A 71,452-nucleotide genomic window follows, 5' to 3' on the forward strand; every position below is an offset into this window, starting at 1 on the left:
TCATCACAACAATGCAAGGTCTAAAACCTATCAAATGTAGATACTTGCTGTTCTAGAAACAATATGAGTCCAGAAATGGGGCCCCAACTGAGGCTGCAGCTCGAGGCCCAGATTCCCTTCCTCTTCTTGGAACTCACAGGCCATCTCAATTAGTGACAGGGGACCTTGGGCTCTCTCGACACATGGTGCTTGGCCTTGGCCTCAGCCATCTCAACCCAAGCATGAGTTTGCTCTTGACTGCTTCTGCCTAAATTACATTGTCCAGGGGAGCCGGAAACCAAAGAAGGTCAACGTTTCCATATCCATCCATCCCTGCCCTGAGCACATAGTAGGTACTCAGTAAATTTGCCTAGCTCACTGAGAATTACATCTTCTACTAAATTGGGATTTTGAAAAACCTGTTGCTTGGGTTGTGATCAGCATAATTCCCTTACTTACATGTTGACTGAGAAATACTTGGTCTTAAAGCAAGAAACCATTAGAAGTGAGAAATGCTGATAGATTTATGCTGTACACAAGAGGAGACAGCCAAAAGAACAGGTCTATTTTTCCTTCTTCCCGAGTCAACACTGGATTATTTATGGCAACATCCCTGCTGGTGGAGTGGCTAGGACTTTAGCTTTTCTCCTTTTGGACTATTTTGTATCCATTAGCATCTCTACCAGAGGGGGAAACCCGGGCAGTAGGTAACACCCACAAGAGCCCACTCTCCTAGTGACTGACAGTCCTACAGAAGGGACGAAAGGCTGCAATTAATGTTTAAGATGCAGTTGAAAAAGTGACCCACAGGGTTTCCATTCTTCCTGCTTTGTTTCTGTTCCTATGACCACAAGTCACCAAGAATTGGTTCTATAACTTTACTCTCGTGAGTTGCAGAGAAGAAAAAGGTGTTGGCTCCTGCTCGGGCCAGATGCCCCTCTGATGGAGTCAAGCTGAGAGAATCCATTCTTCTTAATTTATGGCACAAAGACATGAGGGCATGCAGCTGGAGCCCATTGGAGTAAGTGGAAAATTCCAAGGAGGCCAGAGATCCTTGGTAGAACTGTGGTAGGGGAAGTGTCAGAGACAGAAATATGAGACTCTGGGCAGTGATAAAATAGTTTTAATGGGAGGCTTTCTGAAAGGACAATGTTTTCTTATGCTATCAAACAGCCAGTTTCCCTGCCTTGGGGTTCCTTGGGGGTGCACTGGCTGAACTCCCTAGCCCCATCAGAAGCTAGGATGTTACTCTGATATTATGTTTGCACCCCTCCACCCACAGGGACCCAGAGATGTGTCTTACTTAACATCAGGAGACTGGAGTTAGCTGGCAGTCAATCCAAAATATACAGTGTCCCTGTGTGTGTCCAGGCATGAGAGAGCGGGCAAGGGCTTCCCTTCCGACTTAGGATATTTCTCCATAGGGGAAGGGAAAGGGGGCAAATCACTTTGAAAATTCAACTCTGACCTTTACAAAGAAAACTAATAGACACTTTAGTATTATATACACAGCAGAGGGGCGAGGAGGTGGAGGGGAAATTGCACTTAATTACAGTAGTTTATAGTTTACACCCATTGGACAAATTTACTTCTTTAAAAGAAATCTCAAGATCAGTTGGGGTGGGGGTCAGGGAGGGAGTGCTGATATTTACAGTGTGTTTGGCTCAGTTCAATAGCACGTGTCCTCCTCTCCTCATTTCAGTAACAGATTCAAGTTTTCACATCAGTTTGTTCGATGAAGGAGCATAATGTAGACACTACGGCTTTCTCTCTTCCTCTTCCATGGTTTCTTGTCTCCCACCTCTGGGATAGATGGGAGGACTTGACGTCTTGGGAGAGGCATCGTGACAATACTGCATAGAAGGGAAGCTGGGCTTCGGGCTGCGCCTCCTGAGAACGGATTGTCCAAGGTACCAACAGGCTGTCAGGTAAGCAGGGACCTCTTGCAGGTGCTTGTCAGGTCACTGGGCTTTTCCATGACAGCTGCCCGGAGAGTGATGGTGTGGAAAATAGGATCCTTGTTGCTGTGCACAAACTAAGTGATGTGTAGGTATCACCAGGCTTGGAGAGGACACTGCAGAGAGAAAGGACAGAGAGCTCAGCTGTGTGCAGTTGGCAGAAACATGGGCCATTGGTTTGGCTTCTCTAGAGGAGCTGAGACCCAACTCAGGCAGCAAAGAGCTGGGAGTGCAGGGCTGGGGACTGAGTGCCTGCCTAGTTCTGTGGTGTTGGTCCTGAAGCGCACTTCCGTCAGCAAAACCTGCCAGCCGGCTTTTCCGGCCACTTCAGAAGAAAGAAAGAATCGCTGCAGACCTTGCAATGGTCATAACTCGCTGACCTTTATCCTGCACTTGGGCCCCTCTTTCTGGGAGAGTGGTGTGTATAAAGTGCTCAGTGTGGTTGCAACAGCAGCTGGATCAGCAGCTCTTGCCTCTCGTGGAAGTGAGACTGCTAAGAGCAGGGTCCCCGAGACCACGGTTCCCACACTTTACCTACGAGGACCAGAGATCCTGTTAAAATAGAGATTCTGATTCAGCGGGCCTGGGTGGGCCTAAGAACCTGCATTTCCAACCAGTTCCCAGGTTGTGCTGATCTACTTTGAGCAACAAGGCCATAAAGCACATGAGCAAACCAGCACTTATCCAGTGATTTACCAGGGCAGGAGTGTGGGAAATTACAGTGCTTTCTAAGGTTTATTACTATTAGGACAAGAAACTTGGAGGATCAAGAAAGAAACCGAAGGGCTGAAGGACTCTGATGCTAGAATTCAGGTGTCTGGGACGGTGGGGAGAGACCCCAGAATGGACAGGGAAAGCTTGAGAGAAGCCACACCCCCAAGATGGGGTAGAATCCCTTCCAAAGCCCGGAGCCTCACTCATTTCAACTGTTACGGGACATCGTTCCTCTCCCTCTCCTTCCAAGGAGTCCCTTTTCTGTTTGCCCTCTGTCTCCTCCCTCCCTTTCACTTCTGTTGGCATCTCAGGGGAAGGTTCTGCTGTTTGGCTTAGCAGCTTATTCTCTCAAGACTCCCCCTCAACACACACACACACACACACACACACCCCACTAGTACAGGCTTGCTATCCCATTATCATTTTATTAATCAGTACTTCCAACCATAATCCTATGTGAGGTTGCCCTTATGTCCATTTTCCAAATTAGGAGAACAGGGCTCAGGGAGAGTCAATGAATTACCCAAGACTTCAGAATGATGTGGGTGTGAAGTCAGATTCGAACCCGTTCTGGGTGCCCTCCCAGCACGTGTTCTTTCTATGATGCTCTGAGGTTAGGAGCCTTCTACTAGCTTTGAGCTCTTGGTCAGGTTACTCTCCCTGTGCCTCAGTTTCTTCACCTAGAAAGTGGAGGCTGTTGAGGGATTAGATGAGCTGATCGCAGTGAAGTACTCAGAACGGTGCTCAGCATAGCTGTTCTCATTAGGACTGCTGCCCAGGGCACCTCTGTCCACGCTGCTCTGAGTGCCTTCAGAGTGGGACGGAGCTGCACATTCGGGTGACGAGGCAGGTTCTGACCCTTTTAAATTCTTGAGGCTCTGCTCAGGGTCCTCTGATACCCTTTGCCTCCTCTTCCTCCCTCACCCACCCCCACTCTCGAGTCTCTTTACTTCCCACTATCAGCCTTTTTCCAATTTTCAGATTTCAGGTGGAGGAGAGAGAAAATGGCTTGTGACCTTGCAGGTTTCAATAGAAGAGCAAACAAGAGGGCAGATAAGGAGACGCCAGCGAGATTCTATGACCTGTCATTAGGGATGGGCTTCCCAGCTATCAAATGTTTGCTCACATAATAAAATGGTGGCAGGGCCCTAAATGTTGTCAAAGGAACTAGAGTTATTTGCCCCCTTCAGAGTCTAAACACAAACATCTGATAAAGGGGACACTGTGGTCTCTTAGAACCAAGGCGCACATGCAGCCCCATGGGGGGCCTTGCCCAGAGGATCTCTGAGTGACTACAGGGCCCGCTGTCTGAAAGGTGTGATGTCTGTGGAGGTTGTTCAGGATGCCCTCACTGTAAGAGGATTTCTTACATAATGGTGACAGCTAACATTGATCGAGGTCCTACTCTGTGCTGGGCACTCTGCTAAATAAGGGCTTTGCACGCATCATTGCACCGAGTTAGTACCTCAACCCTTGGAGGCAGGTAATTATCACTCATTCATTTGAGTGCCTTCTACATGCTTAGCACACAGAGGATGCAGCCGCGAACAAGACCCTGTTCACACCCTCACATCACTGTAGGGAGAGCTTTGAACAATAAACAAGTAAACAAATAAGCAAATATACAATGTATAAAATTGTAGGTGGAGAGGAATACTCTGTAGAAAAATAAGCATGGTGAGAGGGTAGGGGGACTTGAGGGAAAAGAGAATAATTTGGGGAGGGGGATCAAGAGGGACCTCTTTCAGGTGGTGACATTTGAGCTGAATGAAATGAGGGAGCAAGCATGCAGAGGTGCACATTAAGGAGTGTTCCCGGCAGATACCACAAATGCAGAGCCCTGCAGCAGGACCACTTTGGCTCTGGCTCAGCTGAAGCGGAGGGAATGGGAGGAGAGGAAGGAGGTGAGAATGGCAGGTCTGATCACAAAGGGCTTGGAAGTCTCTGTTTCAGTTTGGAGTTTGGTTGCACTGGGAAGCCATTGGCGAGTTTTGACAGGGAAATAACATGATTGATTTCTTTTTCTTTTTTTTTTTTTTAGCCTCACTGGAGGACATTTTTGCACCTATCTTCAGATAGAGCGGGAGGGAGAAAGAGAGACACATCGATATGAGAGAGACACATCAAGTGGCCGCCACCCACATGACTCCAACCAGGGCTGGGGACAAACTGCAACTGAGGCATATGCCCTTAGTGGGAACCGAACCCAGGACTCTGGTCCTCGGGCCGATGCTCTAACCGCTGAGCTAAACTGGCCAGGGCTAATTTTCTTTTTAAAGAGAGAATTCTGGCTGCTGTGTGGGGAACAAACTATTCCCTCCATAGGGGGGCAACAGTGAAAGTAGGGGTGAGAAGTTAGGAGCCATTGCAAGAGGTCAGTGAGAGACAGGGGCTGAACTGATGGGGTGGTAAGAAGTAGATTAGGGTGAACTTTGGAGCATCCCAGCAGAACTTACTGATGGACTGAATGTAGGGTGTGGTGAAAAAAATCAAGGAGACTTTCTGGTATCTCACCTGAACAATTGGTACCATTTTTGGAAATGGAGAAGTCCAAGGAAGAAGCAATGTGGGAAGGAAGAAATAGGAGCAAAAGGGTGAGGTCTTATTTTAGGCAGGTTCACTTTGACAGGTTTGTCAGATATATTAGGCATGCACATGTACAGGCCAAAGTTGCATTGGGTTGGTGAATGGGCACTCAGGGGAGAAATCTGCACTGGAGACAGAATTATGGACTCCATCAGTGTGTACACTTGATGCATAGCCATGGGATTCATAGAGATGAGCCAGGAGTAAACTAAGAAAGGAATGAACCTTGGGGCCCTCCAACAAGTGAATACTGAGAAGATGAGTTGCCTGCGAAGGAAATGCTAAGTGCCATAGGAGGAGAGCCAGAAATAGATAATGTTCCAAAAATCCAAGTAAAAAAAGAAAGGAGTGATCAATTGTATCAGAGATAGTCACAGAAATTAAAAAGTGACTATTGATAAAGAAGATGTGGTACATATATACAATGGAATATTACTTGGCCATAAAAAAGAATGAAATTCTACCATTTGCGACAACATGGTATTATGCTCAGTGAAATAAGTCAGAGAAAGACAAATACCATATGATTTCACGTGCAAAATCAGAATCTAAAGAACAAAGTAAACGAACAAACAAAGCAGAAACAAACTCATAGATACAGAGAACAAACTGATAGTTGTCAGAGGGCAAGAGGGTTGGGGGACTGAATGAAAATGGTGAAGGGATTAAGAAGTACAAACTGATGGTTACAAAATAGTCACAGGGATGTAAAGTACAGCACAGGGAATATAGACAACAATATTGTAATAATTATGTGTGGTGCCAGGTGGGTACTAGATTTATCAGGGATCACTTTGTAAATCATGTAAATGTCTAACCACTGGGCTGTATGCCTAAAACTAGCATCAAATAATATTGAATGTCGATTGTAAAAAATGTTTAAACATTAAAAAGAAAAGTGACCGCTGGATCTGGCAACATGGAGGAGTGGGTGAGCTGGACAGGAGAGGTTCCGGCGGAATGTGAGACAAAAGCCTCTTCTCTGGAGTCTTCTCAAGAGAGAGCCGGGGATGAGGAAGTGGGCACAGCGAGTATAGATAACTCATTTCTATTATTATTAAGTTCGATTAATTATAGCTCTATTAATTAAAAGAAATGATTATAATCCTAATTTTACAGACGAGGGACCTGATGTCTAGAAAGATTTTAAGTAACTTGCCCAGGGTCTCACAACAGAAAAGCTTATGCTCTTAACCACAAGGAAGATCATCTCCTTCTAAGTTCTGAGTCGAGCAACGGGGAAATGAATGCCCTTTGCCAGTTAAAGTCCTCTTTTCTAAGCTTGAGAGACATTCAAGTTGCCATCCGGGGAAGCCTCGTTCACCCCACTTGCCATGGGCGGGGTGTTTCAGGTCAAGAACTGAGCTAAGTGTGTGACAAGACTTATTGCGTTTAGTTCTTTCAATGATCCCAGGAAAGAGGAGTCATTATCTTCATATACAGGCAAAAAAACTGAAGCTCAGAGAGGCTAAGACTTTTCCCTGAAGTCGCACAGGTAGAAAGTGGTAGAATCTTGAGCCCGGGCCTGCCTGACTCCCAAGTCGGTACTCTGAAACACCAGACTGTACTGCCTCCTTGCCGGTAGAGAAGGCTGGGTGGGTGGGGGAGAGCTGCAGGGGATTTATGATGAGGCTTCCCACCTCCTTCTTGTCAGCGGCCTCGACCAGTGCCTGCTCTGAGGGCCCTCTCCTGACCTTTCTATAAACTAGGAAGTGGAACAGTAGGTAGAGAAGTTGTGGAAACAGGAGTCAGCTCACAGCCTGCCCACACTTGTTCTAACCGAGGTCGGTGCTTGCTATGGTCTTGCTTCCAGACTGGCAGGGCATTGTTTTGCAGGAGCTCAGGCACAGACCCACTCACAGTAATTCGCCAGCACCAAAGGGTAGAGGAGGAGAGGAGGCATGAGCTTCGGAAAAGACAGCCGGCAGAAGCTCCAGGATTCCCAACGAGAAAGTCCTAGCCCGAAGTTTCTGAAACATGATTCACAAGGCGCTGGGGAATGTCTGTCTTGACAAGAGGAAATACTAGGATCAGAGAGGTACAAGTCAAAATTCTGGCTTTAGCCTTATATACCTGTATAACCTTGGGTCATTTCTATGGGTGCTCAGAAATGGAAGGTGAGTGTTGTTGAATGGATTTGGAGTGAGACCAAGGACTAGAAGTCCAGCTCCAGATTTACCATCTGTGTGGACTTGGCCAGATCCCTCCCCATCTTTGAACCTCGGATTTTAGCTCTGTAAATCCGGCATAAAAATATCTGCCTCGCAGGATGGGTGGGAGGGTTAGCCAGGAAAGGTAAGATGGAAAAGCACCTGGGGTGCTGCTTGGCAAATGCAAGGCACTCAAAGATGCTAGTTTTGAATTCATTCATTCACTCACTCACTTATATTTACTGAACATCTACTATAGCCCAAGCATTTAGCAAAGTACAAAGGGCTTGGGAGCTTTGAGAGGCCTCTGAACTATCTGTATTTTCCCTGGGAGGTGGGTAAGAAGGCATCTGTGTGTCAGCAGAAGAATAGGAAGCAAGGATCTGTAGCTGGGCCCAAGAGGTAGGATGTACTCAAGAGATGGTCCCAATCCCAAGAAATTTTATTGCCAATACCCACTTTGACCCCATGTAGACCAAGCAATGAGTGAAATACTGAAAGAGCATTTGGAAGGTGTCTCCTAAAGAATTACAGAAAGGAGAAGGAAGAGGGAGGGAGTTACCACTTTGAGTACTAGACTATGCATCAGCCACTTTATTGGGCACTTTGAAAATTCTGTGAGATGGGGGTGGGATTTTCCCTATACGAGATGAAGAAAGTGTCTCACAGCAGTGAGGTAACTGCCCACAGTCATGTAGCAAGGGGTGAAGGAGCTGGGACTGGCTTGGATCTGTTGGCTTTTCCTAGCTCTTTAGGGTGCCTTGAAGTAGCAGTGCCCTGGCTGTGTCCCTCTGACTTGGCCAATGAGGAGCAAGGTGCACACTAGTGGCCCTGTTCAATGTGCACCTCAGCACCCAAACGATTCTGGAAACCCTGCCTTGTGGTCTTTAACTGTTTCGGTCTACCATTCCCCCAACATATTTGAACAAGGAGTCTTCTTCTCCTCATTCTATGTGCACCTGATTCCTAGCAGTGGTCTTGAAACTCCTTTCATAAAATAATGTTTTAAAACAAAGCAGCCTTGCCCCCAGGTCTCTTGTGGAACTCACTTTTGACTCTTTGCTTTTGGAATAGAGTTTGTACAACTTTTTTTCACCCTGGGTTTCTTTACACTCATTCTACTTCATTCTGCCTTTCTCATTCCCTCTCCTCCTTCCTTTTGTAGGAAGAATGTTTCCTGGTTGAAATATAATATGTGGGCCTAATTTTTACCCTTGTTCCTGATTACTAAAGACCACAAGAGCAGAAATTATGGTTGGTATTTTAAAGATGGGTTATGGAAGGCAAGTGTTGTTTAAGTGGAAAGAGTTCAGGATTTAGAGTCAAAGCCCAAATTCTGGAGGTCCGGGTCTAGAATTGATCCTCTGTGTGACCTTGGGCAAAACAGTCTCCATCTCTGAGCCTTAATTGACTTCTTTGTACTTCTTAGGAGGTTTCAATAAAGAGAAATGATGTTCATGAGAAGTACAAACTGTGAGTGCTCCATAATTTTATCCTTACTAAGTGTCATCATCATCTTCATCATCTGGGAAATGAGTCTGTCACTAGACTCCTGAAATGGCTGGGGACTTGGAGATAACTTCAGGGTAGTTCTAGAGGGATGTACATGCAGCTTCAAGCTTGGCTGGCCACTCTATCCAGTGGAGGGGAGAAGCCATTTGGGGGCTGGTGTGGCATCTCAGGGAGCATCTTGAAGTATTTTGATTAAGAGACCATTTCCTGAATTCAGAGGACTTGTTTCAACAAGCAAGCATCAAAGTCAACTTGGGAAAGACAGAAATAATTAATCACAGTCCTGTCTAGGGCTGACCAAGCGGCAGATGGATTGATAAACCTTTCAAAGGGGAAGGTATTCCCAAGCAGGGCTGCTGCGCCTGGCTGCCCCCCTGATTGAGATTTGTGAGCACAGATAAATGTTTTCCCTGCTTGCTACAAAGAGTGGGAAATCGCACGGAGTCGAAGGGCAAGGCAGTGTGTGTGGGGGTGTCCTTTCATCTTCCATTGGGTGAGAGAAGAGTAGCAAAGCAGGTCCCACACACCTCTCCCTCGCTCCTCAACTCCAGAGCCCAGCTGCGTAGGCAGTGTGTGAGTGTGTGTGTGTGTGTGTGCACGCGCGCGTGCGCCCAAGACACACCAGGCACTTAATCTGGGTGACCTCATCGAATCCCCAGAACAAGTAGGTGTTACAACTCTTATTTTAAAGATGAAAAAACAAAGGCGCAGGAAGGTCAAGGTCACCAAGCAAGTGGTACAACCAGGAATAGAACCTTCCTGCTTCATAACATTGCAGAGCCGGGAGGAGATGGGGACAAAGGGAAGGGCATGAAAGAACCTGCTGGAAGCACATGGCAGTGGATGAAGCGTGACTCGCAGAGCTCAGATGGAAAAAAGACCATCAGCAAGACCAAACCCTGCTGAGAGCCTCTGACATGAAGTTCAAGGTTGTCACCTACTTATCTAGTAATCAATAAAGGCTAAACAGTTCCCACACGGCATAGAGCCCAGCCACCAAAAGGCCTATTGTATTATTCTGGATTTGTCATCTGTGTTCAGACTTCCTGTCCTGTTTTCTAACTCTCAGAGCCCCGCTGGAGTCCAGCTGTTCAAGCTCAGCGATGAGCCTCACCGTTGGTTGTCCTTACTACCCCATAACCTCCCTGTGGACGTGGGAATTACTCATCAACTGAAACGGTGACTAAGCCTCTGGATTCCCTACTTTCAGTACACCAGGAAGTTGATTCTAAGTTGCTGTTTTTGAAAATAAAACACAAAATGAACACAGACCCCTGGACAGATTAGGCTGAGGAGTCCCCATGGGACACTCTGTAGAGCTTACAGCATTGTAGGTCCAGTATGGGTTCTGGACTGGGGAAATCAGCCGCAGGATCCCTGACTTTCTACTCACTTTCTCCATTGACTAACTTGTAGAAAATCCTTAGGGACCCCTCTTACAAACCATGAAACTCCACAAAGGGTCCGACTTCCTGAGCTCTCCTTGGAAATACCTTTCCATGCATCACTGGCAATCCACCAGGGAAATGCTCAGTCTCCATGCCTACAGGCTGCATGTAATCCAGGCTCCAGTGACTTATCAAACATCAGTCCTCACTCAGAGCTCTTGTTGGGGGTACCAGGGGAACAATAAGCCTCTTTAGCTTGTGGCCCATCTTCTTGGCCCTGTGACCTCAGAGATTCCTTTAGCAAGCAACAGAGAGCATCAGAAGGACCAGACTGATGGCTGAGTCCAAACCCGCCACACTCTCTACACATCAATAGCCTTAGTCATTACCCACCCCCTCCCTTTCCTGATGGCATTACCTGTTTACTGGAAGACATGTTGGTGAGGGTACTGATGCTGCTGGTATCTGTGACCACCATCGCAGACGGAAACCGGGAGGTGTGGGAATACTGGGGGGGTTCCTGCTTGTGTGTGTACACTGCAGAGACAAAGTGAAAACAAAATCAAGGTGCCAATCACACAGGCATTTGTACTTCTCACACTATCCCTCACCACAGCTCCTGTGTCCCTGGGCAGGTAAAAGGGGATGGTGGTACTGGTGGTGGAGATGTTTGGGACGGCAGTGTATTATGGTAAAAAGAACGGCCATGTGTTTAAATCCCGGCTCCTTAATCAAGTTACTTAGCCTCAGTTTCCTGCCAGTTGAATGAGAGTGATATCTGTTATAGGATTAGAAGAGATCATGTTCAAAGCACTTTGTATCAAATAAACAAACAGCCTTGCACAGCACCTAGTATGTAGTGGTGACAGCACTTCTGTGGTGGGAGCAGTTCTGTTCCCCTGACTTTCAATAGCGTGTTAGATGCCTGGGTACAACCAAGTGATCCTTAGGTGTATGTGGTACATCTGGGATTTTAAGAAAAAAAAAAAGTCTAAGTAGCTGGCAAACATGAAGGAGCCGACCAGCACACGCTTGCCATTTCTGCCAGAACGCAAGCACCAGGTCTCATGCTAGCAATACCAGATGAATTAATAATTATAATTAGACATGGGTATAATTCATTGATATAATTCTGGGCTTTCCAGTTTGCATTAAAATGCCTTCTGACATCATAGTCTTATAACACCCCAGGAATATAGATAGACAACAGGAGTCTAGAATCAAATAAAACCTCCAGGAACCTGTGACTCCATTTTTAGTTTTTTTAAGTACTGGTCCACCAAGTCTGGAACCTTTGGACACACACTAGTTGTCCATAAGATTTATGTAAATTCTAGGTCACATGACCAACTAATAAAAGCATGTGGATGCCTGGCCTTGAGGGAGGGACCCACCTGTTCTACCCTGGAGTCCTCTACGTAGGAAACAGGGTGAAGGTCGCTGCCTGCTGCCTCAGCTTGCCTTTCCTATGGAGGGAGGCTGGTAATTTCCTGGTCTGAAGCCCCACGGGCTCTCTCTCCATAGCCAGCCAGGCCAACGAGACCTCAGCGGTTCACAGGTCACTGGTGATGACTCTCTGACTGTCCCACCCACCCAGGACGCCCCTGAGGAAGCCTGCTCAGGTGAGGGGCAGAGGCAAGTGGGGAGCACGCTGTCAGGCCTGAGAAGAAGGGAACTAGGGCACATGTGCTCCCCGACTGGGCTACAGGCTGTGGCAGTTGTTTGAGAAGCCACGAAAATGCGATTGGAATGTGAGATGGTGCTTAGAAACCAGCTCCACAGGCCTGAGGGGGCAGAGTCTGGAGGATAGCAGAAGGCTGGACTTGACTCTCCCTCAGACCCACAGCTCTGCCCGAGGCAGGCAGGGGAGAAACCAAAGTCTCCTTCCTCATTCCTGCCTCCTCCTATTAAGGTGTCAGTCCCTTAATAAGCAGTCACTGTGTCTCTGGAACTCTTGATGCTTACCAAACACCATTCATAACTATTTTTTATCTCCATAATCACTCTATGTAGATATTATTTTCATTTTATGGATGAAGAAGTTGAGGCTCAGAGTGGCTAAGTAGTGTACCAATGGCTGCACAGCGGGTACGTCTCAGAGCCAGGATGTAAATCTAGGTCTGTCTGACTCCACGGCTACCACTCTATTCCAGAGACTTTTCTGATGTTCCTGTGGGACCATGCCCGAAGCAGGGAAGCCATCCTTTCCATGATTTCTCCTCAAATTAGTAGGCCACGGGCTATCCCCTAATCTGGCCAGAAGACTGGGGCCTGGGGCTCAGGATGGGGGTGAGGAGAGCTATAGGGGCTGGAGTGGGTGGAAAATAAGTGGCTGAAAGGTAAGACTTAGGGATAGGTGTAGAAACTGGAGATGGGAAATAGCCTGTGTGGGGTGGGGAAGTGTGCAGAAACTCTAATATTCCTTGTTCAGCAAGTGTGCAGGTGCTATTTTCCACCTCTATTCATGGTTCATGATGTGATGCTTGGAGTATGTAAATCGGAGTGCATGGGACTCTAGAAGATTCTTCAGTTCCAGGGAAGGCAAATAGGATGCAAATATTATGCCAACTATAATCACTTGGTAATGGCTGCTTGAACTTTTGGACTGGAAAGGCTGCATTGGGGCTCACTGGGAAAGGCGCTGTGGTTGATGTGACTCCATGCATGGGTGTCAGAGAGGGAAACTATGGCACGTGTTCCACACACACACTAGCCCTGCTCTCTAGCTCCAGCTCCCCTTACAGGTAGGCCTCAACTGTCCTCTTCCAACTTTCCCCGGGAATCCGGAGGGGAGAGTAAAGGAACTGAAAAAGCACAGCACCACACACAGTTATGCTTGAGGAACTGTCCTGGTTGATCATAGGCAGGGTAAAACGGATAAACCTCAGGGAAAGTTCAGACCCAGAGAGGGAGGAGGGTGGCTGCTGAGGGCCCTCGGTGCTCCTCCCCAACACGCCCAGGTCCTTACTGTGTGAGTTCTGCAGCTGCGTCACAGCGGCCATGAAGGGCTGCTGGGCCATGTGGCTGCCCGGGCTCTGCTGCATGAGGGGCTGCTGGTGAGGGCTGTGCAGCTGCTGGGAGAACTGCACCGGCTGCAGGGCCGCCAGGCTGCCAGCCACACTGTTGATGACGGGGACGCTCTGTGCTTGGGAGGTGTTGAGGCCTGTGGGAGCAAGAGGGAGAGGTCAGAGACGCTTCAGGGATGAGGAGAGGTGAGTGAATGTCAGTGTCATCCACTGAGTCCCTGCCTATGTGTGAGGCCCTGGGCTGAGCCGGTGACACAAGAGTCTGCATGGGAAGCGATTTTATTGGTCCATTATCTAGACAACAAAACTGAGGCTTGAAGAGATTAAGAGACTTGCTCAAATTCCATAGGGAGTTGTAGATGGAAATGGACTGACTGAGGCTGGAGAGTCTCCCGGTCATATGACCTCCCAAACTCTGCTCCTTTGAGGCTGCCAGGGCCCTAGAAAGCTGACCCTACTTGCTCACTCGATCCATGCCTGCCTCCGAGAGAGGCTTGCCCTGGTGGTGCCCTTGGGACAGAGCTGAAGGCCGGCACTCTGAGGAACAGATTATTGCCCAGATCTGTCTGTCCAGCAGAGGGCAGGAGAGTGCAGGGGCCTATATTTTGATTAAAAAAAAAAAAATCACTTCCACAGTCCTGGGAGCATGAAGTCTGAAGACACTCATTTGGCAGCTTTGTGCAAACACCCTGAGAGAGGCTAGGTGCTCATTTTCATGACTGTGGCAAAGAGGGCAAAAAACCCTGGAACTCGGCCAATCTATGAAGTTTTTTCTTATCTGGTAACACGAGGGCTTGTGGCATCAAAAGGAGAAGGTGCTGGGAGGAGGAACTAGTAAAATGAATGTTGGCAGTTACAGAGGGTCTTGTCCTCTTTCTGATCTGAGGGGTATGAGGACCTCTGTGGTTCTGTACTGTCTATACCCAGAGGCGTCCCTAGAATTAGAGCCGGCACAGCAAAGATTGGTCCCTGATACCCACCGTCCATCTGTTCCCTGGGTAGGACTCGAGGGAAGGCAGCTGAGGCAGGTGGAAATGGGACAAAAGAATCAGGGAAAGACACCCAACCTCTTTCTTGGAGCCACCAATGTTCCTTGGATCTTGCTTTCTGGGAAGGGGTGTGTGTGGGGGGGGTGGGGGAAGGGGGGGAGGATAAAATGAAGAAGGAAACCCAGAAAAAGGTCTCTTTTACGCAAAGGTGGAAGGAACACCCAGAGAGCCTTTCCTCAGACGGAGAGGGTTTCATAAGCAGATCTGCAGGCAGCCCTCCATGGAGATAGCACAAAGACCTTAACAATCGCCCACTCAGAGCTTTAGCTGATATTGTTATCAGAAACATAAAAGGTGAGTGGAGGAGAGGAATAAGCCCCCTCCTGGCTCTCCTGGGTGGGGCTGGAGGGTGAGGTCCTCAGATCACCCTCAGAACAGCACTATCTCCAGTTCCCCACAGGGGCCCAGCTTCTCCCCAGGCCCACGTCTCACCTGATACCCTGGAATACTGTTTCCCTCGCCTGCCTTCCACTGATGCTCTCAGTTGCCTAGGAAGCCCACAGATTTGCTGTTTTCCAAGGGCCCATTGTTGCTGCTTGTTAGGAAATCTCTGCCCAGAAAAGCTAATTGTCCTGTGTAGAGTGGATGACATCTGAGGGCATAGTTCTGAAACCTGCCTGTGCTTTACCATCATCTGGGCGAGCTCTTTATGGAATATACATTCCGAGGCCCCGCCCGAGGCTTAATGAGCTAGAACCTTTAGAGGTGAGGCCCAGGAATCTTATTTCCAACACAGTCTATGTGCCTCGATTCCAGGACTGAGAGGCACTGATGTCATGCTAGCTCCCGTGAAGTGTGACTCTGAGCCTTTCCATCTGTTTTCTTTCCCCTGGTTCCTGCTTACGAAGCCAGCAGAGGAGTAGAAAATGAGGAATTGGCACTGCCAAGTAATTTGTTACCACACTGTCCATGGTCTCGGTGGTCCTGAGGCAGGACCCACATATTCAATAGGACATGAGTTGGCTAAAAGGGGGTGATTGCAACTAATTCTTTATCCCAACACTCCATGGGTAGGACTGTGGCTCAGTCAAGTTTTTTGGTGATCCTCACCGTTTTTCATGCTCTCTCCCACTCCAAGTACACACACACACACACACACACACCCTAAGGTCAATGTACACTCTGGTGTTGCCATTCAGCAGTAGGAGATTAAGACTATTGTGAGAGAGTAGAGAAGCATGGATGAAGAAAATTAGGAGGAACTAAACTGAAAAATACAGAGCAGCCTCAGGAAAAATTTTAGTTCAGATAGTACCTGAGAAAATATATAACTGTGTGTAAGCCCAAGTTTGACATGGGAAGAAAGAAGGTAAGTAGGATGGTTTGTTTATGATTCTGTAGAACTAAAGAGGTGGGATATCTTACCCATGGGCCTTTTAATCAAATCTTCTAGATGGCATGCAAGTTGGTTTCAGGTAACCTATATAACTCTCAATGGTATTAGTATGGTTACCGTATTTCCAGGGAGGGCCCAGTGAAAAGGCAGTAAATTTAAAATAACTTATTATTTTGTAAGTCCTCCAAGGGCTTTTTCCATTTCCACTTCCCTCTGCAAAAGTAAATGTGGAGTATACCAAATTCTGAGCAGCTATGGATAGGATGAGAGCCACACATACTCATTTAGAACATCTGTGTGCCTCCTTTGGGCCTACTCCTGGTTTGCTCTTAAAGAGCATATAAATCATTCTCCTCAGAAGTGACCCACGTTGCTATCCTGGCTAAAGCTGGTTTAGGGAGAGAGGAGGGGAGGGGAGGAAAAGGCAGGACTAAACCAAAGAGGTGGTCAACGGGGGCACCTGACACCAGGGAGGCCCTGAGTACACGGGGGCGGTCCTAGGTTGAAAGAAAGAGGAGCAATGTGCCACCCCTAGATCTCTCCTGAGACTTCCCAGGAATAATTCCAGAGTCATAATGGTGACTTGACCTGAGCTGCCATTGTGAAGCTGAAAATACACTGAATATTCATCAAGGTTAAAATTCTGAGAGGCACCCACAGCACAGGTTACGTCAAGCCTCCCATGCCCTAAAACGCCCATCTGGGACAGGGTACAAGCTTGCTGTTAAATATGAGCCTCCTAGATCTGGAAGGACCTGACCTCATCTTCAAAGCATGGGCTTCAACAACCTATTTCTCTTTCTCTCTCTTTTTTTTTTTATCCTCACCCGAAGACATTTTTTCATTTTTTGTTCAGATAGAGTGGGAGGGAGGGAGAGGAAGAGAGAGAGAGAAACATCGATATGAAAGGTACACATTGAGTGGCTGCCACCCGCACAACCCCAACCGGGGCCGGGGACAAACTGCAACCGAGATACATGCCCTTAGCGGGAACCGAACCCGGGTCTCTCTGGACCGCAGGCCGACACTCTAACCGCTGAGCCAAAATGGCCAGGGCAACAACCTATTTCTTCTTAAAGACCTAGAGATGTTATGACTATTTCCCTCGGAATTCCCTCTCACTGTATTTTTACCACTGGCCAAAGATGTCTCATCTGATCACATAAAATTCCCCATTTAGAAGGAAGCCCATCATGTATTGCTCCATCTCCACCAACACAAAGAAACATCAGCACCAACTCCTGGAGAATCTACCACATACTTAGGGATAGGGATGGACACTAGACAAAAGTATAAACTACAGTATTACACATACTCATGCCTTATAGATTTATAAGCATGTCTATGCACATTGTCATTGATCAGCAACCCATTTTACAAATGGGGAAACTGAACCTCATAAAGATTCAATGATTGGAACCAGGATGTGCATGCAGCTAGTAAATTGTGACCAAGATTCAATTCCATTGTATATTTTTTCTTATTTTAGGCTAAACAATCTAAATATTATTGAGGAGAGAGAGAAGAAACTAAACAAAACAAGGTGAATCAAAACTACAAGTGGTGGGTGAATTTAGTCCTTTCTTATCAGGTTGACTTGCTTCCCAGCCAAGTTTTCTCTGTGCCCTCAAGTTTTCTGACCAAGAACGGAGCTTACTTTGTGCAATGGCCATGACTCCAGAGAGCGGTGTCATGATGAGGTTTTGAGATTGCTGGGGGTTATGGTGGGACAGGCTGTGGATGTTCGTCAAGGTGCTGACAGGGGGCAAACCACCTCCTGAGACCGAGATCTGCTGGAGAGAAAAAACAAGAGCAGCATGAGTGGAATTGGAATCATAAAGAGCAGTGTCCAAAATGACATCTCTTAGCGATTTCTTGACACAACTAATTAACGGCTGAATTCATTCGTTCGTTCATTCATTCATTCACTCAATAACAGTTATTAAGTACCTACTTCTAGGTAGGAACTGTTCTAGGTGCTGAAGATAGAACAATAAAATAGAGAGTAATCCCTTCCCTTATGATGCTCCATTTGTTGACTAACTTTGAGTTACTAGCCTACCTTAGAGATTCTTCTGCCCATGGGTATGATATGATTGTCACTTGATCATTTTGGAAGTATCCTCTGTTCTGCTCTTTGCCTTCTCTATTATTGGTGCTAAAGTCATTCGACTGCTAAAAAAAATATTAACTGAAGAAATGTCCTGGGATTCCCCAGTGAGAACAGATTAGGGATTAGGCAGGAGCTCAGGGACGCTCCCAATGACCACAGGCTCTACCAAGCACTGCTCATACATTAACTCACAAACCTACCACAGTCCCATAAGGTAGGTACTTCTGCCATTCCTATCTCACTGATGAACAAACCGAAGTCAGAGTAGACTGTACACTGCCTAATGGTACACCTGGTATTTAAGCCAAGTTTATTTGACTCTAGTTTTATTGAGGACTTTTCCCTACCTCTGCAATTATTACTAAGGGTTGTGGGAGATCAACAACAATTGAGCTTTTCTACTTTCTCCAAATCTCCACTGTACATTACATTTTCTTTATTTTATTATTATTATTTTATTTATTTATTTATTTTGGTCAAGGAGCTGATATTGTAATGATAAAACTACCAAATAGGCCGTGGACCCCAGGTACCAGGTACCTCCATTTTATATATATATATATGTAATAGATGATATATATATATGTGTGTGTGATAGATAGATAGATAGATATGGATATAAATATAGATTATATATATATATATTTTTTATCCTCACCTGAGGACGTTTTTTCCCCATTTTTTGTTCAGATAGAGTGGGAGGGAGAGAGAGGAAGAGAGAGAGAGAGAGAGAGAGAGAAACATCAACATGAAAGAGACACATCGAGTGGTTTTCACCTGCACGACCAACCAGGGCCGGGGACAAACTGCAACCAAGGTACATGCCCTTAGCAGGAACCAAACCTGGGTCTCTGTGGACCACAGGCCAATGCTCTAACCTCTGAGCCAAACCAGCCAGGGCACCCCCATTATATTTTAATGACAGATTAGTAAGAAAAAGCTACTGATTTTTATATGTTACTTCATATATGACCACTCTAAATTTTTTATTGATAATTGAATCCTTTTATTTATTCCTAATAGTGTCTTTGCCATTATGATTTTCTTCATTGTTCCAAGTGTATAATGACATCACAAGCATATAACGCTCACAGGGTCTCTTCTGTGCTAGGACTAATATGTATACATGTCATATTGCATTGATTGGAACTTTCTGAATAGTATTAAATAATAACAGCTGTAATAGATGTGCTTGCTTTGATTCTGATGTTATTGTATATAAAGTAAACACATAAAAAAGTAGTTTACTATTTATAGTTTTAAAATAATTTTTAATGATTATTAAGGACACCGCCCCTCTCATTCTGAACTAATCCAGACATTCTTGATGGCATCAGGGGCCCGGAGAGGTGCTTTAGGGTTAGAATACATACACTAGATGTTTGAGTAGTCTAGTTTCTCTTCTGTCTCTCATTACCCAGAGCTGCTCAGACTCGCACCAGCACCCAGGTAAGACACTATCTCCCTCCTACCCTGCCATTCTGATCAACCCCATAGCTTCCAAGGTTAACTTGAAAAAGAAAGAAAGAAAAAAACCAAACAGGTTTATTTGTGTTTTCAAAATGAGCATCAAGAAGTGAGTTAGGGGTCATGTGACTAAGAAGGAATTCCAGCCACATCAAACAAGAGAGAACCAGCCTGTTTGCTGGACTTGTTTTTCAAAATGTCAGAGTCATTAAAAAAAAAAAAATCAGTAATCTGCCTTCAGACTTCCCTTGGGTAATGTAGTCCTTCAGAAAAAGTCAAAGAAGTGACAGCAATCTCTGCCATTTCTTTCTTTTTTTTATCCTCACCTGAAGACATTTTTCCATTTTTTGTTCAGATAGAGTGGGAGGGAGAGAGAGAGAGAGAGAGAGAGAGAGAGAGAGAGAGAGAGAAACATCAACATGAAAGGGACACATCGAGTGGCTGCCTCCTGCCCCACCCAACCAGGACCGGGGACAGACTGCAACCGAGGTACATGCCCTTAGTGGGAACCCGGGACTCTCTGGACCGCAGGCCGACACTCTAACCACTGAGCCAAACTGGCCAGAGCAATCTCTGCCATTTTAATGCTTGGTTTTAGTGGCGAAAGAGAAACATGAATGCCAATGATAAAAACAACTTAAATGTATATGGCTTTAGAATCTGTAGAGTGCTCTTACTGCTTGTCCTTGATAGATAATGACACAAATAGAGAAAGCATTATAATGATTGTCCCTATGTTACAAATTAAGAAAGTGATCTTCAGAAAGGTTGAGAGACTAGTCTATGTCATTTGACTTGTAAGTGAGGAAACCAGAATCCAAACACAGATTTGCTGCAGTTTAAATCCCACTCACTTACTATGTCTAGGAAATCTTGGTCAAATTCCTTCCCATTCTAAAATGCAACCATTATTTTCTATTTGCCTCTAGGAATGATGAAAGCCAGAGAGCTTCTGAGGATATCAGCATGATCCTTACATGATAATTCAGAGAGCTTGACCATTTGCAGTCCTCTCACTATGCTAACTACTTAACCTGCCTACAACATGAGGTTGGTATTCTTCTCCCTACTTCGCACACAGGAAACCAAAGTTGGAGAAGTTAAGAAATGTGGCCTAGTGGTAATGTCAGCATTGAAAGCAGCTACCTGCCTCCAGGCCAGAGCTTTTCACCATTAGGTCACACTGCTTTGATGCTGTGAAAATATCCAGTACGTGCTTTTTTAGAAAAAACACAAGTTCAACATGCACAGACTGCCACCGTAAACCTGGCCAGCTCTTGGTCAATGCATGCCATCTGGGCATGGGGTGGGGGACAGAGAGTGAAAAAGAAAGCTCAAATGGATCAACATTATTTCCAAAACCAATAGTGGGGGAAGATTTCAAATGCATGTCCTACTGAAAGTCAGCACACAGAAATTGTCATTCCTTGTACAGAGTTTATTCAAAGAACAGCAGGGCTAAAAGCAATCCTCACACCAATTACCCCTCAAATTACAGGTGAGGAAACTGAGGGTAAGCGAAGCCCATCCTACTGCTGATAAATAACAGAGCCCAAGACTTGGACACACTGCCTGCATTACTTTTAACCATATTCCCCTCTTGCCTCGGTTGTCCAAGATCTGTTAAATACGAACAGGAAACAGACCCTTGAATTTGAGACAACCTGCTCTTCATGAAGAAACTGAAGGGAAGAGGGGAGGGTAAGGAGGCTGTAGAAGGCCTCCCGTAGCAGCCCCCTTTCACTGATTTTGCCGAGACCATTGCCAGGGAGATCAGTTCAGGTGCCCTGGAACTAGAGTTGACCAGGCCAGCTCTCTCCTCAGAAACTACACTTTGTTTTTCCTCCAGGGAGCTGGGGACTCAATCACCTGTGACTCACCGTTCCCGTGTTGCCTATACAGCACACACGTCAAGGTCTAAAACGGCATCTGCGTCCTGTCCCTTCCCCCCACTTTGGCCCCCGCTGCCTCTGGGTCAGACACCTTGAGGGAATGTGTGCAGCACACCTTGAGTGTGGAAGCCAGGAACCTGCCCCCTCTCCCTGCCCCGAAACACAGAGCATGACCAAAGACTAAAGTTTTCCATTTCCTACCCTCGCTGGTGTCGTAATGCCTGTGTCCTCTCACGGGCTGCTCTCTCCTGCACTGGCCTTGCTAGAGGATTAGAACCCTGAAAATTCAACCCCCAACAGTCCATTCCTCACCAAGTGTGCTAACCTTACATGTGGGTGTGGACTGTGGTTATGACTACAGAAAACTTCATTTGAAGGGAATAACACTGACATTAACATAACAACACTGTCACTTATTGAATATTTACCTTATCAAACACTGTGCTGAGTTCTTCCTATGTAATCACCTTTGTCTCCTCAATGACCCTATTGATATTACCCCCATTTTATAGATGAGAACAAGAGACCTGGAGTACCTCAGGAACCTGCCCAAGGCTACACAGCTATTAAGTGCTGGAACTGGGATTTGAACCTGGGTCATCGTAACTTCAAAGTCGGTGCTTCTTACTCACCCTGTAAGCATGGCCCCACCCCACCTGCCACTTTGTGCCACTGATCTTCACTAGCATGCCATCCGATGTCCTTTAAAACCTCTCCCCACTGGCCGTCCACTAAATCCTGACTTAATTAGTCTCCTTGCCAGCACCAGGGGGTGGTGAAGAGAAAAAGGGGGCTTGTTTCAAAATGAGGTCCTTTCTGGGTTAAAAAAAAACTGGCTTTGGAGGCCTTGGTTGGGGGTGGTGGTGAATGAACATTTTATCAACACAAATGTCATTGGCAGCCCCAAAACAAACAGTGTCCCACCCGGCCTGCTCCTTTATGAGGCATTCAATCAATAAAATGAGAGCAGAGCTCTGTCAGATTTATTGGCTGGGTTCAAACCGAACACCTCTTCCACCCGCCAAAGGCTGGGTCACCCGTTCTACCTTTCCATTCCAACTCTGGACAGCCCCCATCTTCCCCGGTAGGGCTACAATGGTTCATTGTTTGAGGCAGGCCTTGTGAGAAGTTGTGTTTGTTTTACTTCTTATCTTATCAGCTCCAGAGCTACAATGGCCCAGGTGTACTCACCATTTTACCATCAGGTGAGAGGAGATTGTGGCCTGGGTCCAAGCTGGCAGGAGAGACTTGCTGTAAAACAGACTGGCTGGTCACCATGGCGCTGTTGCCATGGTGACTGATTGTTGAGGAGGAAGTGACCTCATTGTTTCCCTGCTGGCTGTAGCGCACTCCTGCAAAACAAGGCAAACCCAACAGTGAACATTAGTGCCACCAGGGCCCCAGCACACTGACTCTGCTCCTCCCCTTGTTTTCAAGGGTGGGTGACAAGAAAACAAAATTGCCTTCTCTTCCTCTGTCTACCCACAAGAAACATCAGCTGTCTTTTTCCAGGGGAAAGGCCTCTATTGAGTTTTGGAATGTAAGCTCCATGAGGCCAGGACATTTTCATCTGTTTCGTTTTGTTCACTGCTATATCTCCCGTGCCTTGGCACGTGGTAGCCACTCAATAAATACGCGTCAAATAAATGAATAAACGAGTGAATGAATGAATTCTGCTTGTTGCAGTGTCAGCATAGTTCTTTTAGGATTTAGGGTCTTATCTTTCTGGCTGAAGTATTTCTTTTATTCTTCAAAATGCCTTCCAGAAATGTTTCCCTGGCATCTCTTGGCTCTGTGTGGCTGCAAAGTATGAGCTGACCCACTTTACAGACACTTGGCAGTGACCCTCCTAAGAGCCATAGCAAAATGCATCAGTCCCTGTGCACTACTGTTTTGCCTGAGCCCAAAAGGCCCAGGGGACACAGGCAGGCAGCACAGGATGGGGCTGCAGCTCGGAGTCTCTGGTTCTGGGACTCACATTCCTTTAATGGGGTCCCATTTGGCTGACTTCAGGGCACAGGGGAAGGCATGTCTGTTGGGAAGTGGGGCAGGTAGCACACACAGGTGGATGCAGATGCTTAGTAAAGCACTGTGGTTTGGTCTGCAAGGGAGGGGAGAACCTCATTGCTCTGACCTGTCCTCTTGCTCAGGAAAGGGATGATGCTGGGTTGAGACCAGGCAGTCAAAGAAAGCAGAAGCTGGGCAAAGAACCTGGGTAAATTTGCCGAGTCAAAATCCTACTTGATGTGCCCACGAAACAACCAAAGACAAAGCTGGTGTGGCTGGGCATCTCACCCTAAACTCAAAGCTTAGAAAGAGTGTTTTTGTTTTTCATTTTGGATTTGACAAAAAAAAGGATTGGGGGACGTTATCCTGCAAGAGAGGGAGCTCAGATGTTCTAGGCATAAATTTATTTGGAAAGGTGTGCCAACTATTTGGCTGTACTTCTCCTTTTCCCCAGTTCCCCAAGATGAACCATCACTTTATAAAGTATATTGATTCTGCTGGTCTGTCTCCCCCTGCCCTGCCTCCTTTTCCAGGAGGCTGACAAAGTCCCCCCAGGGACCAGGCAAGCTGTCATAACTGCAGTCTCCAATTCACTAAGACGAAGCTTGCCAAGAGGAAACCCAAGCCAGTTTTCCTTGGATCCTCTGAAGGACACTATCCAAGGCTGATATGACCTAGAGCTTATGAGGGCTGGGAGAAGACAAATAGGTGCTAAAGTACAGCTCTAACCTTCAAGAGCAACTTGTTTGACTATCAAGTGGCTTAATGCGTGCTCTATGGGCTTCTTCTATTGGTTGTTTCCCCATCCTTTGATTCAAGGGGCTGTTAGTGGGGGTGGTGTCAGTAATAGGGCAACACTAGAATTCAGTCGCTATTGGTCTAGGGCATTAAATTTTGGGGGAAACAGGAGCCGTGAAGTTAAAAGGGAGGAAGGCTTCCATATCTCCAAATCAACACCCCTGCCCAGTCCTGTCGGGCTTTCTCTGCGGCCCATCTGCAGCCCCCTGCTTTACTGTTTATCACCCTCTACTTCATCCCATTGGATTAAATTAGGTCCTTTCTCTCCATTCACATTAGCTCACAGTACTGTTACTGTGAGAAAGACCTGAAGCTTGTGAGCTCAGAAGGCAGAGCTAGGTTCAATGGAAAAGGTGGAGGCAGATTTCAAATCAATAAAAGGAAGAATTTCCTAACAAGGAGAGACAGTGGGAAGACTGTGGGCTGTGGAGCTAGACAAACTCAGGTTCAGATTGTGACTTTGCTCTTCACAGATGTGTAATCTTGGGAAATTTTCTCCCTGTGCCTTAGTTTCCTCTCATAAAATGGAGAGAATGCTTTCTTATTTTTATATTAGAGAGAACATCTATACAGCTCCTAGCACAATGCTAAATAAATGGCAACTATGAAGTGGGTGGAGGTAGCTGGTATAGGAACAGACCCCAAGACATATACCCTAAGACCCTAGAGTTCTAGACAACTTAAGATAGGGTCTATGTACTGAATAGAATTATCTTTCCATGGAGAATAGTTTCCAAAACATCCAAACCTGGTGGACCATTGATGCTTTGCCCTGGAAGTAATTTGACAGGAAGGCCTTTTGGAGGAACTAGACTTCACCTTGTTTTTCTCCTGCTTTCTCTGACTCCCTGACTAGCTATTTACCTCCCCAAGATGCTCTGCTCCTGAGAGAGTGGTGATAACGCTGGGAGTCAGGTGTGTTTTCACCCCCAGTCTGTCCCCATCATCGATTCAGTCTCAAGTCAAACAGACTCTGGTTTTAGCCTATTTAATTTGGCTGAAGGAAGAGGGCCAGCCCTCTGATGATCAAATATGGGTCACTGGGAGGCTTCTCCCCTACCACAGGCTACATAATTATTTATTTAAAAATAATTAACTAAAGATATGCACAGGAAACAAAAGCCTTCTTTACAAGGGAGTCTGGCAGGAGGGAGTCAAGAGCCATTTGGATAGCCCAAGGTTGCTGTGGTTTTCAAACCTGGTTTTCTCTCCCTAGCAGAACTTCATTATATGAGAAACACAGCAGTGGACCTACTCTATTTAAACACAGATGGGCCTAGACCCCTGTACATTCCTTTAAAGACCTCTGGCTGAGGGATAGTGTCTGCCTGGGAATTAGGGATCCCTGCTTTGATCTCCACTCTGCCACCAATGTGTTGGGTGAACTCCAGCTTCCTCATCTGTAAGCCAGAGAACTACCAGTTTGGGGAGGGGCTGTTGTCACTGCAGAGTGTGGTGGGAGTGAGGCATGAGGTGGCTCATCAACTCCACATTTACCTGTGACCTTTCCCACTGATGCTTTTCTCACTAGGAATTTGGAGATCACTCTGGACCCTGAGAGGGTGACTGTAATCAGCCAAGTTCCTTAAAGGGGGTGTGGTGGTAGAGGGTGTATCACAAGGTACCTACTGGTGCACTTATTAAAGGAAGGAGAGGCCAGGTCCTTGTGTATTTCACAAATTCAGAAGAGGGCTTGAAATGAGAACGAAAGTAGAGCAGTGTCAGGAGCCAGGTGAACCTGGGTTTAGATCTTGGCTCTATCACATAAGAGCTGTGTGACCTTAGGGAAGTTGCTTAACCTCCCTGAACTGTGGTTTCTAGATTGTTAATATCTACCCCTTAGCTTATTGGAAAGAAGACTGATGAGTTAAAGATTCCAGACCATGCTTGGCATGCTTGCTCAAGACTCATTGATTCCTCCTACTTTGGAACTGTCTTTGTCTAAAAGACATTTTTGGAAAGGCTGAGTTCACAAAACCTTGTTGAGCACCTATCATATGCCAGGCACTGGGCTAGGGAGCCTGTGTTAAGAAGTGAAATGAAATCTTTTCTTGTCCTTCACCACTGTGAGCTCTGAAAATAAATATGTTATAAGGGCTCTGGTTTTATATATATATTTTTTACCCTCACCCGAGAATATTTTTCTATTTATCTTCAGATAGAGTGGGAGGGGGAGAAAGGGAGAGAGAGAGAGAAACATCAACATGAGAGGGACACATCGACTGGTTGCCTCCCACATGACCCCGACCAGGGCTGGGGATGAACCACAACTGAGGTACATGCCCTTGGCTGGAGTCAAACCCAAGACTCATTGGTCCATGGGCCGATGCTCTACCGCTGAGCCAAACCGGCCAGGGCTAATATTAACTGGCCAAAGATGCCAACTTAATAGCCACAGAGGTCCCATAGGAGAAATGACAATGCCATAAGGTGGCCATATACCTTCCACTTAACTTCCTGGCTCAAGTCACTGATTGGCCACATCCCCATCACTGGCCCTATAAACCACAGCAAGTGTGTCCAGCAGAAGAAACCTCAGCTGGAATCTAAAGACACCCGGAAGTCCTGCTGAGGTTATGTACCTTCACCTGTTCCTAGTCCTCCGCATTATGGGTGATGATGCTATTCCTGAATTTCTGACAGCATGTGGGACAGAGACAAATAATTTGGTTTCTGTCCAACGTGACTGGTCAGATGTGTCAGAATACGAAAGACGCTTATGGTTCCAAGAAGCCAGAATCTCCATGTCCTGCCTTCTCGCACCAGCACCCATCTCTGGGGCACCCTTCACGCTGCTGCAGCTTGGGATTTCTTTCTAAAACAAAACTGCACCATGTCACTGCCCTGCTTGGAAACCTATGATGGCTCCTCACTCCATCTGGAAAAACTCCAACATGTAAGACTGGCAGAGTTAGGTGTTTATGACTGCAGTTTGTCTTATTTGTATCACCTCTTACCTGGTAGAGCACCTGCCATTCCTCGCATAGGCCCTGCCATCTCCTGCCTCTGTACCTTTGCCAATGCTGTTCCCTCTGCTTAGAAAGCTCTTCTCTTCTCCTCCATGTCACATCCTTTAGGAGGGCTAAATGCCACCTCCTCTGTGAAGCTTTTCCCTGATTCATCCTGATAGTTATCTGCTCCACCCCTCGTATTTTACTTGTAGTAGAGACTTACAGCTGGAGTGGGTTACCCTGCACTATAATGCTCTGATGATATCTTTACTTCTCTCTCTCTCTCTTAAAGGAAGAGATGGCATTTTATTCATTGCTGCATCCTCAGAGCCTAGCAGAAGGCCTGAATTGTGACTACTTATTGAATGAAGGAATGAGCCCTCAGCTGCTTTGAGTATCCATGCCCCACAACAAGGAAGCATCCCTCTGGTGGAAGGAGAAAATACAGTCAGTTCTGCAATAATGTCTGTACTGAAAGTGTGGATTTCTTCCAAGTCTACCAATATATTAGAAAATAATTAGAATGCAACATGAATTTCTCAGTTAAAGAATTTAGAAATCTGCACCCAGCTGAAAGGAGCCACACAGGAATACACTAAATGCATTTGTGTGCATAGACGTGCACGCATGCACCTGTCAAACCTCTACCGCCTACTATCAGTTCACTGCTTGTGCTACAAGCCACACCTGGAGTTACAACCATCCTTCCGATTTCCAGTCACCCTCAGCCCACCACTTCACAGTCACTCACAAGTTGCAACCTTTCTGATGCCCACATCCATAGCAAACTGCAGGACTTTTTCAAGGCAAAGTGCCATATTGTTTTATAGCATTTATGTATTTTTAAATCACTTAACAGGTGTAAAACTCTGCTGATGTTTTTATTAGATGCTTATCTTTTTAAAAGGTGTCACTGACAGAGTTTTTGAGTATTGTACCCTTCACCCCATTTTTCCCCATAAGCCTCGTGGATTTTATGGCTTGAGTTTACAAAGCATGGTGGTTTTGCCCTGGCCGGTTTGGCTCAGTGGTTGGAGCATTGGCCCACAGTCCAGAGAGACCTGGGTTCAGTTCCCGCTAAGGGCATGTACCTCGGTTGCAGTTTGTCCCTGGCCCCGGTTGGGTTCGTGTGGGTGGCAGCCACTCAATGTATCTCTTTCACATCGATGTTTCTCTCTCTCTTCCTTCGTCTCTCACTCCCGCTCCGTTTGAAGATAAATGCAAAAATATCCTCGAGTGAAAATAAAAAATAAATAAATGAAAAATAAACAAACCAAAAAAACCAAAGCATGGTGGTTTTTATGATGCGTATGCTGGGTTCTATAGAACTGACCGTGCATCTGTGTTCAAAGACACACACCGATTGCCTTACGGGGGGTAAAAATGGGGTGACCCCAGAGAGGGGCTGCTCAGTGTGTAATTAATAGCAGAGATTGTTCAGAAACCTGTGCTTGGGGGCTTAGAACCATACTTTATAGAGCCCCAGGTATCTAACCCAGCTCTCCAGTAGTTTCAAAAAGCAGCTGAGACTCCAATTCCATAATTCCAGAAATCTGCAGGGCACCAGTGTCCAGACACTTTAAGCTACTACTCTCTTTCTATCTCTCTGCCTTGACTCTGATGATTCTGGGCCTGTCCGCTTTGGGGTTTGGGCATTTTTGTCTACAAAGTGGGAATACAGATCTCCCTTCCTCAGACGCCAGGAGAATGAATGAATAAAATAAGGTTAGACAAGCACTGGGTTTTCCGGGGAGGAAAGAATGCTGGGCAAACAGAAGAGTAATGCCAGACCGGAAAGCATGACCAGAATTGCTCGTTTAGTAAGGAGTGAAGGGGGAGGTAGGGCCGCCTGGGCAATGCCAGGTTCAGCTTGCCCCTATGTGGTCTTTGGCACTGAAGCCTATGGTCCCTTTCCCTGGGGTCTGTGAGCTGCACCCAGAATCTGGTGGGATGCCTTTCACCCTTGATATTCAAAGCCAACCTCCCATCCCTGATAATGCAGGAATGTTCCTCTGGCTGGTGGACCTTTGCCAGCAGGAGTGAGCGTCCCAGCCACCAACAGAGTAAACATTACTCAACTGGCCAGGGCTCTGTCACACACATTCTTCCCCTGTGTTCCTAACCTCATGCAGAGACAGCCCAACCCTGGTGGGTCTAGAAACTGGGAATTTCAACTCAAGCAGGAGGGATCACGCAAAGGAGAAAGCTCTTCCAAAAGGAAACAACCATGTCCATCAATTATGGGTAGACGAGCTGTTTGTCCTCAAAGGGCTGGGGAGGGGACCCGGAGGAATCAGGCCAGTCTTGACAGGCTCAGTCCTGCGTCCTTAGAAATCCATTTCCTCTTTTCGAAAGGAGGAATCACTTTCTTGGGGAGAAAAGCAGAGACACAAATGATTCAGTCTAGTGAACTGAGACACTCATTTGGGATAAAAGAATATATGACCCATTCCCAAGCTTGAGAATGGAAACTCCAGAAATGAAGGCTCTCAAATAAGTTAGCATTGCTGCCTCAGTTTCCTCACTGGGAACACAGGACCATTGCCTGTTCTTATTAATATTAGCACTTTTGAGGGGATAAAGATGAATGTATGCAAAGAGTTTAGGAGATTAAAAACCTGCAAACATGGGAGGAAAAGCTGATGCAAGATGAAAGCAATTTAAACACTTGGCTGGCTTTAATTCCAGATGTCTTTCTACCTGAGGTGGCTGAGTTAGGAGCCCAATTCATAAGAGGAGAAACACAGACAGGCCTGCGGAGATGGTAAACATTCTTGAACTCAAGGAGTAAAAGTGGAGTGATACTTAAGGGAAGCCCACAAACTGGTTTTCTTCTAAAAATCAAAGCAAACGTAACCAAGAAAAGGGGGGAAAAAAAAAAAGCCTTCCACCTAAAGCATCTTGGCTGAGAACAGAAGCTAATGTACACGGTGCACCTGAGAATTTAAAATTGCACATGTAGGGAGGTCGAAGGGACTCAGACTCCGCCTGTCCTCCCCACCAGGTCCACCAGCCACCACGCAGGTTTCTGCAGGTCAACATCAGATGGTTTGCAATGAACTTCAGCCTACAGACCGAGGCTGCCTGGGAGAGAAGTCCCCACATATGGAAGTGTTTTACACAGTCTGCTTCTCAGTGTGTCACAGATGCTATGTGACACAGGGGAGATCTGAGGTTTGAAGAGGAGGGGATTTTCATGACCTCTTGCTAAGGGTCTCCCAGCAAGTCAGTGGTACTTGGAAGCTGACACTTATCCCTCTTCCTCATAAGCCCCAAATTGACTCCAGATATGTTGAGACTTCCATCACAACCCACCAATAGTTTGAAACAATTTTATTTACTTGTTTCTTAGCTGTGTCTCTCATTGGAATATAAGCCTGATGAGGGCAGGGCGTGGCCTGCCTTCTTCATTGTCTCCTCAGCATCTTGTACAGAGCCTAGCCCGGGATAGGCTCTCATAAGTATGTGTTGAATGAGTAAGTGATGGATGAATGACCTATACTTCAAGCCTGACTGAGGGCTCCACACTCCCGTCACTTTTAGTCTGTTGAACTGAGCAGTGGAGAACTGATAGGGGTATCCATTTACCTTCTAAATCTCCCAGTTTTCCTGAGCTTAGGGAGAGGCATATGTTTTTAAGGAGGAAGAGAGGGGAGGGAGAGAGAAGGAGAAAGTGAAATTAAAATATAATCACAAATAAATAGTATGGACACAGTGGGGCAATTTCACGTCTGAAGATGCGAGGTGGGTGTGCTGAGGAGTATGATGCAGCAGGACCTCCTATTCACACCTGAGATTTGGGGCAATGCTTTATCTGGTGTAAAAAAAGGGCCAGCGGGATGCCTGCGAGGCACCCACCCATTCTCTGCTTCCTGAGGCCTGAGCATAGCATCCATTACCTCGGATGCTAGCTCTAAGGCGCATGGGAACGGGTGCTTCCATTAGCCCAGGATTACCTCTTCTAAAGGTTTAAGGCTGCAGGTGGGGACCCAAAATTTAGGCTTATCATGTTAGAATCCAGTTTTATGCCACTGGGTTGATTTGGGGCTAAGGAGGACCCATTAATGAGGCAACATGAGTAACTTAAATGCCCTTTTCTCCAAAGGAGTCGAGAGTGAACCTAGAAAGCGTTAACAGCGGCAGCTGTTAGGCCCACAGGCCTGCTGCAGCCTGGCTCCTCGGGTCTCGTTCCTGGGGCTGCCTTTGCGGGCAGGGGCCATGTGGCTGCAACAAAGGCCCCTGGGCTTGGCTGACGAGGAGAATGATGATGCTTCTTGTGGGTCTGGGCAATGGGGGGAAGGTTATAAAGCCATCAGCAGACTGAGCCGCTGGGTGTCCACACAAAAGTCAGGTCCTATAAACAGACATCTGTATTGTGACTAAAGGGCTAATAAAATTGCCTTAGAAAAGAGAGGTTTTCCACTGCGCCCTATTCATAAGCAGGGCCCTACTGGGAAGTGACACCGGGAGGGAAGGTCCTTTGAGGCCTGGCAAGTGTCGGGGCTGCCTTGTTAGGGGGTTTGCCTGGCCAGACCCTGGCCTCTTCATCACCGTCGGTGAGGGCAGTACCATCAGCATCATCATCACCATCACCATCACCATCATCATGACGGACAGCCAGGGATCACCAGCTCATAGATGCTGGGCCCAGGGAGCACCAGGTGTTGGGCACTGCAGCTTTGGAAGGTGGTGATAACTGACTTCTATCGAACAGGCGCACAGTGAAGTGCCACCAGGTCTGCCTAGAGCTGGGCAGTTTCCTTTCTGTCTCTGTAAATGACTCTGATTCGCAAAAAGTCCAGTCCCTTTTCTAAATCTCAGTTTGCTCAACAGAAACTCAGGAAAAGTTGTTCTAGCCCTTTTCATGTCCAAGAGATTAATCTAGTTCCTTACTCAAGGAACTAATCTAGAAGAACATAAAACTAACTAGAAGAATTAAACTAAATTAGTAACTAACTAAACTAATAGAAACTAAACTAGTAGAACAGTAGAGAGATAGATTAATAATATGTTCTTCAACAATTTCCTGTAGCATTTAATGAGGGTTATTTTTTTGTTGTTGATTTATGAGAACTGTATACTTTAGTTAAGCGGTATTAACAAAGGTAGAGCTCATGACATAGAAAAGGGAAAATATGCTGTAAGAAATAATATATACATATGTTATTTAATATGAAACTAATTCCATGCTCAGCTTAACTCTAAAACTGAATAACAGATTATAACACAGGGGATTTATGCATTAAGTTCTGGAGAGAAAGCCCTCTATAATATATCTCCATTCCACAGATATATGGAATATCTACCAGGCTCCAGGCATAGGGCTATGCACTGGAGACCCAGTGATGAAGGAAGCTAACTCACGCTTACACGCTGGTACAGCCCACGACTCTATCACATGCAATACCTATGTAGTGGACTAGATTTTCAGAGACTTCAGGAACTCTCTTCTTCACAGTGAGAAGATCTACTTGGTTCGTTTCTTTTTCTTGGATGGGTAGGGATGCAAACCCTATATTTCACCTTGCAGTAGGAGGAGGAGAAGGTTCCATTCGTAAAACATCTTGAGACAAATTAAGCACCTATTTTGTGCCCATCATGCAAACTGATGTGACATAAATAGGAGATGTTGTTCAGAGGTTTTCCACTCTTGCTGAGCAAGAGCTCACTGAAATTCCCTGCCAACCCCAGCCAACAGGAAGAGGCACCCTGTAGTGGGCAGGGCCAGGAGGCTTGGGCAGGCAAGCTGCCACTCAAAGGCCCTGAAAGTGTTAACCTCCAGCAGTTATAGGTGTCTCGTTTATACCCATTATAAATCTGTTTATTGTGACTGGCCCCACCCAATCTGCTGGTGCTGTAAAGCTCTAATGGTCCCTAATAAAGGTAGAAGGCCTCTAACAGCACACAATTCCTGAAATGGGGAAGGAGCGAGGGAGAGCAGGAGGGAGAAAGACAGATGAGGAGCTTAACAATAAAATATCACAATGGTAAACCTCCCTCTGTTAATTCAAGCAGCAGAGTCCTGGCCTCCACAACCCGAGGCTCCACACAGTCTCCAAATAAGAACCTGTCTGAGCCGAAAGGTCCAGCGCTCTCACTTGCCAGAGCTCCCGAGGAGTTAAGTGATTTCCTCAAGGTCACCCCTGCTCCTTAGTGGCTCAGGTCTCCTGATCCTAGTCCAGGGCCCCTCGCCCCAATGCCTAGTGCAGTCAGGGGCCATCAGGATGATAGTCACCCCCTTCAAAACCCTCTTGCTCCATCTGGCCTAGTGATGTCCAGGCCGGACTCTACATCCAGATCTCTTAGGGAGTTTGTTGAAACTTTCACAGGCCTGACCCCCTTCCCCATGTTCTGATCCCAAAAGGTGTGAGTGGGGGAGCCATGGGTATTTTTAAAGAGCTCCCAGATGCCTTTTATGTGGCCTGGGAAAGAGATCTGAGAACCACAGATCATGTCAATACTTGGGTTTTATTGTTTCTGATGTCTCAACCGACAAGCAGGGTTCATGAAAAGGGAAACTTCCAGGGAGAAACTGCAAACCACACCCTGGTCAAGAACCAGGGAGATCCAAAGCTCTTCCTCCTCTCAATGCCCTGAGGGTTCCCGAGTCAACCCAATTACACCTTTCCTGCCAGGCACTCAGCTTGGCACTGGGTGCACTTTATTATATTTAAGCCTCCCAACAGCCCTATTTTACAGATAAAGAAATTGAGGCTCAAAAAGGCTAAATCACTTGTTTGAGACCACACTGCCAGATAATGACAACACAGTTCAAGCCCAGGCCTGTTTTGGGTGCTACACCTTGCTACCCAGGCAGTGTGGTCCTGACATGGGACTGCCTGTAACTACCTTGCCTTGGGCGATGGTATTGGGAAAGTCATTAAATACTAAAGATTGTCTGAATGGTGCTCCTCCAACTTGGGAAGGACATGCCTAATCCTTGTCCTGAGAAACTTGGCTCTTGACCTCCTGAAAGCATGAGAGAGATTGAGCCTCGTTGTTGGACTGCTCAGTGGCTGAACTCACACAGGTGTGCTTTTGTGGGGGCTCCTGCAGCCGGAGCAGAGGCAATGGAATGGCATCTTAAGCAGATGCATGTTCACAGGTTGAGGGGAGTGGCTTCCAGAAAAATCAGTCCTCAGGAGCTTCTGAGGCTACCTGTGCTCCCTGCAGGGGTTGCCTCCACCCTCCCCTTCTTACTGCTCTTTGCCTGACGTTTGGGGGAGCTTCCTCCTAAGAACAAACGCCATTAAGTTTTTCAGATCTGGCCTCCCCCAGGAATGTACCACACCCCACCTCACCCCCAATTTGCAGGTTACCAAGGCTAATTACGAACAAGCACACCTCCTTTAACTAAAGGAGAAAAATGCCCTATTAGATATAGGAAATTCAGGGCCATCTTAAGAACCTGACCTCCTGCCCTGGCTGGTTTGGCTCAGCAGACCAATGAGTTCGATTCTGGCCAAGGGCACGTATCTTGGTTGAGGTTTGTCCTCGCTCCTGGTTGGGCTTGTTCAGGAGGCAACAAGTCTCAGATGGATGTTTCTTACCCTTACCCTTACCCTCCCCTCCCCTCCCCTCCCCTCCCCCCCCCTCCCCTCCCCTCCCTTTCCTTCCCTCTCTCTCTCTCTCTTTCTCTCTCCCCTTCCCATTCTATCTGAAGATAAATAGAAAAATATCCTCGGGTGAGGATTACACATTCATGAGCCCCTCCACCTTCCCCCAATCCTTGGTGCTTCCAGGTTGCTCTCACAGTTTAGAGTATTTGCACTAAGTGCCTATGGCCCCGGCTCTGGCTCTGGAACTGCCTTATGGATGTCACAGAGCAGTCCTGGGAAGAAGGAGAAACTGCTTCATGCTCAGTGTACAAGAAGCCAACCTGAGTGCTGCAACCACCAAGGTGAGTATCTAGGTGCAAACACTCAAATCCTCTAAAAATCAGGATTGAAAGAAACCTCCAAGAGGAAAAGAGGGAACAAGAAAACACAAAAACAAACAAGACTCTGCAAGGAATGGTAGTAGCTACCATTTACGAGAGTCCAGGGTGCTTTCCATATATTCTCACTGAATCCTTCCAGCATCTGCATGAGTGGGTGTCCCTTACTTTACTCATTGAGAAACTGAGGCTCAGAGATCCCAGAAACGTGTCCAGGGTCACACAGCTAATAAATGGTCAAGTTGAGGTTGGAATTCAGACCTGCTTCTATCGCCCATGATTTGACTGCTGCGCCCACTGGATCTACAGTGTACGTTAAATGTCGGGGTTGTGGGCGGGTGGGCATCAACGGCACAGCCTACGCACTGGGATTTTTAGAAGCTCCCGGGCTGGTTTTACATTGCAGTAAGGTGTAGGAACCGTTGTCCTAGAGTGCGGGTCAGCACACTGGGATCCACAGGCCAAAGCAGCCTGTTTTTGTATGATCCATGAGCTCAGCATGGTTTTTATATTTTTAAATGGTTGGGGGAAAATAATCAAAGCAAGAATATTTTGTGATATGTGAAAATTATAAAAACATTCAAATTTCCGTCCCCATAAATAAAGTTTTCTTGGAAGGCAGCTATATGCATTCATTTACACATGGTCCATGGCTACTTTTACTCTATAAAGGCAGAGTCCAGAAGAGACAGTACAGCCTGGAAAACCTAAAATTATTTACTATTTGGCTCTTTACAAAAAAAAATAGTTTGTCAACCTTTGTACTAGAGTTCTTGTGAACAGCTAGGGTGATAACCACAACTGAATACTCCGTTCATTCATATATATATTTGTAACTTATTTCCTTTCCCATTTGTGCTTGAACTTCTTGAAAAGTGAGCAGAGGCATAAGGCCAGACCTCATGCCTTCCCATCAAGCAATTAGCTTCAAAGACCCTTGCACAAATTTCTGTCTCTCTCTGCACTTTCACTGTTTAATTCCATCCAAATTTCTGTCAGTTCCCATCTAACCTTCAACAAGTAGCTTCCAAGGGCACTTCTCCCATTACCCGCAGGCCAGGGCTCCGTGCGGGCAGGCAGCTTCCTTCCTCCTCAGAGCTAACTGGAGGCAACAAGGAGTCCTTGAAGCCTCTAGGGGTCCTTCAGGGGGATTAGGCATGGCCAGTAGGCTGCTCCCAGTGATAGGACTCCAGTATCTTCTGGCCCCTTTGTGCAGAGGCTGGGAGCCCCACCAGCCCAGCAGCTGGCCCTTTGTATGCAGGCCAGCGTCGGTCCCCTATCAGGGGGAGGTTGATGGCAGAATGCTCTGAATGCCAGGCCTCTTAATCTCATTAATATTCGGATTGTCTTCCCCAATCTAGTGGCAGCCCATGGGGGTGATACCGCAAGATAAAATGACCTTCAAATTTAACAGATAAAATGGCAGTCAGATAAAGTCCCTGTGAAGGAGAACATTGGGGCCGGGTCCACCACTGAACTCCAAGTCAGTGCAAAAGGGTTTTTTAAAATAGCAGACATTTCAAGACGGGATTTGTTTCTTTTCTGAACTGAAATCATCTGCTACTTAGGGACAAAGGGGCTTACTTACTATGGAGACATTTGCTGCCGAGATGAATATTTTTACAATTGCCCTCATAAACCCCCTCCCCTTGTCTGCTGCACAGGGAGGGGGTGGAGCTCCAGAGGTGAGCTGAGGTGCCTGCACTGTCTAAGAAGCCCCATTAAGTTGTTAAGACATTTAGTGCCCCAGACAGTGCTGACTGCAAGGGCAGTTCAAATCCCCACCCAGATGGGAATGGAGTTGTGAAAGAGATGGCTTTGTTTCTTCTCTGGGCAGGGCGCAAAATCCACCTCGGTCAGGGGCAACATTTGGGTGGGGGGAAGCAGTAAACTAGCCAGACCGAGAGACCCCTACCCTTACCCCACCTCCTTTGCCATGCTCTCCCAAAGCCTCGTTGTCACTCAGAGGGGAACAGTAAGAATGTGGGAGAAGAAGGGACTATGTAGGGATTGTGTGTGTATGTTGGTTTTCATGCCTGAAAGGTTCTTAGCATCTCTAGAAAGCAAAGAGCGATGGGCAGGGTATGACAACTCAAAACCTGTCTCTGCCACTTACTATCTCTATGAACTTGGGCAAATTAATTAGATTCTAAACATCTTACCTTCCTTGATTGTAAAATGGGGATAAGGATACAAATGGCTTCCACCCGTCAGGGTGTTATCAGGATTAAAGATGATGCATGTATGTATGTAGGTGCTCAGCCCAGGGCCTGGTACCCAGGAAGTGCTCAATCAACACTAGCTGTTATGATGATTCACTTTAGTTACAACCCTGCCACTGGGCACTTTTGAGATTTCCTTGGGTCCCGTGGATTTCAACATCAAGGAAAACGACAGCAACCACACAGATATCCTAGCTCAGGGCTTGGTTTGTCTGAGACCCAGGGTTAGATTCCTGAGGGTGACTTGGGAGATGTGAAAGGGGAAGAGGGGGAGACAGGATGCTGTGGTTACAAGCTCTGGTCTGACCATCAGGCAATCAAGTCCACTGGGCTTGGAGAAAGAGGAATAGAGTTCAGAGGGAGAGAAGAGCAAGCCGCCAAGAACTGAATGTCTCCTCTTGGGTAAAGAAGCATGGTTCAGGGTAGCTGAAAGTTATCCCAGAAGGGCTTCTGCTCACCTCTGTGACTCCCTTTCTTTCCAGGAGAGTAAGCCCTGATCTCCATCTGGAAAGGTGATACAAGAATAAGGACATTATGTGTGGGGCGACTGAAGGCTGATGAAGACCTCTGCCCCTTCCTTGCAGTGGGGTAAGTTTGCTGGAGGTGGCCAGGTGAGTTTGCTGCAGATTAGAGCAAAGGGTACAGTGAGCAAGGCCACCCCAGATCACGCAGCCAGATTCCATGGCTTGGTCCAAGGCTAGCCCAGCTTCCAGCCCATGCCAACTTCCTCCTCCTCCTCGAGCCGATCAATACGAGCACCAGTCCCCAACCAGTCCTTTTCCTTGCCACAGCCCTGCTCTCTGACCTTTTGGGGGCCTTTCTCTTGACTCCGCTCCAGAATGGAGGTAGGGGCCATCACTCCGGGCCTGCTCAATGGCCTCAGAATGGGCTGTCATGGGGCCTATAACCAGGGACAGCTCCTGCTGGCAAGAGTTGGAATGGGGGGTACAGATAAAGGCTTTCCAGGCTGAAGATAAATGGCTGCCTGCAGCCTGCTACAGTAACTTCAGGCCCCCAAGAAGAGCAAACAAAGGGTGCCCCTGTGACACTCCCTGGAAAGATGAAGGCCCATCAGCGGCAGCCAGGCCGGTTCAAAGCCCCAACTTAATTGTCAATTAAGCATGCATAAGGGACACAAAGCCATGACAACCCGGGCTGCATGCTGATGTGTGATTGTAAAGCCGGGAGGGGTGACGCTGAAAACAGCTGATTCTGCTGACAGTGTGTTTGTAGGGCACCTTGTAACCAATCAGCCGCTGACAGAGGCAAAGTGCTCCTCCTGCCACTCCTATTGTGCAGGACATTCCAGGACCAGGGTCACAGTGTGGTCATCGTGGGCAAGTGGGCTACAACGCACTAAGCGTGGCTGGGAGGGAAGGGGCTCAGGTAACGAAGGGATGCTCGTCTCTCCAGGAAGAGGCTTCAAGGGAAAGACTTGTCTCTAAGGTGCCTCCAGTCCTCCTGGCTCAGATGCTGGTGTTTCAGCGGGAGGAGGGAGGGGCTGTGGGGTGGGGGGATTGGGGCTTTGTCTCCCCAGCTCAGCCTTAGAGGTCAGTCACCACAAAGCTTTTTGCATTCTCCATCCAGTTACATCTTGGGCCTGGTTAGAGACCAACAGCCCTCACTTTGGTTGTGGGGACCGTGATGGAAAGTGCACCACGAGGCTCTGCAGCCCAAAGCCTTCCCTGAGCACTGGGCTCCAGTCTGCTGTCTGCTGAGCCCCAGGTGCTTTCCCAAAGGGCCCCATCACAGCGCATGTGCCAGCCAGCCTGGCAGCCTGAGAGGGGCACACCGGAACTGATCCCCAGTCCCTGCACCCCGGGCACCAGCCCAGCAGCCGCCTCTGCTTTCAGGCCCAGGGCCAGGACACATCTCACTGCCTCTCAGGAGTGAGGCCCCGGTGTGTGGAATTTAAAAGGAAATAGCTTTCTGCTGCCTGTCATTTGTTTCTCCTGCCACTTGCTCAGTCCTCTGTAACAATAATGATCATGATAATGACAGCAGTGATGGTTTATTGGGAAAGATGATGTTTACATATTTTCTTATTTGACCCACACACAGACCCTAGGAGGTAGATACAATCTCTCCATTTTACAGACAGGAAAGTCAGACTCAGAGAAGTTATGAGAATTGCCATGCTGTTGTCCTGGAATTAACCTGGTTGATTAGAACCCAGATTCAAAACCAAGTCCAGAGAATCTAGTCCCTGGGTGTGGACAAGGTCTAGCTTGATCAACCCTAAGTGAAGATTAAGGCTGAGGAAAAGGCAGCCAGTAGAGAAAAAAAAAAAAATAGTATCCCACAATTATGGCTCTATAAATACCAGTCTGTCTCTAGAAAGACACATAAAGCCCCCAAAGATGAGCTCAATTCCCAGACGGTTATAGGGACTCCATGCTGGTAGGATGCCTTCCAACTAGATAATAAGCTGGCAGGGCAGGGACACGTGTCTCACTCATCACCAGCATGGTGTTAGGACTTGGTACGTTCTCAGAGCATACCTGTGCTGTGGAAAGTATGGTGTGGGAATCAGCAGGCCTCAGTTCCTTTTCCAAAGTCCCTTCTAGTTCTAACATCCCATGATTTTTTAAAAGGCCAAGACTTCCGGGGACCCCAGAGAATCCACGTCTAGTAGGATGTGCCTTCTCAGACTGAACAGAGGGGTGTCTGGGCCGTGCCTAGCCTCCAGGACCTGCTGCCATCCCTCCATCCCCAGCACTCTGGGCCTCCTGTCAATACACAGAATGCCTAAGCTAACGACTCCGTGGTGACCTCACCACAACCCCAGCTTGTCAGAAAGCTGCTGGGCCTTTGTTTGGCTTGCAGGCTCTCTGACTTTGGTGTGGAGATCACAAGTCCCAGCACAATAGCCATTGTCTTCTCAATAATGCCCCTTGCCCCAACCACACCCCCTGCAGCTCCCTGCTCCAGCTCCATGGATCACTGCGGGCAGCAAGCACTGGCCACAAGTTGTTTGCCACTGTCCTCTGAACCCTGCTTTGAATTTCCATAAAGGGACTAAGTTACTCTGCAATCAGGCCAGTGTTGGGGTGGGGGCTTCATTGCCTCTCAAGAGTAACCCAAACTTTCTCTCCATGTAGTTGAGCCCTTCCTTCTGTGGGAGCTGGGTCCAGAGAAGCTCCGAGCCCTGGCCTGGGCTTCATGCTGGACAGTTACAGGCTCCTAGAGACCCTTGAAGAGGTCATGCTATGGGAGGTTACAGTGTGAAATAAATGCTTGGATACCACCTAGCTGGTAGCTCTGAGCCTTCACTGTGCGCACCCCCCATCCCCAACACATAGGTCAGCTCCAGATCTCCGGCCTCTCCCAGCAGAAGGGCAGCCAGCCGGCAAGGGGGAGACATAGGTTTCAGAACTACTCTCAGGTTAGAAATGGTGCTTGCTCTCCTTTCACAAGCCCTATCCCAGAGCAGACAGGGGACCATCACACACTTTGTCTATGTGGCCACCAAATGGGCCTCAGTAAGCACACGCATCCTGGGAAGCCAGCTTGCCCGGAAGAACTGAGCCCCGGCAGAGAAGTGCTCAACCCAGCGTATGCCTGATGCAGCACTCAGCCGGGGGGTGCTTTCTCACAATGAAGATGTGGGATTCCATCTTGACAAGCCCATACACCATAGCACAGGCATGCTGATCCAGACCGGGGCCTGGCACACAGAAACACACAGTAGGTCCTCAGCTGGTTTTGGCCAAGTCATCACTGCAAAGATTTCAAGTGACTAACTCCACCGTAACTCTGGCAGAGCAGACGCCAACAAGCAGAGGCCACCCATAGAGTGGCCCTTCCCCAGAGGTCCCTGGCTCCTCCTGCTGCAGCTGGACAGAGCCCTGATGTGAGGCAATGACAGGCAACCTCTCTGGCTGTAGTTTGGATCTGGCGCATCAACAGGGTAGCCTTCTTGGTCCAAGCTGCTGGCGGCACTGACCTGCTGAGTCAGCCACAGAGAGAGGAGAAAGAGGACCAGCGAAGAATGGGGCGAAGGGCTCCCTGGAGGCTGCGCAAGAACTCAGAGGAAACCTGGCCACCGCCACATACTATTTTCACAAGAGTATTCTGGCAACAGGAGGGGGCCAGCTATTGGGCCATCCCAAAGCATATTTTCCTCTGAAAAATCTTGAGCCAGATGAGACCCTTGAGAGAAGCAGTCCGGTCCGGTGGCCGAGGCAGTCGAGTCCAGGGCCTGCTTACCTGACAGCTTGTTGGGAGGAGAGGCGCTGGGCTGGTGGTGGGGGGAGCCGTGGGAGAGCAAGGGGTTCAGGCTGTGCGTCTGGTTGGAGCTGTAGGCGTCCATGGCCAGCTTCTGCCGGAATGCTTCCTCTTTCCTACGATTTGCAAACCAGTTGTAGACACGGACCTCAGTGACCAGGTTGGAGCCCAGGCCGTGGGCTTTGGAGGGGGAGACGCCTCGCTGCAAACATTCTGCCCTGAGAATGGATAGAGGGGAGATGGTGAGCAAGGGTGGCCAGGGGGTGGCTGGCTCTACTTGGCCCCAAACACATAATCCCAGTGGTTTTGTTAGGAGGCATGAAGAGGCCAAGGAGAGAGTAGGAGCCCGGGGAAAAGCCTGTCCCGAGAAGAAGTTGCCCATGTAGTTCTCGATGAGATGTCTAGAATGGGGCTGAACACAGGTACCAAGCAAACTCCGTTGCCTGGAAGCCAGGGGCTTAGCCTCCAGTGAAAAGAGAGCAAGCTGGGGGCAGGTAATACAGGGAAGGGTCCAGATGGGGCTTCCTGACACCTCCTTAGAGCGCTATTCTTCCCACCTTACAAAAGGCAGAGTCCTTGGCTGGCTGGCTGAGTCCCTTCACAGCGCTCTAAGGGAATTCTGGTCTTTTGGGGTTTGGACACTCCATAAGGGTATCAAGGAAGCCAGATCCCTTATTTTCACTGCAGGAGTCTCCCCAAAAAGCAGGCTGTGTGAGATACAAAGGAGGGTATGCAGAGATGGCAGCCTCTAGTTTTATCATTGCTGATGAACCCCCAGTCCAGGTGTGAGATTCTTAGACACACTGGATGCTGCCAGGGGGACAGAGCACAGCTTGAGGACTCTGTGACATGCAGAGCTGGTCGTACTGCCTTCCAACTTTCTGGCCTGACCTTTCTCACCACATCCTTCCACTGCCAGAGCCAGTCCAGCCCAAAGACAGAGAGAGAGCCCATACATAGGCCAGAGCCAAGGGCAGAATTTTAAGAAAGTCACTGGTGGAGTCAGGGAGGATGGGGCAGGAATGAGGCAAAAAGATATCTCATGGATTTCCAATAGTTTTCTTTAAAATTACATGTAACTGGTAAGATATAAAATAAACTCCAATTAGTGTGGGCAGAGTGGACTGAACAGACCCAACCCGTTCTTGCTCTCCTTCCAAGTTTCCTTTTGGACCAATGAACATACAACTGGTTGAGGACAGAGCCAATCTGTGGTTACGGGATAGTTTAACCCTTGGTCTAAATGAAGGTCAAACGCATGATTCCCGTGTGGCATCATATTTTAGACCAGCGCTCTCCAGAGTATCTTCTCTGAAATAATAGTTCATAAGGGTAGTCCTCAGAGAAAAAAGACTGCATGGCTAACAGCCAATTCAACAAAGCTAAGTGGGTGTCTTGCTGCAGGACTTCTCGGGTCCTTTATGACTCCTTAAGAAGAAGTATGCATATGATGTGCCTCAAATTTATTTAGTAATGGCTTGAAATTACAGTTCTAGAGACTATGCTTTGGGAAACCCTAATTGAGCCACACTTATCTGGGTAACCAGTGTCTCAATGTCCCAGGACTGAGGGGACGGGTCTCAGGTCTGTGCTCTTGCCCGCCTGCGCGGTGAGCTTCTGGTGGTGTTACCTGTTGCACTCCTCCACTAAGGCCTCCCTCTCTTCCTTGCTGGGGTTCTTTTGCCGGTCGTAGGCCTGGTACAAGATTTGCTGGGATGCGGGCCCCCACTTGAACCGGTTGCGACGCATCTTCTTGTTGGGGGGCTCAGAGCAGGCATCATCGGACTGCCCAGGCCCCTGGCTCTGTTGACTGAACTCTGGAAAGAGAAACAGCAGCTGATCCTGACTGCTTTTGTCTGTCATATTCCCAGAACTCTGGACTGTCTGGTTGAATTCTGAAAAAAGAGAAAGGAGTAGATTTGATAGGGTCTACAGCTTCCACTTGGCAGACAGACAGATAGACAGACGAACAAAAACATTTTTATTCCTCTCCCCTAAGTCTCGCAACCTGCTGCTCTTGCATGTGAGGATACACAGGGGGAAGGCTCACGACAGGCCCCTCACTGCCCACCTCAGTTCATGCCACCAAAGCTACCCTTTTCTTTTTTTTTGAAGGAGCTCAAAGGTGGCCAAGCATTGTTTTAAGATCAATTTATTATTACTTTTTCCCATTGACTCAGTGGCCTCAAACCACACTCTGAACTCTTATATTTTGATGCCAAGGGGATGAATTCAACCAAGTCTCAGGTCTAGGGGGAAACTGCTCAAAGGTACACTTTGCAATTAGATAAAATATTCAGAGATTGAAAATAGCTCTCCCCACCCCTCCTCTCTCCTCAGAGATCCTAGGTATCTACATTAGAATGTTTTGCTGTTAGAAAAACCCAAACCCCAAACCTTTGACCGCAGTTTTGAAATAAATATAACTGGAGCTTTGTATTGGAAAGGGAAGAAGCTCTTCAAATATCAGATCATTTCAAAGGCACTGGTGTGTGTGTCCAGGGGTCTATTTATGAGGGAAAGAGGTCTTACACCCCCACCCACACATTTGAAAGATGGCAAATGCAGAAGACGGCACACACAGGACTCTTCTAGGAATGGCATATGAGTTGGAGAAAGATAAATGCAGACAGAATAATGCTCCCTGTCTGTCTAATTCCCAGGATCCAGGCATAGCATGACCCCCAATACATTTTGGTTAAAAGAATGAAAGAAAGATGGCAGCTCGCTCAGTGGTAAGCTGAGTCTTGATGGTTTAAGTGAGATTTGATATTTACTTATGGGAGGAGAGAGCTTTGTTGTTCTCTTCCTTACGTCTGCATGAAGCAGTATTCACTGAGGTGATTGATTCCATTTTATACATGAATAAGCATAGAGGCCAAGCACTTTGCTGAGCAAGGACACATAACAGATTCATTTCCTAACTCCTGGTCCCCATGTTCTGGACCTTGATGTTTTTCTTTCTTGGTTCCTGAAGTCACTCCCACAGGTCTCTGGGATCACTAGATCCAAAATCCTCAAGGTTCAAAATTAGGCCACTACTGAATGCTTGAATCCCCTCTACCACAGCCTACCCTGTGGTCCTGATTCTACACTCTTCCAGCAGTGGGGAATTTACCACCAGTCTAGGGATTAATTTCCATTTCGGTACATCAGAAGGAGCAGTGGGCCCCTAATACTCTTAGACTCAGGACCCCAACTGCAGGTGATATTGGGCTCTGTTTAACCAATAGCTGACTGGCCAAGTTGATGAGCAGTCTCCCTTGTTGATGGACTGAACATGTCCACTGGGGCCTTTGATTTAAGTCCCACCCACTTTCAATGATTCTCAGGCCACTTAGGGCTCTGTTTCCACTGGTCCCCAACAACTCCTTTAGATAACTAGGAGAGTTTCTGCCAAATTTACTGGCAGGAAGTTACTGACTCAATGGAATAATGTAGAGCCCCAGCCAAGTTACTTAAATCCCTGGTCTCTCAGCTTCCCCATCTGTGGAATGGGACTGGTTGAAAATCTAAGGGACCCCAAATATCTTGAGAACATCTACCCCGAGTCAGGATGATGATGATGACCCAAATTCCTATGGAAGTTATACTTTGCAAAGTCCTTTCATATCTCCTGTATCATTTAGTCTTCATAGCAATCCAAGTGCAGCTACTTTAGGGACAATCAATCAGAAGGGCAGAGAGAAGTTCCCTGCTCAGTGGGTCTGTCTCAGGGCCTTCTCTCCTCCCTGTGGCCCTGTGGCATCACCGTGAATAATAGCCAAACCCAGTATGGCTAAGCCCAAGGACCCAGGATCAATTTGAGGTTCTTCACTTGATGAGAATAGATGTACTAACAGTTAACATATTGAACCATTTCTATGGTGAGGTATTGAACAAAGTTCTCTAAATGGGTTCCTGCATCTAATTTTCACAACCACTCCATGCAACAAGTATTGCTATCTCCATTTTACAGATGAAGAAACCAAGGTTCAAGCTGGTTAAGTGACCTGCCCAAAGTCACATGGATGTGGGACAGAAGCCAAGATGTGAACTCTGCCTATGGACCCTAAGGCTCCTAACCAGCAGCCTTTGCATCACTTCTCCCTAAAACCAAAACACAAACAATACACCTACAAAACCTTCAAATCTGACTTAGGTGGAGGTAACAAAACTGAATCCTGAAGTTTTGTCTGTGGTGGGCGTGAAACACATTCAGAGCCACCCATGGTGTGGGGGCTGCCTGTCTGTCAGCTGCCCTTTGAGAAGGCAGCAGCCTGCATGGTGTTCAGAGCCCAGTGCATGCCAGGCTCAGCCAGGCTGACTTGCCTGTAGGTGCTCAGAAACATCCAGGCTCTACCCACCTCAGAGCCTTGGCCCTACCCTCTCTCAATTTTTGAAGAAAGATTCTCCTGGGTCCTTCAGCCACCACCAACTTTCCTCTATTTCTTTCCAGATTAATGGTGGTGGGGGGGAGGGGGTGGTAAGAAGAGAAAGAAAATGTTCACCACTGTAGGCCCAGAAGCTGGCTTGGATAAAGAGATTCTATATGTATAGAAGTGTCCATGAATATTACCATTTATTGTTACTGGTTTTTCAAGAAAATTTGTCATCAAGTAATACCTTTTTAAAATTCTTTCCTCTCATTCTCCTTCTTCCCACCCCATTCACTGTGTCCCTGTTTTGTTTATCTCACTTCCTAATTTTTATTTCATGATTGTGTGTTATATTTATCCATCAGACTTTGGTTCAAATGTCACCTCCTCTAGGAAGCCCTCCATGATGTCTTTAGGCAGCTCAGCAATTCCTCTGATGCCCCTTGTCCATGCCTTTATAACAGCCTTTACAAAGAAGTTGTCATTATTTATTCAAACATTTTATCCCTTCATTAGATTGTAAGTCTCTGGAGAAAAGGACCTGTGTATCCCATAGTCCAGCACAGTGCTCAGTACCTAATAAGAACTCACATAATATTTACAGGAAGAAGAAATGTTTCTTAAGCTCTTAAGCTTTATGTCTCGTTTGACTTTGAACAATAACAATAACAATAACAATGACAACAACAATCTTAAAAAATCCCTTGCAGAGACTATCATAAATTTTTGTAAAATGTCCCTTCTTAAGTATCTTGAGAAATTTCTGGTACTTCTTGTCTTTTTAGAAGCTTCTGGTTGGCCTTTCCTGCCTCCCTCTCCTTTCTGAGGGACTCCCGTTGAACACAAAGATGTCTCACGGGCTAGGCTCCTGATAATGGACTTTTCAGGTATTACAGAGAGTTGCTTTATGTCAGAAACCCCAACTTCTCCAGACCTTGTGACCACAGATGGTGGATCAACCCAGAGTCCCTTCCCTGACACAGCAAAGAGCTCTCACTTTGCTGCTTCTAATCTATCCATTTAATGCTTCCAACAATATGAGATGAGTGCCTAAAAAACCTTTCCTTCCGCCCTGGCCGGTGTGGCTCAGCGGTTAGAGTGTCTGCCGGCTGACCAGAGAGTCCCGGGTTCAGTTCCCACTAAGGGCACGTACCTCGGTTGCAGTTTGTCCCTGACCCTGGTGGGGGTCGTGTGGGTGGCAGCCACTCGATGTGTCACTCTCACAATCGATGTTTCTCTCTCTCTCTTCCTCCTTCTCTCCCTCCTGCTCTATTTGACAATAAATGTACTATCTGACAATAAATGTAAGAATGTCCTCGGTTGAAAATAAAAAAAAAATTAAAAAACAAAAAACCTTTCCTTCCATCATGAAGGCCTTTCTAGCCTCTAGAAATTGAGACAATAAATACTGAAACAATCACTTTGGAGCAGTGTATGACAGAAAACAAGAGTGATTTTTTTTTATCCTCACCCAAGATCATTTTCCCATTTTTTGCTCAGAGAGAACAAAAACATGAGAGAGAGAAACATCGACGTGAAAGGGACACATTGAGTGGCCGCCACCCGCACGACCCAATTAGGGCCGGGGACAAACTGCAACTGAGGTACGAGCCCCTAGCGGGAACCGAACCCGGGTCTCTCTAGACCACAGGCCAATGCTCTAACCGCTGAGCCAAACCGGCCAGGGCACAAGAGTGATTTTTAAAAGTGGCCATCCAGCCCTGGCCGGTTTGGCTCAGCGGTTAGAGCGTGGTCCAGCGGACCAGAGAGGCCCGGGTTCGGTTCCTGCTAGGGGCGCGTACCTCGGTTGCAGTTTGTCCCCAGCCCTGGTTGGGGTTGTGTGGGTGGTGGTCACTCGATGTGTCTCTCTCATGTCGATGTTTCTCTCTCTCTTCCTCTCTCCCTCCCGCTCTATCTGAAAATAAATGCAAAAAAAAAAAAAAGTGGCCATCCAGTGAGAGAGAAAAAAGACCAACCCAGAAAATGGTGGAAACTAATATCTTAACAAAGACAGAGAAACCCACAGCCCAGGGACAGTGTGTGGAAGACTGAACACTCATATAAAAATTTCCTAGGAAAAGATGGGATCAAAATAATTAAAGTATAATGTAAAAGTATACTTTCCTAAAATAAAAAGAGTATGTCATTCATACTCTGGTCATTCAAATGAAGTCCAAACTTCCCTAGACTGCAAAACAAAAATCTCTCAGTATTATTGAGTGAAAGAAATCTTGGGACAGAAAGGAAATTTGGGGAATGAGAATGAGAATCACAGAACTGATTGTCAGAATTCCAAATACAGACACTTTTACTGCGTCCTGCCTTAGCCAGAAGCAGCTTCTTTATTAGACAAGGTCACCTGCTGAGGTTCCCAAACTCTACCAGTTTTGGTAAATATGAGTAAGCACCTTAAATTGCTTCAGAACTCAATCACCAACACCCCCCCCTCCCAACACACAAAATAAATAAATAAATAAATAAATAAATAAATAAATAACAGGGTTGGGTTCTGAATATATGTATACATACACAAACATTCTCTATTTTTTAAAATAAATTTTTTTCAGAGGGGAGAAAATGTAATAGTAATAGCGATCAATATTATTGATGGTTATGAAATGTCTTTCTTGGGAACTCTAGTCTGTGGTTATGTGTCAAGGGGAGCTGCTTTGCATACTTTGAGGATGATATTCCACTGTTATCCGCTTTATTTCAAGGAGAAAAATGTTGGAAGCAGGAACCAAAAAATTCGAGGTAAATTGCACATACTGAAGGACTTGTCAAAACACCTGGCTGGGTAGTAAAGGAACCATGGAAGAAGAAAATGATATAAAGTAATCCATCATACAGCAAGTATGAAGGCCAAATCCACCTGCCAGCTTCCTTATATTTACCAAATGCTACACAGGCTTTCTTGATGAAGGGAAAACTGAGGTATCCCAGAGGTCAGAGTTAGGGCAAAGGTCACTCCAGGTTGAGGCAGAGGTGGGATGAAAACACTTACGTCTGAGGATCTCCCGTTGCTTTCGGACGTACCAGGTGTACAGGGCAGCCCGCTTCTGGGTCTTCATAGGAGTGCCCTTGTTGAGATGCTGTGAGAGGTGTGACTGGTTCAGGCCCGTGACATCAACCACCTCCCTCTGGGGGATGTTGTGTTGCTGCATGTAGCCCTTGATCATTTTGGCAGCCCTCCAAGGGTCCTCACTAGATAAATAAACAGATGGTTAGGATGCTGGTGGAAGAAGTCTGGAGAGAAATACTGCCTTTCTACGGGTTTTACCTAAACTCTGTGCAAAACTCTGATCTTCACCTATTTCTTCACCTGTTCAAGATATATCCTTGCGAAAGATGTGAGGCCAAATAGAACCTATATAGTACTATATGAAAGCTCCTTTATAGTACACTCCATCCCTTTCTTCTGAGATTAGGAGGGGAAAGATGAAGATGACTTCCTGTCCTGAGGAATGGGAAAGAACTACCAGTACTCTCTCCTGTTAAGCAGGAAGAAAAGATCCTATTTTATTTTACTTTCCTTCATGTGCCTGGAATGTGAGAGACTTAAAAGGCAGGAAGCGCATTGGAAAGCAGAGATGCCATTTGATTGGTACTGGGCTGACTGATCCTACTAGGATAGGGGGCAGCATCAGTTTCTAAATTCACCTAGACTTCTCCCACATTATTTTCCTTCTGAATGAGTGTCTCAGTTTCTTGTCTTATCAAATAGGAGTAAAACATATATGTCCACCTCCTGAGATACAAGGAGGACTTCTTAGTAAAATGTTAAATGGCTTTCAGAATTTTAGAAGAGTTTTAAGAAGTACAATAAAGTTCTTCCCTGGGACTGAAAAATCATTCCACTGAGGCCAGCAAGTCAAGTTAAAAAAGAAAATTCACCACAGCCACTCCTCCCAAATAAAACCTAATGGGGACTAATAATTTTAATTTCGGAATAAGATATTACCGATCCCCAAGGCCTTGTTTTCCTGCATTCCTACATTTTAGCTCTGATAGGGTAAGAGTATCTGGAAGGCAAGTTTTCTCCTAAATTTCAAGTTTGAGACAATAACTTGCTTATAGTTTTCATTTCTCATAAACACAGGTATGCAAAAAACTTTTTAAAAACAATGTATTGATGCCTTTGAATTTTACTTATTTAAAAGGTTTTCAACTTTGCCAATATCTTTTCTTGCTTGTTGAATAGGTGACTTAAAACTTAGATATCATTTAAAACAAAAAATTAAATAAGGCATAGTATAGAAAAAGGTGTTAAAGTAGCAATACACCCACATGTACTATTTGTTTAATGCAGCTACATATTTAGCTTTATAAAAACCAGCATCCCTCTACTGTGTGTTGATATATATATAGTAGCCTAATAGAACATGAAAAAAATGAAAGGAAAATGTAGTTTCAGACGAAACACACAAAAAATGGTTTAAAGAGGTCAGACATAGTATTGCAGATTAATTAAACAATTTATTTCTAAATGGTATAATATGTCAAATAAAATAAATTTTGTTTAATGAATTAAAAATCTAATAATTAATTAAACTGAGATCGTTTGTAAGCATTTGAATAACTGATTATTCTAGCAGTTCTTTGATATTAAATTCATGAGGATAGATGTTTTGGGGAAATGCAAACTTTTAAGATTAATAAAATATAAGTTAACGAATTTCTCAAGAATTTTAAAAGGTACTTCCAAGTAATACAATATAATGAAGTAACAACAAGAACAAAAATAATGAGAAAATGCAGTAGAGTTTCAAACATGGAGAATTCACCTAAAGTAAGCGAAAAATGATATAACATTTTGGAAACATCAGAGATTATTTAAAAGCTTATTTCTGGCGAATATTTCCACAGATATTTTCAGGGTAGAAAAACACTTCCAGCAGATAGGAACAATAACGTCTAAAGTTGGAAAAAGTATTTGCATTTTAAAAGTTAATATTTCTTTTACAAAGTCTTTGGCTATTTTTGTTTTGCTTCAGTTTCTTTACCTGTGTTCATTTTGTGTGTCTAAGAAACCTAGTGAAATGGTGTAATGTTCTAAGAGCTAAGGGTCCTGTGCAAAGAATTAGCTCAACAATTTGGAAGGTTTAAAAAAAAAAAAAAGCCCAGGAAACCCCCATTAACTATAGCAAACCTTTAAGCCCGCATTAAAGGACTAGAGTTAGGGGTAAGATGGCGCAGTTAATACCTTTACAGTTCTCTGACCCCAGAATTTACATATATTCACCGGGAAGAGCTCGGAGAACTGGTTACTTTTTAAAATTTGAAAATACACCTCATGTTCAGGGTTCCTAACCCTGATGTGTACAGGGGTCCGGAGAAGCGCGCGCCGCCATTGTGCTCCGAGCGCAGGTGTCAAACGCCCGACCTGGGCGCGGGCAGTGTCGGCCCAGCACGCTCCTCTGCAAACAATACCTTCGCGGCCCACAGCAGAACCGCCCTGGACCCCAGCACAGCCTCAACTTCGGCTTCTTAGCAAGCAGTCAATTTTCCAAATGCCACCAGCACGCCAGCCTGGAGGCCGGCCGGTGAGTCCGGCTCGACCTGGAGCCGGGGTCCCCGGCAGCGCGCAGTCCCTGACCCTTCCTTCTCGCCTTTCTCTTCTAGAAGGTACACGGTGCGTTCAAGCGCTCCAAAAAGCGACTTTTCCTGTTCTTTTCTTTCCGCCTTAGGGGAACTGAGTGGGCAAAAAGGGGAGTGCTTGTGTCTGGTGCTCGGGAGCCGACTGTGCAGTGACCTGGGAACCGTTAGCAATTTCTTGAAAAATTACTTTAATAAAGGCCGACAACTCCCAAAGGTGGGGGAGGGAAGGCAGCACCAGCTTGGGAAGGGGAGAAAAACCTTGGGGTCTGTCCTGTGTCTCCACTCCGGCAAGTGCCTTGGGTCTCCTAGGCTTGCTCCCCGCCCTCTGGAGCTGGGGCTTTGCAGAGGGCAGAGAGGGCTGAGGTCTGGGACCCGGGCCGGGCTGTCAGGTATGTCGGCAGCCGGGGCAGCGTTCGGGGGGCTGAAGTGGCGCCCAGGGGGCTCGGTCCGAGCGCCCCGCAGCGCGGTGCGTGTGCGTGTGTGTGTGCGCGCGCGAGCGCGCGCGCGTTGGCGGCAGCCAGCAGCCAGGCGTCCGAGTTTTGATTTCCTTCCCCCTCTAAACCGCGTTTACAACTTCACCAATGAATAACCCGCCTCTTTTCAACCTAATCACGACTCTTTGTGTATCTTTCTGTTGATGATTTATAGAAATAAATTAATAACACCCTAACTCCACGTGCTGCAGTTTATGTTGCATCTGTGCTGCGTCCAGCCCTGCGCGGGGCTGGGTGCGGAGGGGCACCCTCGGTCGCCCCGGGCTTCCTAGATTCCTCCAGAGCCCAGCTAAAAAGAAGGAGTCTTGAGGCCAGGCCGGTAGGCCTCGACCCCGCAGGCCCCTTGGCAGGCAGCGGGAGCTCGGTTTAGTCCGCCAGGCCCTGGTCAATCTCCAGGCCACCCTGGCCTCCAGCCACTCCTTCCGACCCTTCTCACCTTTCTGCGCCCAAACCCCAGTGGGGGAGAACCGGCTACCGCGCGGGGGAACAACGAGGGAAGAACCTCAAGCCCACGAATTGTAGCAAAGTACTTTTGGAAGAAAAATCTAGAAGTCCTCCTGATTGTCTTTGCTAGAGAGTAAGCCGCCGGGGACCTCAGATAGCAAATTCAAATGCAAGGTCATATCCCATTCCAAACTGCCGCTGCGAGCGTGCAACCGAGGCTGCCGGAGTCCAGGACGAGACTTTGGTCCTGGCCCTGCCTTTAAACCCCGACGCTGAAGTGTCCGAAGTCACTCGAGGGGCTCAGTCCTAAAGCGAAGTGACCGGGAGCGACATGCAGTCTAAGGAACCTCTCGGCTCCTTCAATAATTAGTAACCAGCTGTCAAAGTCCCAAGCCGGTCTACTAGGCCCAGCAAACAATCCTGAACCGGGTGATAGACCGCCGGTCAGTTGCCTGAATTCCTCAGGGACGCCGGGGTGTCAGTGACGAGGTCAGGAAACGCCCTCCTTTCTCTAGTTGCGACCAGATCCGCTGCGAACTGGGGTTTGAGCCGCGTTTGCCCCATACTTGCTTAGATATGTGCAATTTCTTTTGCCCCGTGCGGGTCCACCCTGACCCTACAACATGCAAACCTTTCCCTTTGCAGATCTAAACCGGTTTGGGGATTCCGGATAATCCTGGGGCCTTGCATGGGCGCTGCAGATGGGAGTGCCCACCTGAGAACTCTCCCCCAGATCCCGGCCCTGGGTGCCGCCTGTCCCTCTGCAAAGTACAGCAGGACGCTGTGCCATAGGCCGGCCTGCGTTTTCCCTGACCGGAGAAGAGGCCGGGGAGAAATGAGTGGCCTGCGACTTGTGCGACCCGAGCCTCTGCTCCTGGGAAACCACCGTTGTTTCACTGCACCCACTCGCACCTTCAGTCGCGTGGGCGAACCCCCAGGCAAAGGGCTCCACAGCTCAGGTTCTCCCAGGCCGAGCTCCAGCTCTGCGGGGAGGGCCTCTTGAGCCCTGTACACTAACTAGCCTGAGCAGGGGGAGATGAAGCCCCGGGGCTCCTGGCCATCCGGTTGAGAGATTGGGAGGGGTCCAGGTGTTGGGAAAAGAAGAGGCGCGCCCCCGGGGACTTCTCTGGTGGGTAACAGGCATGGCGAGAGTGGTCGGGCGTAGGGTCGCCCAGGTATAAGGCCCAGGGCTCAAGGGGTCGGGTGCATACTTTCCACCTCTGTCCGCACCTACCTGAGCATCCGGTCCACCTCTGCCCGCTGCTCCACCGCCTCCTCGGTGTTGAGTGCTTGCAGCTCCTTGAGGATGGGAGGGGTGTCATAGTCGTCCCCGTCCTCGGAGCCTTCGTCCCCGGACAAGCGGCCTTTGGCGTGGCCGTTCGTGAGAGTATGGAAGACCGGCTTGGTGTCGGGTTCGGCCCCGCTGCTGGGCGACAAGGGCAGTGTCTCCAGCTTCACCCCGAAACTCGAGGATGGCAGCAGTTCCTCCAAGGCCTGGACCAGCACCTCCTTGGTGACTCCGGAGCTCAGCAGGGCGCTCAGGAGTTCTTGCTGGAGCGACGTGAGCTTGGACACCATTTTCCAAGGACAGAAAAAGAAGGGGGTGTGTGGGTGCGAGAGAAGAGGGTGGGTGGCGGGGAGTTTCACAAGCGAACCCCAAGTCCAGGAAGCCCCCCACCCTTCAGCCTCCAGACACCTGTTACTCCCCGGGGTCCCGGAGTCTCCTCCGAGAAGTCAGAAAACTTCTAACTGGCCATGATCGCCACCATTAGGCCATATAAGATATGCAAATCAGCGGGGAGGGCCCGGCTTTCGGCAAGATGCAAATGATCATGGGGAGGGGGGAAAACCGAGAAAGGGAGAACTTGAGGGGCAGTCGTGGAGAGCTGCAGACCCGGGCGGGAGCGGGGCTTGCAGGATCCATTGTACTCACGCTGGGGGGCTGAAGGCCTTCTTGTACTAGTTCTGTTTATCAGTCAAACTTTAGCTGACCTTTGGACTTAAGCAAGTAGCTTGCAGCCTGGGGCTTTTCCACCGGCCGCAGGTCCAGCTTTAGTCTGGAAAGAAGAAGAAACTGCGCTTCGGGGGTTCAGGTGAGAGATGGAGGAAGTTGGAGTGTTCTTAGAACAAGGAGATGGAGGAGGAGGGGAGAGTAGAGGCCCTCTAAGGCGTCCCAACGACGCAGGTGGTGGGCCGGGAGAGCCAGCTGGGTGGAGATCCTGGCCGTTTGGGAATGGACGCCGAGACCTGGGGGAAGGGGGGTGTTAGGTGGGGTGAGCGCGGATTGCAGAGACCCGGTTCAGATCCATCTAGGTTACCACTTTGCAGACCCCAAGCTCTCGCCAGCCGGGTCTGGTGTTTTGGATTTGCAGAAATGTCGCCTCTGAGCATAGGCGAGAGAGAAGGAGGCGCAGGCTAATTTATGGCCAGGGGGAGTAGCCAAAGTTGAGTTCCCCAAGCACACGCGCTGCCCCAGCACCTAGCCTGGCCAAGCCGCGGGGGAGCTGGACGCCTGGGCCGTGCTCTTCAGCTTAATCCCGGAATATCAAAGCGCCCCGGCTTTCCGGGCCTCCTTTCCAGCAGTGAAAGCGAGGCTTGGCCTGCATACGTCTGGGTGGACGGTTGAAACCTTATGTCCCACCTTGACTTCTGTTTATTCACAGCTCCGGGACACAGGCGGTTCCTGGAGTCTGGGCGGGCCTGGACTGCAGACGGAGGTCGCGGCGGCCGCGGCGGGAGATGGCGCACGACGAGAAGGCGTTCACCAAGCCGCTGAGCAACAGACGTTTTTCCCCCCACCCGGGGAAGGAGGTCGGGAAACTTTCGGCACTATAGGATTTTCACCTGCATCTCCCTGGGACGTGGAGGGGGCAAGAAGGAAGCCTGAGGGTCACTCCGTCCTGACCTGCAGAAGAAAGAGGGGACCGGGCTTTTTTAAGAAGCCACCGGTCACAGACCTATAGGTTCTGGGGCAAGGGACCACTTTCCCCTTCTCCTAGCCTCAGTTTCATCTGTAAAATACCGATACCTACAGTGCAGGGGGAGGGGCCTTGTGTGTATTGAGGGAGACCACCTATGAAACCCCTTAGTCTAATAATACTTTGCAGTCTGCGGAGGCAGGAAGCCAGTTCTCAGTGGTAAAATCTAGCCCCTCTCGAGGCTTAGAGTTCTCAAAGTCAGGCAGATCCAGCGCTGGGGTTGGAGGGACTGGGAGATTAGAGACAAAAATTCAGAATCCGCAGGGAATTTGCAAAGGTGCTTCTAAACAAATTCTCCTACCTTTCTCGCCTTTAACATATAATTAGGAGGAAGTTGGGGTTAGTTTCTGGAAGAGTGGAATTTCATCGTGGGGGAGGAAGGGTCAACAGCTTTCAATCTGCTTGATTCAGAGTCAAATCTAGATGTATGAGGGCTGATCCTCCCGGTGTGACTGATCCATCCGGGAGCTAAGGAGCTAGGCTGCCTCTTTTAAATACAGAATCTGTTTCAGATGCCTGGACCGCTGTGCTAGGAGTCACAGAGAAGGGGGGTGGTTGTGTGCCTGGAGCCCTGGGGGAGGCTTGCACTATCTCAGTTTCTCCTGGAGAAAGGGGTAATAAGCTCATGGAAATTAGGTTCCTTCATTTCACCTTATTGTCTTCTAGTTTGTTGTGACGTATGGCAGGTCCTTGCCCCTCACAATTCCACCCACTGGGAGAATATTCTCTGCCTCCCCTCAACCAAGATAATGAAGTGTTGAGAGTAAAGGTCCCTGGAGAACAAGCTCTTTGTCCCTGTCTCTCACTTGCTATCATGATAGAAGCAGTCAAATGTAATGAATATCAGTTTCTGTGTTTAGCTGGAAAAACCCATTAAAAAACCAGCAATCACTTCCCTTTCAGCAACAAAACTTTGATCTGTAGTTCCAACTGCTGTGTGCCCAGTCTGACTCTCAAGCTTCCCTCTCTCTTAAAATTCAGGTGACAGCAAACCCATTCTCTCCCCTACCCCAAGCAAACCATGAGAATGTACAGAAAGTTTCACAAAGTATAGGGAAACTTTCTATGAGTGTCCAAATAGTCTTGCAGAGGTGATCTGTCTATTTATATCCAGCAACTTCCTGTACATCCCCTCCCACCCCCCCAGATCTACCTTGTGCATGCCACCTAGAGCAAAACTGTAGGTCTGTGAACAGGCAGAGTACTTAACTCCTCCATATGGAAACTGCAATTGTAGATCTGTGAACAGATCCACTACCTACCCCTCCATATGGAAATTTAAAAGGAAAAATGTAAGCATCCCAGCAGATAGTCCTTCAGGATGTGAGTCAAAAGTGCTAGCTAAATGAATTATCTCATAAAACCCTTTGGATAAACTTCCCCAAATAAAGGGAGCAAGAGTACAGTGGAAATACTTTGTTTATGCTTCACATAGGATAAGGTGGTGATGAACTGATATAGCAGCCCCATTGTAAAGATGGAAAAATTAGACACAGGACATTTTAAGGAAGCATTAATGCTGAGATTGGGGCTCAGGACTTTTGAACAAGGCTTTAGGATGAAGGACAAAGGTCTCCAGCCTTTACTGCTTTGGGAGAAGGTGAGTTGAAAGGGGGGAGTCTATTAGGGAGAAGTGGAGGATTCACAGCAGAGAAGAGAGGGTAGATGTTGGATCAACAGACCTAAATTTGGGTCTTAGATCTGCTTAACCAACTGTGTGACTTGGGCACGTTACATAATCTTTCTGACCCTCAAGTTTCCTTATGTGGGAAATGATAATGCTCTTCTATGGTTTTGTGAAGGTTAAATGAGTTAATAACTGCAGGTTTCTGGATTATGACAGGCTCACATAAAAAAAGCACATCATGAAAACACACAAGGAAATGATGCAGCTGATCTCTTTGGGCTCTGATTTCCAGCCTTTTTAAAAAAGAGTTACTGAATTTATAGAGACCATATCAGGTTTTTCTACTCAAACTGAATCCACAGTTCAAATTCCAAGATTTTCTATGGAAGATGCAGTCACTGGTGTGTAAGACTATTTAAAATCAGCTGGCTTATCACTCTGTTAAGCTTTTCCAAGCACCATATTGGAAATTTCACAGAATGGCAATGTGGTCCCTGGGGACTCAGCTCTCCTGTAACTTTGCAGCATAAGCGATATTTCTTTTTTTGTCTACAGTCTTTCTTCTACTTTCCATGGTTACCCTGCTTTGCTTATAGCAGGGAGAGTCTATTCTTCATCCTCTATTACTCCACTCGCCAAGACTCCCACTGACCCTGGCTAGTCTTTAGAAGGAGATTAAGGGCCTTACTGTTAGAGAGCAGTATCACAGCCTGAAGAACATTCTAGACTACAGGGTTAGTAGCCTAGAGTTCTAGCTCTGGATATAGCGTTCCTTTCTGGATGATGCTTCACCTTCCCAAAGGTTTCTGTGAGCACTTTCTCTGGGCCTCTAATCCTGCTTTCGAAAAACGGCCAGTTGATCTGGATGACTATATAAGTTCCCTTACTTTTCCATAATTTGAAATTTCTAAATGGTCCTAAATTACCAGTGTGTCCATTTCCAGGCCTTTGGGCTATGTAGTACTAGACATGGGACTTTTTAAAATCCTCACCCAAGGACACCTTTCCATTCCTTGTTCAGACAGAGTGGGAGGGAAAGAGAGAGAGAGAAACATCGACATGAAAGGGACACATCGAGTGGCTGCCACTCGCTCGACCCAACCAGGGCCAGGGACAAACTGCAACTGAGATACGTGTCCCTAGCGGGAACCGAACCTGGGTCTCTCTGGACTGCAGGCCGATGCTCTAACTGCTGAGCCAAACCGGCCAGGGCTGGACATGGGACTTTTGACATGGAAAAAAATACACCACAGACAATAAGCTTCATGAGAGCAGGGACTGTCTCATGTCTTACTCTGCAATGACTGGAGAGTTGCCTGCTAAATAGCAGTTACTCAATAAAATACTTGTTGAATAAATAAGTGATTATTTCTGGATGATGTCATTAAGGGTGAATTTTGTTTCCTTATTTGTATTTCTCAATTTTCCAAGTTGGTAGCAAGGAATTTGTAGAATACCTTTCTCAGACACAAAAGGGTATATATTGTGTGATTCCATTTATGTGAAGTTAACAAGCAGGAAAAATGAATCCATGGTGATAGAAGGTAAAATCAGCATTACTTTTGGATATTCACAGGGATGGGTTATGAGGGAGCTTTCTGGAGTGCTAGAAAGTCCAATATCTTGATTGGAATGGTGGATACATCATCTATAAAGTGCCAGATAGTACTTTAGGCTTTGTGTGCTATACAGTTTTTTTTTTTTTTTTTTTTTTTTTTACAAATACTTAACTCTGCTGTTATAGACAATGCATAAATGCATATGCGTGGCTGTATTTCAATAAAACTCTATAAAAACAATGGGCTGGCTGGATTTGGCCCATGGGCCCCAGTTTGTCAGCTGCTGAATAAAACACCTATGTAGGTAGAAATAGATCTGAAAGAGACCTGAGGGCATTTCACTTCACTCTTTCATCTTTGCAAGAGGAAGCAGATTCAGGGAGGAAAAATGACTTTCTTAAGAGATCCAGCAGAGTGCACTAGGGAAATTCTGGCTCTGGAGTCAAACAGACCAATTACTTTCTGGAAGGGTGTCTGTGTGAGGAAGGGGGGTGGAGTGGGGGAGTGCTTTGGGTAAGTGACTTAATTTCTTCGAGTCTTTATATGGTCACCAAATGCAAATGGTGGTAATAATGGAATTTATACCTCATAAGGTTATTGGAAGAATGAAATTAGATAACACAGAAAAACACCTTGTATGGGGTTGGCACAAGCAGGACTTGGTTTCACAAAAGATTTCTCAAACATAGCATGTGGCTCAGGGGCTCCCTGCCTCCCTCCATCCCTCTTCCTTCTAAATGCACAGCTTCTGGAGTAAGTTCGCTGACAAACACCACCAAGCGTCTGATGTGAGTGAAGCCTTTTGCGGAGAGCTGCGAGGTAGGAACAAATGGATACCTCAGGTCTCAAATCCCACCAACCCCAGCCTTCAGCTTCCTTTCCAGAAATCCCTTCCAGCTCTGTGCTTTTATTTCCCTACTAGACATTTGCCAGGGAAATTCCTAAGGGTAGAGGAGATTCCCCTCATTTTGATTCAACAACTCACATCCTTCTACTGGGTTGTTTTTAGTAATAGGGTGTTCCCAGTAGTTTGTAAAAGATTAAATTAAAAACTAGCGACCTAGTATGATATTAAACTAATAAATACTACACCTCACAGAGAGAGCCTTCACTCCAGAGCAATAATCTATTCCTCTTTCTTCTGCTACACCCATTAAAAGTGAGGTTGGCGGTGAACCCGGCCCACAGCAGGTGCCCCATAAATGTTTATTGAATAAACGATATGGGGTAGGCTACCGTGTTTTGAAATAAAAAGCAATCCCTTTTACCAAAATTTCTTGGAATCTGTTTTCAGATTAATATTCAAATGAGCCCTTGCTATACTCTATCCTTGATTTCTCCTCACAAATCTGTGAGATAGATAATCTCATCCCCACTTTAATGATAAAGAAATGGAGGCTTCAAGAGGGTAAAGATTGGCCCAAGGACCCACAAACAGTTAAGAAATACAACGTTGGCCCTGGCCGGTTTGGCTCAGCGGTTAGAGCGTCAATCTGCGGTCCTGAGAGACCGGGGTTCGGTTCCCGCTAAGGGCGCGTACCTCGGTTGCAGTTTGTCCCCGGCCCTGGTCGGTTGTGCGGGTGGCAGCCACTCGATGTGTCCCTTTCACATCGATGTTTCTCTCTCTCTCTCTCTCTCTATCTCTCTCTCTCTCTCTCTCCCTCCCACTCTACCTGAACAAAAAAATGGGAAAGTGTCCTCGGGTGAGGATAAAAAAAAGAAAGAAATAGAACGTTGGACTTGAACTATGGGTTGTCTCTTTCCCACCTTCTGAGCCCTCTACTCACTCAAACAGAGGACAACACAGAGAAACACCCGGAACAATCTCAGCACAGAGAGAAGTCTTGTGATTGTGTGCGTGTGAGAGGGAGACCAAAGTCTTCCTGTCTAAGGAGATACCTGCCACATAAAGAACTATAATGTTTGCTCAGGGTTTTATAGTGTGCAAAGATCTTTCTCCTTTTTGTTTGATCCTCAAAATAGTCCCTCAAAGAAGGGAAGGCAGGCATTAATACTCACATTTCATGAAGAAACTGAGGCTCAGAGAAGAAAAACCGATCCCCTGAGGGTGCAGAATCACTATTTATCGACCTAAGTCATCTGAATGTAGATTCCACTGTTTTCTCTACAACACTGTGTTTGTGCACGAGGTGTAGCTCAGGAGCAGACACAAGACCTAGAAATAAGATATGAGAAGAGACCCTCATTTCTACTCCCAGTGCCATGCTTCTGTGCTGGAAATACTGAAAGGGTGTCAGCAAAGGCGTTGGGTCCAATCTATGAGTCAGGATCTGCTACCTACTGGTATCACCCTCTGTCTTGCCCACTATGTCTCCTCTCCTCTCTGCCCCTGCTCTGCCTGCTTGTGTCTGCTCAGGAGTGCTGTCCACGACATGCGTCTTGGACATGAAAGTGGCCATTGGGCTTCATGCTAAGGGATGGTATTCTTTAATGTTCTGGTATCTAGACAAAGACCCTGCTTCCAGGCCTGGTGGGGAAGAATCATTGGGGGTGATGAGTCAATGCAGCAAACATTTGTTGAGCACCCACTATGTGCTGGGCACTGCAGGAGATATCCAGCACTGCTGGGAAGAAGAAGATTCCATTTCTGCTCTAAATAAGTTGGTTATGTAGTGGGACAGACAGACACATATACACTTAACTTCATTGCTGGATAGAATGGAACAGGCTTTATAATAAGCGCTGTGCTGATTGCTTTACAGAAAGCATCTCATTTACTCTTCCTAACAGTCCCATGAGACGATATCATTATTCCTACTTTTAGTTTTCTCAACTGATGCTCAGAGAGCTTGAGTTGCAGAGAGCCTGTTGCTCATACCCAGTTGGGATTTAAAAGCAGCTCTCTCTGGCTTCTAATAGTTTCTGTACCAGCCTAGAGGCAGGTGCAATACAGGGATCATCAGGGTGGGGCTTGGAGTCGGGCTCATGAAGGTTTGAAATCTGTCTTTGCTTCTTCCTAGGCGTGACCTTGGACAAGTTGCTGCTCTGAACCTGTTTCTTCAACTGTAGAAAGGAAAGCAGTATAGAATTTGGCAGGAAAGATATATGTAAACAACTGGCACAGTTAATAAATAGGATCAAATACTACTAATAACAGGAGCAACAGCAAAGTTCTGTGGGGGCTCAGAGCCCTGGAAGGGTAAGTGGGATTTTGACAACAAAATACCGAGAACATTTCAGGCAGAAAGATGAGCTGAACACAGCTTAAAGGTCAAACCAGAGTCTACAGCTTCCCCGAAAACTTGCTTTAAAATTTATGAGCTGCAGGAAGATTTCCTGATTAGTTTTGTCCCTTCTAATAATCTCCACCTCACCCTCCATCCCTGTAGCCTTCTGGGATCAGCTGAGGGTTCATTCCTTTAGGAAGGCCCCATCTAACCCCAGGTTGAGTTCAGTGATTCTCAAATGAGGGTGGTTTGGGCCCCTAGGCGAGATTTGGCAATATGTCGCAGGGCTAGTTTCCTGGGAGTTCTTGGGGTTTAATGCTCTGTAGTCCATCCTGAAATATTTGACAATTTTGAACTTCTGTCTTATAAGTGAAGTCTGATGTTACAATGGAGCATGCCCGAGGGACTTGGTGTCTCAGCTCACAAGACCACATCCACTTCCTCTCTGACTTTCTAGGATGGACTTTTGGCTCCAGCCCTTTCACAACCTGGTGTCCCTGGCCCTGCCAGGCCTCCCCCACCCCCCACCTGACAACCATTGCTGCCTTCTGCACCCTTCGGGGGCCTGATTGTGGGCACTGGGGACTTTGGGATAGGGTGCTCTAGCCCTGTTGTATCTTGTGATTGTGTGTGTGCGAGAGGGTGGGGCATGACAATGGCCATCCCTGACCCAAGCTGGCAGTGCCACAGAGCATGAGGCAAGCCTAGTCTACTCAAGGCTTTCAGCCATCCTCATCTTTGCAATACCCTTGGGGGTTGCCTATCTGCTATGGGTTGGAGCAGCAGCCATGGGAAGGGTAGATACCTGGCTTGATTTCCATGCCCCCAGCTGGGACACATGCATAGGAGGAAACTGGCAGTTTGGGGGCTGAGAGTGGGGTCCTCGGACACCTACGAGGGTTCGTACTGCCAGCATCCTCATTTCCCTGGGAATATGCAGTTAAGTAGCAAATAAAAAACACAGAGAGTGAGAGCAAGAGCGAGCAAGAGAGAGAGAGAGAGAATAGACCACTGAGAATATGAAAAATCTTTATATTTTAGTTTCTTTAATGATACTTCCCCCTCTCCTGCTTTTTGAATAAGGGGTCTCACATTTGCATCTTCCACATCCACATCCACATCCACATCCACATCTCTGCATCTCCACATCCATAGTTGGTCCTAATGTCTAGAGAGTGTTTTTACTGTCATGGCTAAGGGGCTGCTGTCCCATCCATTGGGTGGAGGCCAAGGAGGCTACTACACAGCCTACAGTGCACAGACAGCCTCCAAAACAAAGGCTAGTCTGGTCTGAAATGTCAACAGTGCCATCGTTCAAAAACCTCAGTTACTTGCCCCTTCTTTTTGCTTCCAGTATCCTCTGTGCTTATCTCTTTTCTAGCTCTTTGCCCATGTTGTTGAAATGACCTCACCACCCATGTAGACTGAAAGCTCCTCAAAGGCAAGGTTGAATTTTTATTAATCTCTATGTCTCCAGGACTCAAGGCGGTGTCAGCACATAGTAGGTCCTCAATATTCATCAACTGAACTGACCAGCAGGGCCTACGAACTCATCTTATTGAACTTTAACCTGTTATTTTGTACTACATGTTGGAAATATGAAAAATATGAAACCATTTCTAGCTATTCTTTTTTTTTTTTTAATCCTCACCTGAGGACTTTTTTTTTTTTTTTTTTTTTGCATTTATCTTCAGATAGAGTGGAAAGGAGAGAGGGAGGAAGAAAGAGAGAGAAACATTGCATCTGAGAGAGACACATTGACCAGTTGCCACCCACACAACCCAAACTGGGGCCAGGGGGAACTGCAACCGAGGTACCTGCCCTTAGCAGGAACTGAACTGGGGACTCTCTGGTCCGCGGACTGATGCTCTACCACTGAGCCAAACCTGTCAGGGCCATTTCTAGCTATTCTTAAGTCACTAAGTGAGTCTATGTTTTATTTTATCTAAGTGGATTGTGAATACTAGAGGCATGGGAAATAAACTTGCTAAATCTTCTGTGGAGCTGTTTAGAGCAACACTGTCCACAGCAGGTGCTCAGCGCTTACTAACCGCTCTGCGCTGATTTCCCATCCTGCACGTGAAAGGCCCAGAGTACATTCATTTATTCATACAACGAACATCTATTTAAGCATTTACTAATGTGAAATGCTGGGGACTTAAACATATAATTCCTACCTTCAAGGAGTTCCACCCGTCCAGGGAGCTAGAGAGCGCTTGAACTCAGTATAACTAAGCATCACAGTTGCTGTGAAATCAGCCTCCAGAAGACGAAAGATAAGAAAGAGGAAAGCCCGGCCGGTGTGGCTCAGTGGTTGAGCGTCGACCCATGCACCCAGAGGTCCCCAGTTCGATTCTTGGTCAGGGCACATGCCCAGGTTGTGGGTCAAATTCCCAGTAGGGGGCATGCAGGAGGCGGCCAATTGATGTTCTCTCTCATGGATGTCTCTATCTCTCTCTCCTTCTCTCTTCCTCTCTCTCTAAAATCAATAAAGAAAAAAAAATAATAAAAGAGGATGCCTTGGCCGGTTTGTCTCAGAGGTTAGAGCGTTAGCCTGTGGGCCAAAGAGTCCCGGGTTTGATTCCAGCCAAGGGCATGTACCTCAGTTGCAGTTTGTCCCCGGCTCTGATTGGGGTCGTGTGGGAGGCAAACAATTGGTGTTTCTCTCTCTCTCTTTCTCCCTCCTGCTCTATCTGAAGATAAATGGAAAAATGTCCTTGGGTGAGGATTAAAAAAAAAAAAAAAAAAAGGAGAGAAGATCCCATGACCCTATTTTTACCGAACTCCCCTTAAGCCACGTTGGGTGTAACTGGAGTCATTTGCAGAACTTAGTTTGCTTACCAAGTACCTTGCTGTGTCAGGAACTATTCCCGAATCTGGGGACACAGCTGGGAATAAAACAGAAGGTCCTGTCCTCAGAGCTTTCACTCCGGCCACAGGGGGAGACAGCCAAACCAGAGAATGAGCACACACATGGTACTTCAGGTGACGGTGGGCCACAGAGAAAAACCACAGGGTGGGGGACATAGAAAGGGAGTGTGGGAGGCACTACTGTGAGCGAGGGTTCTTTCCCGGGAAGACTTTTCAATTAATCAACATAGAGCAGAAAATCAAACTTGGTGCAGTTTCTCCATAGTGACAGCACTTCTTGGGGTATCAACCCTCAGGCCTCCTCACGGCTCAGGCCCTACATGCACCCAGGCGTGCAGGCAAAGACGCTGACTGTAAACAGCGATGAGTTGAATAAGGTGTTATTCAGAGGACAAGGGGCTTCTCCATGAAGCAGAAATTGATCAACATGTTTCCCCATGGCTCCTCTCAGTTAAAAAAAAAATGTTTGGGTAACTTGATCCCATTATTTGTATTAATTAATTACCTTACTATATGTGCTACTGTACTAATTTTATGCTTATTAGAAAGCAAACACAGCCCTGGCCGGTTTGGCTCAGCGGTTGGAGTGTCGACCAGAGAGTCCCAGGTTTGGTTCCCGCTAGGGGCACATACGCCCCAAAATAAAATAAAATAAAATAAAATAAAATAAAATAAAATAAAATAAAATAAATAGCAAAAACAAAAATAAAAAGGCCATGGAGTTAACATAAATATAAAAATAAGAGCTAATATTTTCTGCCTGTACCCACAATGTATCACCTTGTGCACTGTAATTTGGGACCCCTGTTTGATGCATGAAAGTACTACTACATTTTATTTTATTTTAATTTAAAGTAATTTTATTTTATTTTATGATAAATGAAAACTTGGCTAGAGGGTGCCAGCTGTCTGCCTCTCAGGAATTTTTTGAGATTTGGAATAAAGAGGAACTTGATTGAAGTTATAGAAAGAAAGGAAAAGAGGAGAAAAGGAAAAGGGGATAATGAGAAAAAGAGATAAAATTAATACAATTTTAAAAGGAAAAGAAGAAAAGTAAAGGGAGGAAAAGGACGGAAAGAGAGAAAGAAAGAAAAGAAAAGAAGTAAAGGAAAGGAGAGGGAAAGAGAGAGAGAGAGAGAAGAGTAAAAGAAAACTGCCCCCCAGATGCCACTGGGTAGAGGCAGTGAGGACAGTCTCTGTCCCGCCCTTCCCCAGACCTCACAGCGTTGGAAGAATGTTCTGTCACAGTCTGTAGGCTGGACCTTGGCCTCTCTGCACACACTCAGAATCAGTGGCTAATGAAGTGAATATTGTTTTCTGGTCCATGTCTCTTACCCTATGGCTAGTTCCCCTCTGTGGCCCTCACTTAGCAGTGGTGTCAGGAGTGATGTAGAGGCTGACATTTTCCCATCACTGTCCCACACACCTCATTAACTTCTCCTTGCAGCTGGAGATGACCATTATGGATTAGAAAGGCCGACGGGCTCTTCAGAGAGCAGAGAAATGCAGTTTCCCAGAAGTTTCTGACCCAGGAGTTCTCTCCTGTAGGACAAGGGAGATGCTTTTCTGGCTTAACAGGCCTCAAAAGAAAGTCGTGTTTGAAGCTCCCAGAGAACCTGAACACCCTTTTGTTGTTGTTTTAGAGACTTGCTTTAAAAACAAAGGAATGAGACAAGGTCCTTAATGTAAAACTAATAAAAGAATACAAAAATACTATACAAAATGAAAATTTAAGCAATGCTTATTAAATGAAATGTTATTTCAAATATGATCTGGGCCTGGGCAGGGAAGCGTGCAATATTTGTTGAATGAATGAATAAACGAACAGTGAATTTTCACAAAAATCACATGACGATATCAGGTGAGTAGTCTTCACGTAACTGAGGAGAATCAAGAATCTAGGTGTCCAAGGTCATGTTGTGAGTAAGCAGGTGGCAAAGTCCTGTGCTCCATGGTCACCGGGACACTGCCTTCATGAAGTCCTTTTGTTAGCTTAGGGAAAATTTGTCACTTGCCTAGATACTGTGGTAAAGTCATTCCTTTAATTCATGTATATTGAATTCCTACAAGAAGACAGGTGTGGTGTGGGGCACAGGTAGTATGGAGTGTAAAGCTGCAAATCCCACCCTCAGAAATCACACAGCCCGACAGGTGCTCCTGGAGCCCATGGCAACCACACCTATCCTTAAACCTATTGTTTTCACTATTGTCTTCCACATCTCATTATTAAATATTTTTAATCTATCTGAGCATTCACTTAAAAACAGATTTTTGGCCCAGCCAGTGTGGCTCAGTGGTTGAACATTGACCCATGGCACCAAGAGGTCACCAGTTGGATGTCTGGTTGGGGCACATCCCCAGTGGGGAGCATGCAGGAGGCAGACAATGGATGTTCTCGCTCATTGATGTTTCTATCTCTCTCCCTCTCCCTTCCTTTCTCTCTCTCTCTCTAAAAATCAATAAAGAAAAACAACAACAACAACAGATTTATGTTTTCAAATTACAAAGCTAATAAACATGACCAAATAATGCATCAGTACCACTTTCGTGTGTACACCCAAAAGAATTGGAAGCACAGTCTCCAAGTGATATTTATACACCCACGTTTATAGCAGCATTATTCACAATGGCCAGAAGGTGGAAGCAACCCAGGAGTTCATCAATGGGTGAATGAACAAGCAAAACCTTGACATATATACACAATGGAATATTATTCAGCCTTAAAAAGGAAGGAAATTCTGACACATGCTGTAATATAGACGAACCTTGAGGACATTACGCTAAGTAAGTGAAAGAAGCCAGTCACCCAAAGACAAATACTATATGAATCCATTTACATGACATACTGAAAGCAGTCAAATTCATAGAGACAGGAAGTAGAATGATGATGGCCAGGGTGGGGGCAGGTGAGAAAGTGAGGAAGTGGGAGTTATTAATAGATGCAGAGTTTCAGTTTTACAAGATGAAAATGTTTGGAGAAAGATGGCAGTAATGATTACACAGCAGTGTGAATATATTTTATACTAATGAATGGTATGCTTAAAAATGGTTATGATGGTAAATTTTATTTGTTTACCACAATTTAAAAAACCTAATAGACATTATAAGAAATTCAAACAATCTGAACTGTATAAAGTAAAAACAGAGTCTCCCTTGTCACCTATTTACCACCTGATTCCCAATCCCCAGCTCCCTCTCTTTCTCCAAGCAATTGCTGTTCAATTTGTTTCTTTTATGTATGCTTACACAAATGTGTGTGTGTGTGTGTGTGTGTGTGTGTCTATTCTTTTAAAAACCAGGACCCCTGACCTCTGATTCCTTCTTAACTATTTTCTATTCCTCAAGGGCAGCCAAGAGGAGCGCATGGGCAGTGAGGGGTGACTGCTGGGCATGCACGTCCATGCTGGCCCTTAATGACTGTGACCATGGGCTAGTCACTTAACCTCTCTAAATCTCAGTTTCCTCACCTGAAAATGGGTACACTATTATTTTTGGGTCTTAATAAAAAGAATATGGGCAATGCTTGGCACATAGGAAACATACAGTAAGGACAGTAAGGTTGACTGTGGTTGTTCTTTGGAAGTTTCTCCCATGACCCCGGCTCTGCAAACAGTAAGGGCACCAGGCGGCCTGCAGCAAGCGGAGGAGGGAGCCTAGTAGGGGTGCAGTATTCGGACTTGCAATGTGCGTATCATCTTTCCACAGAGGACCGAGCTATGAACAAGATATTAAGAAGGCCTTATCTTTATCTTTCCAGCAATCAAGAACAGCTGTTATAATCCAGCTATCCTTTTCAAAATAATACGTCCCCAGAATGAAAATTTATAATGTAAACTTTTAGGAAGAGGTGGCAGAGCAGAACCCAGAAAATATTTAAGACCTGGGGCACATGGATAGATAATTATAGCAAGATACAGGCTACGTGGAATATGGGCAGCACTTGGAGTCGAAACCAGAGTTCCAGTTCTACCTCATAAGATATGTGTAACCTTGAGTCATGCGGGCTATACATTCTTCAAACATCGGTTTCCTTGCCCAGAAAGTGGGCATCATTTTATATATTATGAAGGATTACTGTGAGGATTAAACTGAAGTGTTTTGCACAAGTGCTTTGCCAGCCACTAAGCTCTAAGCAGGTGTAAATGATTGCTACTGACCCTGTACCAGTGCATTCATGTCGATGTCCTGCTACACAGGCCTCTGCAGTACTGGAATCTTTCCATTTTTTATTTTTAAGAATGGAAATAACTTTCTTTTTGTGGTTCTTGGAAATAGAGAATCATTGTAAAAAATTGAAGCAAAATGAGAAAGTGCAAGTTTCCTTCATCTCAACTGCTATTGACACTTTCTATTTAGTTAGTTAAAGATGCATCAATAAATTAAGTGAAAAGAGATTTTGAACATATTTATAGTGTGATTTTATTTATCACATATGAATTACTGCCAATCAAGTATAGTAAGAATGAATATACAAAATAGTACATTCAGCCCTGCCTGGTTTGGCTCAGCAGTTGGAGCATTGGCCTGCGGACCAGAGGGTCCCGGGTTCGGTTCCTGCTAGGGGCACGTACTGCCCCCCCCCACCAAAAATAGTACATTCAGATCATGTGGTCTTTTAGGGGTTGTATAATCCTGAAATTCTATCAGTTGTTTCAAAAGAGACTTTATGTATTTAAGCTAGAATAGTGAACTAGTTAGGACTTAAGTTCTACATGGGTAAAAATGGAGATAAGATAGTATAAATTCAAAGTTTTAGTGCAGATTAAATTAAGACAATGTTCAGTGATGTCACAGAGTGAGCCCTCAATAAATGTTTAAGAGTTGCTATTTTTGTAATAATAATAATACATTAAAGTTATTTGGTTCCCTGCTTTGGTCAAGGACTTGTTTACTGATTACCAGTGGATAATTGATCTGATTAACCTGTGATTAGCTGAGATAAATAAAGTAGATGATTGTAGGAACTAAGATTCTCAATTTACAAGGTTCAGAGGTAGAGCAGAAGTAAGGATGATTATAATACAAAGATTCTTTTGTGTTGGGGATGATAAATGATGATGGGTAGGTAGTCGGGCTAGATGACAGTCCTGGATCTAACCTGTGGTTACCTACTGTGGCTTCTTCAAACTGTAACTGCTATTATTTCTGATATGTTGTGTGACTTTCTCTTCATCTCCCTGTCCAAAGCTTCTTTAGTGCTACTGCCAGAGTTACTAATATGAGAGGAAATAGTACTTTTTTTCCTGTGCCAGTGATGGGGAACATCATATGAACCATCTCATAATTCCAGAGGAAATTTTCTCCCATTTAATCTAATCCTAAAGTCTTTCTCCTACACCTGTCAGATAAAAAAGTTATTCAAATGCTGAACATGCAACTCTTGAGACAAAACAAGAGGCATATGGTTTTTTGAAGTCTAAAAGTTACTTTTTAAAACAGCGTTTGCTACCACAGGGGATTTCTTCTGTATCATGGAAAAGCTGTTAACACACACAAACACACACACACACACACACACACACACACACACACACCCTCCCAGCTTTCAATGAATGGCATCAATAACAACTGTGATTTTAACCACAGCAAAAACGTGTTACCTTTTAGGTGATTTTTGAGGTTTACTTTCTAAAAACTGTTTTGAGGAGCCAAGTTTTGGTTTTGGTTTTGGTTTTGTTCTCTGATCACTGCTGACTGACTGACTGAAGACTTCGGGCTGTTTACATGGGAAGGCTTTAGATATGGTTATTTGTGTGGCATCGTATCAAGGCCTTCAAATATTTGCCGGGAGGTTTGGTGGAAAATGTCTAGACCAGTGCAAACACTGCAGGCTCTGGACAAATCCAGGAGGCTCAAAGGACCCCTACTGTGTCCTATCGTCACTACAAGGAAACGCTCTGTCAGTCTGGATGGACCCACTGAAGAGATTTCTGTGGGTCTCGGTCGGTGAAAAGATCCGGATTTCACCACAGCGGTTTCCCTTCTCCACAAATCTGAGAGGAACAGTGGGAAGCACGGACCTAACAGAAACACCAAATACCTGCCTTAGATCTGCTACTCACTTGCTGGGTCACTTTGGCAAGTCACTGGCCCTCTCTGGGCTCTGGTTTTCTTAGTTTGAAAAGAAGATGATGGTCTCTAAAATCCTTTTCTGTGATTCCATCTGTAGATTAAGTACCTCTTGGGTGTAGTCATTGGACCAGGCTAGAAGTGGAAGACGGAAAGAAAAATAAGATGATGTCTCTCATCTCTAGAAAGTTTGAATGGATGTTTAGCCTCTTTTTATTATTTCTCAGCTTCTAGCAGTCTCTTGGAGGCTCATAATCTCAGAGTATACACAGGGTGGCCACAGGCACATAGTAAATATCATTTATTGATATGACATTATAATGCATGGTGAAATAATATTGTGTATGTTTCCAGACTTTGTGGCCACCCTGAAGTTTTGTACAGGTGACCATATACTCAGAAGGCCAACATACAAATAAATATACCTACAGTAACAGTTATTTTTATGTTTAATAATAGCCATAGTATATCGAACGCCTACTACATACCAAGCCCTCTGATAGGTGCATTAAACATTTTATCTCGGGAATCTTTATGATAATCTTGTAAGGTAGGCAGTGTTATCTCCATTTTACATACAAGGAAATGAAGACATTAAGAGGTTAAGAAACTTGCCCAACATCCTATTTATAGTAAAAGGCTACAGATCCAGCCTGGTCTCCTCGCACTGTGCCTCTGCCTCTGGGTGTATGTGCATTTCACAAAGCACATATATACATCCCAGTTTTGAAGATGGGTAGATTGAAGCACACAAAATCCCTTGGCTACAGAGTAGCAAATGTGGGCCTCGAAACCAGATGTTCTTACTGAAAAAACCAGGGCTTTCCCTACCTTGCAAATTCTTGTGCAGCATGCCCTGGTTGACTTGGTTTTGTGAGATTTTTTTTTACCCCCTCCACTCCAGGTGGGGCAAGCTCTCCACATGTCTCCCTCTTTTCCTATTGTTTATATACAA

At 46.4% G+C, this 71,452-nt stretch overlaps 1 protein-coding gene across 3 annotated transcripts; it reads right to left on the reverse strand.

Annotated features, from left to right (window-relative positions):
- Nucleotides 1-1,087: 1,087 nt before the first annotated feature.
- Nucleotides 1,088-53,971, reverse strand: HNF1B (HNF1 homeobox B). 3 transcript variants are annotated; one of them, XM_036268784.1, is made up of 9 exons: nt 53,440-53,971; nt 48,674-48,873; nt 42,942-43,206; nt 41,294-41,529; nt 22,362-22,522; nt 17,356-17,488; nt 13,256-13,450; nt 10,706-10,824; nt 1,088-2,053 (listed from the first exon to the last, which is right to left on the reverse strand). In XM_036268784.1, exons 1-9 carry the CDS (start codon nt 53,781-53,783, stop codon nt 2,033-2,035), a joined length of 1,674 nt encoding a protein of 557 aa, XP_036124677.1. In that variant the 5' UTR covers nt 53,784-53,971; the 3' UTR covers nt 1,088-2,032. The 3 variants fall into 3 exon arrangements, with proteins under 3 accessions (XP_036124677.1, XP_036124678.1, XP_036124679.1); XM_036268785.1 differs by having other exon boundaries at nt 42,942-43,128; nt 53,440-53,952; XM_036268786.1 differs by lacking the exons at nt 10,706-10,824; nt 13,256-13,450 and having other exon boundaries at nt 42,942-43,128; nt 53,440-53,952.
- Nucleotides 53,972-71,452: the final 17,481 nt, after the last annotated feature.

This window comes from Molossus molossus, unplaced genomic scaffold (assembly GCF_014108415.1).
Source record: "Molossus molossus isolate mMolMol1 unplaced genomic scaffold, mMolMol1.p scaffold_m16_p_19, whole genome shotgun sequence".
Lineage (NCBI taxonomy): Eukaryota > Metazoa > Chordata > Mammalia > Chiroptera > Molossidae > Molossus > Molossus molossus.

What these genes read in the sequence shown, in the direction of transcription:
- HNF1B (XM_036268784.1), bottom strand. Translation starts at nt 53,783, where the DNA reads ATGGTGTCCAAGCTCACGTCGCTCCAGCAAGAACTCCTGAGCGCCCTG. An exon ending in AGTCATGGCCATTGCACAAA is followed by an intron (nt 13,451 to 17,355) that starts GTAAGCTCCGTT and finishes TTGCTCCCACAG; the next exon opens with GCCTCAACACCTCCCAAGCA. An exon ending in ACATGTCTTCCAGTAAACAG is followed by an intron (nt 2,054 to 10,705) that starts GTAATGCCATCA and finishes TTCTCTCTGCAG; the next exon opens with TGTCCTCTCCAAGCCTGGTG.